Source organism: Phalangium opilio, unplaced genomic scaffold (assembly GCF_054372755.1).
Source record: "Phalangium opilio isolate 3A_F unplaced genomic scaffold, DU_Popi_V2 ptg000360l_1, whole genome shotgun sequence".
Lineage (NCBI taxonomy): Eukaryota > Metazoa > Arthropoda > Arachnida > Opiliones > Phalangiidae > Phalangium > Phalangium opilio.
The window spans coordinates 1272063-1344151 of NW_028324230.1; the positions used below are offsets into that span (position 1 = coordinate 1272063).

At 42.4% G+C, this 72089-nt stretch overlaps 11 non-coding genes across 11 annotated transcripts; 2 read left to right on the forward strand and 9 right to left on the reverse strand.

Annotated features, from left to right (window-relative positions):
* Positions 1 to 18268: 18268 nt before the first annotated feature.
* On the forward strand, positions 18269 to 18341 carry TRNAD-GUC (transfer RNA aspartic acid (anticodon GUC)). The gene has a single exon. It is a non-coding gene; the product is annotated as a tRNA-Asp (tRNA).
* A 4622-nt stretch (positions 18342 to 22963) lies between these two features.
* TRNAN-AUU (transfer RNA asparagine (anticodon AUU)) lies at positions 22964 to 23036 on the forward strand. The gene has a single exon. It is a non-coding gene; the product is annotated as a tRNA-Asn (tRNA).
* Positions 23037 to 28871: 5835 nt separating this feature from the next.
* TRNAT-GGU (transfer RNA threonine (anticodon GGU)) lies at positions 28872 to 28944 on the reverse strand. The gene has a single exon. It is a non-coding gene; the product is annotated as a tRNA-Thr (tRNA).
* A 515-nt stretch (positions 28945 to 29459) lies between these two features.
* On the reverse strand, positions 29460 to 29532 carry TRNAT-GGU (transfer RNA threonine (anticodon GGU)). The gene has a single exon. It is a non-coding gene; the product is annotated as a tRNA-Thr (tRNA).
* A 515-nt stretch (positions 29533 to 30047) lies between these two features.
* Positions 30048 to 30120, reverse strand: TRNAT-GGU (transfer RNA threonine (anticodon GGU)). Its single transcript has one exon. It is a non-coding gene; the product is annotated as a tRNA-Thr (tRNA).
* Positions 30121 to 30341: 221 nt separating this feature from the next.
* Positions 30342 to 30414, reverse strand: TRNAT-GGU (transfer RNA threonine (anticodon GGU)). Its single transcript has one exon. It is a non-coding gene; the product is annotated as a tRNA-Thr (tRNA).
* A 956-nt stretch (positions 30415 to 31370) lies between these two features.
* On the reverse strand, positions 31371 to 31443 carry TRNAT-GGU (transfer RNA threonine (anticodon GGU)). The gene has a single exon. It is a non-coding gene; the product is annotated as a tRNA-Thr (tRNA).
* Positions 31444 to 31664: 221 nt separating this feature from the next.
* Positions 31665 to 31737, reverse strand: TRNAT-GGU (transfer RNA threonine (anticodon GGU)). Its single transcript has one exon. It is a non-coding gene; the product is annotated as a tRNA-Thr (tRNA).
* Positions 31738 to 32840: 1103 nt separating this feature from the next.
* On the reverse strand, positions 32841 to 32913 carry TRNAT-GGU (transfer RNA threonine (anticodon GGU)). The gene has a single exon. It is a non-coding gene; the product is annotated as a tRNA-Thr (tRNA).
* A 1103-nt stretch (positions 32914 to 34016) lies between these two features.
* Positions 34017 to 34089, reverse strand: TRNAT-GGU (transfer RNA threonine (anticodon GGU)). Its single transcript has one exon. It is a non-coding gene; the product is annotated as a tRNA-Thr (tRNA).
* An 11534-nt stretch (positions 34090 to 45623) lies between these two features.
* On the reverse strand, positions 45624 to 45696 carry TRNAN-AUU (transfer RNA asparagine (anticodon AUU)). The gene has a single exon. It is a non-coding gene; the product is annotated as a tRNA-Asn (tRNA).
* Between the last annotated feature and the right edge of the window lie 26393 nt (positions 45697 to 72089).

The following is a 72089-nucleotide window of genomic DNA, read 5'->3' on the forward strand; positions in this document are numbered from 1 at the left end:
ATCGACGTTTCACGGCCAGAAAAGCATATTTTGAGTATTTCTTAACTATTTTCAAATATAACCACTGAAGCCGTTATTTTTGTACATTTTGCTTTAATTCGAGCAAATGAAACGAAATTCAATCAAAAAACTGCTAAAATTCAATTTTCAATAAGAAATCGTAGTCACGGATTTTGTATCTAGAAGAAAAAAAAACATGCAATTTTTCGGTACACTTTTGAATGCATATTTTCTGGAAAAATTTTTGACCTAATTCAGCTTAATTCCCTATAAAATACTCCTTAAAAGTGATTTCATCTCGATTGAACAATAAATAAAAATGTACCTCGATTTTTAAAAACATTTTCAAAATCGACGTTTCACGGCCAGAAAAGCATATTTTGAGTATTTCTTAACTATTTTCAAATATAGCCACTGAAGCCGTTATTTTTGTACTTTTTGCTTTAATTCAAGCAAATGTAACGATAGTCATTCAAAAAACTGTTAAAATTCAATTTTCAACAAGAAATCGTTGTCACGGATTTTGTATCTTGAAGAAAAAAAACGTGCGATTTTTTCGGTACATTTTTGAATGCATTTTTTTCTGGACAAATTTTTGACCGAATTCAGCTTAATTCTCTATAAAATACTCCTTAAAAGTCATTTCATCTCGATTGAACAATAAATAAAAATGTACCTCGATTTTTAATAACATTTTCAAAATCGACGTTTCACGGCCAGAGAAGCATATTTTGAGTATTTCTTCACTATTTTCATATTTAACCACTGAAACCATAATTTTTGTACTTTTTGCTTTAATTCAAGCAAATGTAACGATATTCATTCAAAAAACTGTTAAAATTCAATTTTCAACAAGAAATCGTTGTCACGGATTTTGTATCTTGAAGAAAAAAAACATGCGATTTTTTCGGTACATTTTTAAATGCATTTTTTTCTGGACAAATTTTTGACCGAATTCAGCTTAATTCTCTATAAAATACTCCTTAAAAGTGATTTCATCTCGATTGAACAATAAATAAAAATGTACCTCGATTTTTAATAACATTTTCAAAATCGACGTTTCACGGCCAGAAAAGCATATTTTGAGTATTTCTTAACTATTTTCAAATATAGCCACTGAAGCCGTTATTTTTGTACTTTTTGCTTTAATTCAAGCAAATGTAACGATAGTCATTCAAAAAACTGTTAAAATTCAATTTTCAACAAGAAATCGTTGTCACGGATTTTGTATCTTGAAGAAAAAAAACATGCGATTTTTTCGGTACATTTTTGAATGCATTTTTTCTGGACAAATTTTTGACCGAATTCAGCTTAATTCTCTATAAAATACTCCTTAAAAGTGATTTCATCTCGATTGAACAATAAATAAAAATGTACCTCGATTTTTAATAACATTTTCTAAATCGACGTTTCACGGCCAGAGAAGCATATTTTGAGTATTTCTTCACTATTTTCAAATTTAACCACTGAAACCATAATTTTTGTACTTTTTGCTTTAATTCAAGCAAATGTAACGATATTCATTCAAAAAACTGTTAAAATTCAATTTTCAACAAGAAATCAATGTCACGGATTTTGTATCTTGAAGAAAAAAAACATGCGATTTTTTCGGTACATTTTTAAATGCATTTTTTTCTGAACAAATTTTTTACCGAATTCAGCTTAATGCTCTATAAAATACTCCTTAAAAGTGATTTCATCTCGATTGAACAATAAATAAAAATGTACCTCGATTTTTAATAACATTTTCTAAATCGACGTTTCACGGCCAGAGAAGCATATTTTGAGTATTTCTTCACTATTTTCAAATTTAACCACTGAAACCATAATTTTTGTACTTTTTGCTTTAATTCAAGCAAATGTAACGATATTCATTCAAAAAACTGTTAAAATTCAATTTTCAACAAGAAATCGTTGTCACGGATTTTGTATCTTGAAGAAAAAAAACATGCGATTTTTTCGGTACATTTTTAGAATGCATTTTTTTCTGGACAAATTTTTTACCGAATTCAGCTTAATTCTCTATAAAATACTCCTTAAAAGTGATTTCATCTCGATTGAACAATAAATAAAAATGTACCTCGATTTTTAATAACATTTTCAAAATCGACGTTTCACGGCCAGAAAAGCATATTTTGAGTATTTCTTAACTATTTTCAAATATAGCCACTGAAGCCGTTATTTTTGTACTTTTTGCTTTAATTCAAGCAAATGTAACGATAGTCATTCAAAAAACTGTTAAAATTCAATTTTCAACAAGAAATCGTTGTCACGGATTTTGTATCTTGAAGAAAAAAAACATGCGATTTTTTCGGTACATTTTTAAATGCATTTTTTTCTGGACAAATTTTTGACCGAATTCAGCTTAATTCTCTATAAAATACTCCTTAAAAGTGATTTCATCTCGATTGAACAATAAATAAAAATGAACTTCGATTTTTAATAACATTTTCAAAATCGACGTTTCACGGCCAGAAAAGCATATTTTGAGTATTTCTTAACTATTTTCAAATATAACCACTGAAGCCGTTATTTTTGTACATTTTGCTTTAATTCGAGCAAATGAAACGAAATTCAATCAAAAAACTGCTAAAATTCAATTTTCAATAAGAAATCGTAGTCACGGATTTTGTATCTAGAAGAAAAAAAAACATGCAATTTTTCGGTACACTTTTGAATGCATATTTTCTGGAAAAATTTTTGACCTAATTCAGCTTAATTCCCTATAAAATACTCCTTAAAAGTGATTTCATCTCGATTGAACAATAAATAAAAATGTACCTCGATTTTTAAAAACATTTTCAAAATCGACGTTTCACGGCCAGAAAAGCATATTTTGAGTATTTCTTAACTATTTTCAAATATAGCCACTGAAGCCGTTATTTTTGTACTTTTTGCTTTAATTCAAGCAGTGTAACGATAGTCATTCAAAAAACTGTTAAAATTCAATTTTCAACAAGAAATCGTTGTCACGGATTTTGTATCTTGAAGAAAAAAAACGTGCGATTTTTTCGGTACATTTTTGAATGCATTTTTTTCTGGACAAATTTTTGACCGAATTCAGCTTAATTCTCTATAAAATACTCCTTAAAAGTCATTTCATCTCGATTGAACAATAAATAAAAATGTACCTCGATTTTTAATAACATTTTCAAAATCGACGTTTCACGGCCAGAGAAGCATATTTTGAGTATTTCTTCACTATTTTCATATTTAACCACTGAAACCATAATTTTTGTACTTTTTGCTTTAATTCAAGCAAATGTAACGATATTCATTCAAAAAACTGTTAAAATTCAATTTTCAACAAGAAATCGTTGTCACGGATTTTGTATCTTGAAGAAAAAAAACATGCGATTTTTTCGGTACATTTTTAAATGCATTTTTTTCTGGACAAATTTTTGACCGAATTCAGCTTAATTCTCTATAAAATACTCCTTAAAAGTGATTTCATCTCGATTGAACAATAAATAAAAATGTACCTCGATTTTTAATAACATTTTCAAAATCGACGTTTCACGGCCAGAAAAGCATATTTTGAGTATTTCTTAACTATTTTCAAATATAGCCACTGAAGCCGTTATTTTTGTACTTTTTGCTTTAATTCAAGCAAATGTAACGATAGTCATTCAAAAAACTGTTAAAATTCAATTTTCAACAAGAAATCGTTGTCACGGATTTTGTATCTTGAAGAAAAAAAACATGCGATTTTTTCGGTACATTTTTGAATGCATTTTTTCTGGACAAATTTTTGACCGAATTCAGCTTAATTCTCTATAAAATACTCCTTAAAAGTGATTTCATCTCGATTGAACAATAAATAAAAATGTACCTCGATTTTTAATAACATTTTCTAAATCGACGTTTCACGGCCAGAGAAGCATATTTTGAGTATTTCTTCACTATTTTCAAATTTAACCACTGAAACCATAATTTTTGTACTTTTTGCTTTAATTCAAGCAAATGTAACGATATTCATTCAAAAAACTGTTAAAATTCAATTTTCAACAAGAAATCAATGTCACGGATTTTGTATCTTGAAGAAAAAAAACATGCGATTTTTTCGGTACATTTTTAAATGCATTTTTTTCTGGACAAATTTTTGACCGAATTCAGCTTAATTCTCTATAAAATACTCCTTAAAAGTGATTTCATCTCGATTGAACAATAAATAAAAATGAACTTCGATTTTTAATAACATTTTCAAAATCGACGTTTCACGGCCAGAAAAGCATATTTTGAGTATTTCTTAACTATTTTCAAATATAACCACTGAAGCCGTTATTTTTGTACATTTTGCTTTAATTCGAGCAAATGAAACGAAATTCAATCAAAAAACTGCTAAAATTCAATTTTCAATAAGAAATCGTAGTCACGGATTTTGTATCTAGAAGAAAAAAAAAACATGCAATTTTTCGGTACACTTTTGAATGCATATTTTCTGGAAAAATTTTTGACCTAATTCAGCTTAATTCCCTATAAAATACTCCTTAAAAGTGATTTCATCTCGATTGAACAATAAATAAAAATGTACCTCGATTTTTAAAAACATTTTCAAAATCGACGTTTCACGGCCAGAAAAGCATATTTTGAGTATTTCTTAACTATTTTCAAATATAGCCACTGAAGCCGTTATTTTTGTACTTTTTGCTTTAATTCAAGCAAATGTAACGATAGTCATTCAAAAAACTGTTAAAATTCAATTTTCAACAAGAAATCGTTGTCACGGATTTTGTATCTTGAAGAAAAAAAACGTGCGATTTTTTCGGTACATTTTTGAATGCATTTTTTTCTGGACAAATTTTTGACCGAATTCAGCTTAATTCTCTATAAAATACTCCTTAAAAGTCATTTCATCTCGATTGAACAATAAATAAAAATGTACCTCGATTTTTAATAACATTTTCAAAATCGACGTTTCACGGCCAGAGAAGCATATTTTGAGTATTTCTTCACTATTTTCATATTTAACCACTGAAACCATAATTTTTGTACTTTTTGCTTTAATTCAAGCAAATGTAACGATATTCATTCAAAAAACTGTTAAAATTCAATTTTCAACAAGAAATCGTTGTCACGGATTTTGTATCTTGAAGAAAAAAAACATGCGATTTTTTCGGTACATTTTTAAATGCATTTTTTTCTGGACAAATTTTTGACCGAATTCAGCTTAATTCTCTATAAAATACTCCTTAAAAGTGATTTCATCTCGATTGAACAATAAATAAAAATGTACCTCGATTTTTAATAACATTTTCAAAATCGACGTTTCACGGCCAGAAAAGCATATTTTGAGTATTTCTTAACTATTTTCAAATATAGCCACTGAAGCCGTTATTTTTGTACTTTTTGCTTTAATTCAAGCAAATGTAACGATAGTCATTCAAAAAACTGTTAAAATTCAATTTTCAACAAGAAATCGTTGTCACGGATTTTGTATCTTGAAGAAAAAAAACATGCGATTTTTTCGGTACATTTTTGAATGCATTTTTTCTGGACAAATTTTTGACCGAATTCAGCTTAATTCTCTATAAAATACTCCTTAAAAGTGATTTCATCTCGATTGAACAATAAATAAAAATGTACCTCGATTTTTAATAACATTTTCTAAATCGACGTTTCACGGCCAGAGAAGCATATTTTGAGTATTTCTTCACTATTTTCAAATTTAACCACTGAAACCATAATTTTTGTACTTTTTGCTTTAATTCAAGCAAATGTAACGATATTCATTCAAAAAACTGTTAAAATTCAATTTTCAACAAGAAATCAATGTCACGGATTTTGTATCTTGAAGAAAAAAAACATGCGATTTTTTCGGTACATTTTTAAATGCATTTTTTTCTGAACAAATTTTTGACCGAATTCAGCTTAATTCTCTATAAAATACTCCTTAAAAGTGATTTCATCTCGATTGAACAATAAATAAAAATGTACTTCGATTTTTAATAACATTTTCAAAATCGACGTTTCACGGCCAGAAAAGCATATTTTGAGTATTTCTTAACTATTTTCAAATATAACCACTGAAGCCGTTATTTTTGTACATTTTACTTTAATTCAAGCAAATGTAACGACATTCAATCAAAAAACTGTTAAAATTCAATTTTCAATAAGAAATCGTAGTCACGGATTTTGTATCTTGAAGAAAAAAAACATGCGATTTTTTCGGTACATTTTTGAATGCATTTTTTTCTGGACAAATTTTTTACCGAATTCAGCTTAATGCTCTATAAAATACTCCTTAAAAGTGATTTCATCTCGATTGAACAATAAATAAAAATGTACCTCGATTTTTAATAACATTTTCATAATCGACGTTTCACGGCCAGAAAAGCATATTTTGAGTATTTCTTCACTATTTTCAAATATAGCCACTGAAGCCGTTATTTTTGTACTTTTTGCTTTAATTCAAGCAAATGTAACGATAGTCATTCAAAAAACTGTTAAAATTCAATTTTCAACAAGAAATCGTTGTCACGGATTTTGTATCTTGAAGAAAAAAAACATGCGATTTTTTCGGTACATTTTTGAATGCATTTTTTCTGGACAAATTTTTGACCGAATTCAGCTTAATTCTCTATAAAATACTCCTTAAAAGTGATTTCATCTCGATTGAACAATAAATAAAAATGTACCTCGATTTTTAATAACATTTTCTAAATCGACGTTTCACGGCCAGAGAAGCATATTTTGAGTATTTCTTCACTATTTTCAAATTTAACCACTGAAACCATAATTTTTGTACTTTTTGCTTTAATTCAAGCAAATGTAACGATATTCATTCAAAAAACTGTTAAAATTCAATTTTCAACAAGAAATCAATGTCACGGATTTTGTATCTTGAAGAAAAAAAACATGCGATTTTTTCGGTACATTTTTAAATGCATTTTTTTCTGAACAAATTTTTGACCGAATTCAGCTTAATTCTCTATAAAATACTCCTTAAAAGTGATTTCATCTCGATTGAACAATAAATAAAAATGTACTTCGATTTTTAATAACATTTTCAAAATCGACGTTTCACGGCCAGAAAAGCATATTTTGAGTATTTCTTAACTATTTTCAAATATAACCACTGAAGCCGTTATTTTTGTACATTTTACTTTAATTCAAGCAAATGTAACGACATTCAATCAAAAAACTGTTAAAATTCAATTTTCAATAAGAAATCGTAGTCACGGATTTTGTATCTTGAAGAAAAAAAACATGCGATTTTTTCGGTACATTTTTGAATGCATTTTTTTCTGGACAAATTTTTTACCGAATTCAGCTTAATGCTCTATAAAATACTCCTTAAAAGTGATTTCATCTCGATTGAACAATAAATAAAAATGTACCTCGATTTTTAATAACATTTTCATAATCGACGTTTCACGGCCAGAAAAGCATATTTTGAGTATTTCTTCACTATTTTCAAATATAGCCACTGAAGCCGTTATTTTTGTACTTTTTGCTTTAATTCAAGCAAATGTAACGATAGTCATTCAAAAAACTGTTAAAATTCAATTTTCAACAAGAAATCGTTGTCACGGATTTTGTATCTTGAAGAAAAAAAACATGCGATTTTTTCGGTACATTTTTGAATGCATTTTTTCTGGACAAATTTTTGACCGAATTCAGCTTAATTCTCTATAAAATACTCCTTAAAAGTGATTTCATCTCGATTGAACAATAAATAAAAATGTACCTCGATTTTTAATAACATTTTCTAAATCGACGTTTCACGGCCAGAGAAGCATATTTTGAGTATTTCTTCACTATTTTCAAATTTAACCACTGAAACCATAATTTTTGTACTTTTTGCTTTAATTCAAGCAAATGTAACGATATTCATTCAAAAAACTGTTAAAATTCAATTTTCAACAAGAAATCAATGTCACGGATTTTGTATCTTGAAGAAAAAAAACATGCGATTTTTTCGGTACATTTTTAAATGCATTTTTTTCTGAACAAATTTTTGACCGAATTCAGCTTAATTCTCTATAAAATACTCCTTAAAAGTGATTTCATCTCGATTGAACAATAAATAAAAATGTACTTCGATTTTTAATAACATTTTCAAAATCGACGTTTCACGGCCAGAAAAGCATATTTTGAGTATTTCCTAACTATTTTCAAATATAACCACTGAAGCCGTTATTTTTGTACATTTTACTTTAATTCAAGCAAATGTAACGACATTCAATCAAAAAACTGTTAAAATTCAATTTTCAATAAGAAATCGTAGTCACGGATTTTGTATCTTGAAGAAAAAAAACATGCGATTTTTTCGGTACATTTTTGAATGCATTTTTTTCTGGACAAATTTTTTACCGAATTCAGCTTAATGCTCTATAAAATACTCCTTAAAAGTGATTTCATCTCGATTGAACAATAAATAAAAATGTACCTCGATTTTTAATAACATTTTCAAAATCGACGTTTCACGGCCAGAAAAGCATATTTTGAGTATTTCTTAACTATTTTCAAATATAACCACTGAAGCCGTTATTTTTGTACATTTTGCTTTAATTCGAGCAAATGAAACGATAGTCATTCAAAAAACTGTTAAAATTCAATTTTCAACAAGAAATCGTTGTCACGGATTTTGTATCTTGAAGAAAAAAAACATGCGATTTTTTCGGTACATTTTTAAATGCATTTTTTTCTGGACAAATTTTTGACCGAATTCAGCTTAATTCTCTATAAAATACTCCTTAAAAGTGATTTCATCTCGATTGAACAATAAATAGAAATGTACTTCGATTTTTAGTAACATTTTCAAAATCGACGTTTCACGGCCAGAAAAGCATTTTTTGAGTATTTCTTAACTATTTTCAAATATAGCCACTGAAGCCGTTATTTTTGTACTTTTTGCTTTAATTCAAGCAAATGTAACGATAGTCATTCAAAAAACTGTTAAAATTCAATTTTCAACAAGAAATGGTTGTCACCGATTTTGTATCTTGAAGAAAAAAAACATGCGATTTTTTCGGTACATTTTTGAATGCATTTTTCTCTGGACAAATTTTTGACCGAATTCAGCTTAATTCTCTATAAAATACTCCTTAAAAGTGATTTCATCTCGATTGAACAATAAATAAAAATGTACCTCGATTTTTTATAACATTTTCAAAATCGACGTTTCACGGCCAGAGAAGCATATTTGGAGTATTTCTTCACTATTTTCAAATTTAACCACTGAAACCATAATTTTTGTACTTTTTGCTTTAATTCAAGCAAATGTAACGATATTCATTCAAAAAACTGTTAAAATTCAATTTTCAACAAGAAATCGTTGTCACGGATTTTGTATCTTGAAGAAAAAAACATGCGATTTTTTCGGTACATTTTTAAATGCATTTTTTTCTGGACAAATTTTTGACCGAATTCAGCTTAATTCTCTATAAAATACTCCTTAAAAGTGATTTCATCTCGATTGAACAATAAATAAAAATGTACTTCGATTTTTAATAACATTTTCAAAATCGACGTTTCACGGCCAGAAAAGCATATTTTGAGTATTTCTTAACTATTTTCAAATATAACCACTGAAGCCGTTATTTTTGTACATTTTACTTTAATTCAAGCAATCGAGATGAAATCACTTTTAAGGAGTATTTTATAAGGAATTAAGCTGAATTAGGTCAAAAATTTTTCCAGAAAATATGCATTCAAAAGTGTACCGAAAAATTGCATGTTTTTTTTTCTTCTAGATACAAAATCCGTGACTACGATTTCTTATTGAAAATTGAATTTTAGCAGTTTTTTGATTGAATTTCGTTTCATTTGCTCGAATTAAAGCAAAATGTACAAAAATAACGGCTTCAGTGGTTATATTTCAAAATAGTTAAGAAATACTCAAAATATGCTTTTCTGGCCGTGAAACGTCGATTTTGAAAATGTTATTAAAAATCGAAGTACATTTTTATTTATTGTTCAATCGAGATGAAATCACTTTTAAGGAGTATTTTATAGAGAATTAAGCTGAATTCGGTCAAAAATTTGTCCAGAAAAAAATGCATTTAAAAATGTACCAAAAAAATCGCATGTTTTTTTTCTTCAAGATACAAAATCCGTGACAACGATTTCTTGTTGAAAATTGAATTTTAACAGTTTTTTGAATGAATATCGTTACATTTGCTTGAATTAAAGCAAAAAGTACAAAAATTATGGTTTCAGTGGTTAAATTTGAAAATAGTGAAGAAATACTCAAAATATGCTTCTCTGGCCGTGAAACGTCGATTTTGAAAATGTTATTAAAAATCGAGGTACATTTTTATTTATTGTTCAATCGAGATGAACTCACTTTTAAGGAGTATTTTATAGAGAATTAAGCTGAATTCGGTCAAAAATTTGTCCAGAAAAAAATGCATTCAAAAATGTACCGAAAAAATCGCATGTTTTTTTTCTTCAAGATACAAAATCCGTGACAACGATTTCTTGTTGAAAATTGAATTTTAATAGTTTTTTGAATGAATATCGTTACATTTTCTTGAATTAAAGCAAAAAGTACAAAAATTATGGTTTCAGTGGTTAAATTTGAAAATAGTGAAGAAATACTCAAAATATGCTTCTCTGGCCGTGAAACGTCGATTTTGAAAATGTTATTAAAAATCGAGGTACATTTTTATTTATTGTTCAATCGAGATGAAATCACTTTTAAGGAGTATTTTATAGAGAATTAAGCTGAATTCGGTCAAAAATTTGTCCAGAAAAAAATGCATTCAAAAATGTACCGAAAAAATCGCATGTTTTTTTTCTTCAAGATACAAAATCCGTGAAAACGATTTCTTGTTGAAAATTGAATTTTAACAGTTTTTTGAATGACTATCGTTACATTTGCTTGAATTAAAGCAAAAAGTACAAAAATAACGGCTTCAGTGGCTATATTTGAAAATAGTTAAGAAATACTCAAAATATGCTTTTCTGGCCGTGAAACGTCGATTTTGAAAATGTTATTAAAAATCGAGGTACATTTTTATTTATTGTTCAATCGAGATGAAATCACTTTTAAGGAGTATTTTATAGAGAATTAAGCTGAATTCGGTAAAAAATTTGTCCAGAAAAAAATGCATTCAAAAATGTACCGAAAAAATCGCATGTTTTTTTTCTTCAAGATACAAAATCCGTGACTACGATTTCTTATTGAAAATTGAATTTTAACAGTTTTTTGATTGAATGTCGTTACATTTGCTTGAATTAAAGTAAAATGTACAAAAATAACGGCTTCAGTGGTTATATTTGAAAATAGTTAAGAAATACTCAAAATATGCTTTTCTGGCCGTGAAACGTCGATTTTGAAAATGTTATTAAAAATCGAAGTACATTTTTATTTATTGTTCAATCGAGATGAAATCACTTTTAAGGAGTGTTTTATAGAGAATTAAGCTGAATTCGGTCAAAAATTTGTCCAGAAAAAAATGCATTTAAAAATGTACCGAAAAAATCGCATGTTTTTTTTCTTCAAGATACAAAATCCGTGACAACGATTTCTTGTTGAAAATTGAATTTTAACAGTTTTTTGAATGAATATCGTTACATTTGCTTGAATTAAAGCAAAAAGTACAAAAATTATGGTTTCAGTGGTTAAATTTGAAAATAGTGAAGAAATACTCAAAATATGCTTCTCTGGCCGTGAAACGTCGATTTTGAAAATGTTATTAAAAATCGAGGTACATTTTTATTTATTGTTCAATCGAGATGAAATCACTTTTAAGGAGTATTTTATAGAGAATTAAGCTGAATTCGGTCAAAAATTTGTCCAGAAAAAAATGCATTCAAAAATGTACCGAAAAAATCGCATGTTTTTTTTCTTCAAGATACAAAATCCGTGAAAACGATTTCTTGTTGAAAATTGAATTTTAACAGTTTTTTGAATGACTACCGTTACATTTGCTTGAATTAAAGCAAAAAGTACAATAATAACGGCTTCAGTGGCTATATTTGAAAATAGTTAAGAAATACTCAAAATATGCTTTTCTGGCCGTGAAACGTCGATTTTGAAAATGTTATTAAAAATCGAGGTACATTTTTATTTATTGTTCAATCGAGATGAAATCACTTTTAAGGAGTATTTTATAGAGAATTAAGCTGAATTCGGTAAAACATTTGTCCAGAAAAAAATGCATTCAAAAATGTACCGAAAAAATCGCATGTTTTTTTTCTTCAAGATACAAAATCCGTGACTACGATTTCTTATTGAAAATTGAATTTTAACAGTTTTTTGATTGAATGTCGTTACATTTGCTTGAATTAAAGTAAAATGTACAAAAATAACGGCTTCAGTGGTTATATTTGAAAATAGTTAAGAAATACTCAAAATATGCTTTTCTGGCCGTGAAACGTCGATTTTGAAAATGTTATTAAAAATCGAAGTACATTTTTATTTATTGTTCAATCGAGATGAAATCACTTTTAAGGAGTATTTTATAGAGAATTAAGCTGAATTCGGTCAAAAATTTGTCCAGAAAAAAATGCATTCAAAAATGTACCGAAAAAATCGCATGTTTTTTTTCTTCAAGATACAAAATCCGTGACAACGATTTCTTGTTGAAAATTGAATTTTAACAGTTTTTTGAATGACTATCGTTACATTTGCTTGAATTAAAGCAAAAAGTACAAAAATAACTTCTTCAGTGGCTATATTTGAAAATAGTTAAGAAATACTCAAAATATGCTTTTCTGGCCGTGAAACGTCGATTTTGAAAATGTTATTAAAAATCGAGGTACATTTTTATTTATTGTTCAATCGAGATGAAATCACTTTTAAGGAGTATTTTATAGAGAATTAAGCTGAATTCGGTAAAAAATTTGTCCAGAAAAAAATGCATTCAAAAATGTACCGAAAAAATCGCATGTTTTTTTTCTTCAAGATACAAAATCCGTGACTACGATTTCTTATTGAAAATTGAATTTTAACAGTTTTTTGATTGAATGTCGTTATATTTGCTTGAATTAAAGTAAAATGTACAAAAATAACGGCTTCAGTGGTTATATTTGAAAATAGTTAAGAAATACTCAAAATATGCTTTTCTGGCCGTGAAACGTCGATTTTGAAAATGTTATTAAAAATCGAGGTACATTTTTATTTATTGTTCAATCGAGATGAAATCACTTTTAAGGAGTATTTTATAGAGAATTAAGCTGAATTCGGTCAAAAATTTGTCCAGAAAAAAATGCATTCAAAAATGTACCGAAAAAATCGCATGTTTTTTTTCTTCAAGATACAAAATCCGTGAAAACGATTTCTTGTTGAAAATTGAATTTTAACAGTTTTTTGAATGACTATCGTTACATTTGCTTGAATTAAAGCAAAAAGTACAAAAATTATGGTTTCAGTGGTTAAATTTGAAAATAGTGAAGAAATACTCAAAATATGCTTCTCTGGCCGTGAAACGTCGATTTTGAAAATGTTATTAAAAATCGAGGTACATTTTTATTTATTGTTCAATCGAGATGAAATCACTTTTAAGGAGTATTTTATAGAGAATTAAGCTGAATTCGGTCAAAAATTTGTCCAGAAAAAAATGCATTCAAAAATGTACCGAAAAAATCGCATGTTTTTTTTCTTCAAGATACAAAATCCGTGAAAACGATTTCTTGTTGAAAATTGAATTTTAACAGTTTTTTGAATGACTATCGTTACATTTGCTTGAATTAAAGCAAAAAGTACAAAAATAACGGCTTCAGTGGCTATATTTGAAAATAGTTAAGAAATACTCAAAATATGCTTTTCTGGCCGTGAAACGTCGATTTTGAAAATGTTATTAAAAATCGAGGTACATTTTTATTTATTGTTCAATCGAGATGAAATCACTTTTAAGGAGTATTTTATAGAGAATTAAGCTGAATTCGGTAAAAAATTTGTCAAGAAAAAAATGCATTCAAAAATGTACCGAAAAAATCGCATGTTTTTTTTCTTCAAGATACAAAATCCGTGACTACGATTTCTTATTGAAAATTGAATTTTAACAGTTTTTTGATTGAATGTCGTTATATTTGCTTGAATTAAAGTAAAATGTACAAAAATAACGGCTTCAGTGGTTATATTTGAAAATAGTTAAGAAATACTCAAAATATGCTTTTCTGGCCGTGAAACGTCGATTTTGAAAATGTTATTAAAAATCGAGGTACATTTTTATTTATTGTTCAATCGAGATGAAATCACTTTTAAGGAGTATTTTATAGAGAATTAAGCTGAATTCGGTCAAAAATTTGTCCAGAAAAAAATGCATTTAAAAATGTACCGAAAAAATCGCATGTTTTTTTTCTTCAAGATACAAAATCCGTGACAACGATTTCTTGTTGAAAATTGAATTTTAACAGTTTTTTGAATGAATATCGTTACATTTGCTTGAATTAAAGCAAAAAGTACAAAAATTATGGTTTCAGTGGTTAAATTTGAAAATAGTGAAGAAATACTCAAAATATGCTTCTCTGGCCGTGAAACGTCGATTTTGAAAATGTTATTAAAAATCGAGGTACATTTTTATTTATTGTTCAATCGAGATGAAATCACTTTTAAGGAGTATTTTATAGAGAATTAAGCTGAATTCGGTCAAAAATTTGTCCAGAAAAAAATGCATTCAAAAATGTACCGAAAAAATCGCATGTTTTTTTTCTTCAAGATACAAAATCCGTGAAAACGATTTCTTGTTGAAAATTGAATTTTAACATTTTTTTGAATGACTATCGTTACATTTGCTTGAATTAAAGCAAAAAGTACAAAAATAACGGCTTCAGTGGCTATATTTGAAAATAGTTAAGAAATACTCAAAATATGCTTTTCTGGCCGTGAAACGTCGATTTTGAAAATGTTATTAAAAATCGAGGTACATTTTTATTTATTGTTCAATCGAGATGAAATCACTTTTAAGGAGTATTTTATAGAGAATTAAGCTGAATTCGGTAAAAAATTTGTCCAGAAAAAAATGCATTCAAAAATGTACCGAAAAAATCGCATGTTTTTTTTCTTCAAGATACAAAATCCGTGACTACGATTTCTTATTGAAAATTGAATTTTAACAGTTTTTTGATTGAATGTCGTTACATTTGCTTGAATTAAAGTAAAATGTACAAAAATAACGGCTTCAGTGGTTATATTTGAAAATAGTTAAGAAATACTCAAAATATGCTTTTCTGGCCGTGAAACGTCGATTTTGAAAATGTTATTAAAAATCGAAGTACATTTTTATTTATTGTTCAATCGAGATGAAATCACTTTTAAGGAGTATTTTATAGAGAATTAAGCTGAATTCGGTCAAAAATTTGTCCAGAAAAAAATGCATTTAAAAATGTACCGAAAAAATCGCATGTTTTTTTTCTTCAAGATACAAAATCCGTGACAACGATTTCTTGTTGAAAATTGAATTTTAACAGTTTTTTGAATGAATATCGTTACATTTGCTTGAATTAAAGCAAAAAGTACAAAAATTATGGTTTCAGTGGTTAAATTTGAAAATAGTGAAGAAATACTCAAAATATGCTTCTCTGGCCGTGAAACGTCGATTTTGAAAATGTTATTAAAAATCGAGGTACATTTTTATTTATTGTTCAATCGAGATGAAATCACTTTTAAGGAGTATTTTATAGAGAATTAAGCTGAATTCGGTCAAAAATTTGTCCAGAAAAAAATGCATTCAAAAATGTACCGAAAAAATCGCATGTTTTTTTTCTTCAAGATACAAAATCCGTGAAAACGATTTCTTGTTGAAAATTGAATTTTAACAGTTTTTTGAATGACTATCGTTACATTTGCTTGAATTAAAGCAAAAAGTACAAAAATAACGGCTTCAGTGGCTATATTTGAAAATAGTTAAGAAATACTCAAAATATGCTTTTCTGGCCGTGAAACGTCGATTTTGAAAATGTTATTAAAAATCGAGGTACATTTTTATTTATTGTTCAATCGAGATGAAATCACTTTTAAGGAGTATTTTATAGAGAATTAAGCTGAATTCGGTAAAAAATTTGTCCAGAAAAAAATGCATTCAAAAATGTACCGAAAAAATCGCATGTTTTTTTTCTTCAAGATACAAAATCCGTGACTACGATTTCTTATTGAAAATTGAATTTTAACAGTTTTTTGATTGAATGTCGTTACATTTGCTTGAATTAAAGTAAAATGTACAAAAATAACGGCTTCAGTGGTTATATTTGAAAATAGTTAAGAAATACTCAAAATATGCTTTTCTGGCCGTGAAACGTCGACTTTGAAAATGTTATTAAAAATCGAAGTACATTTTTATTTATTGTTCAATCGAGATGAAATCACTTTTAAGGAGTATTTTATAGAGAATTAAGCTGAATTCGGTCAAAAATTTGTCCAGAAAAAAATGCATTTAAAAATGTACCGAAAAAATCGCATGTTTTTTTTCTTCAAGATACAAAATCCGTGACAACGATTTCTGGTTGAAAATTGAATTTTAACAGTTTTTTGAATGAATATCGTTACATTTGCTTGAATTAAAGCAAAAAGTACAAAAATTATGGTTTCAGTGGTTAAATTTGAAAATAGTGAAGAAATACTCAAAATATGCTTCTCTGGCCGTGAAACGTCGATTTTGAAAATGTTATTAAAAATCGAGGTACATTTTTATTTATTGTTCAATCGAGATGAAATCACTTTTAAGGAGTATTTTATAGAGAATTAAGCTGAATTCGGTCAAAAATTTGTCCAGAAAAAAATGCATTCAAAAATGTACCGAAAAAATCGCATGTTTTTTTTCTTCAAGATACAAAATCCGTGAAAACGATTTCTTGTTGAAAATTGAATTTTAACAGTTTTTTGAATGACTATCGTTACATTTGCTTGAATTAAAGCAAAAAGTACAAAAATAACGGCTTCAGTGGCTATATTTGAAAATAGTTAAGAAATACTCAAAATATGCTTTTCCGGCCGTGAAACGTCGATTTTGAAAATGTTATTAAAAATCGAGGTACATTTTTATTTATTGTTCAATCGAGATGAAATCACTTTTAAGGAGTATTTTATAGAGAATTAAGCTGAATTCGGTAAAAAATTTGTCCAGAAAAAAATGCATTCAAAAATGTACCGAAAAAATCGCATGTTTTTTTTCTTCAAGATACAAAATCCGTGACTACGATTTCTTATTGAAAATTGAATTTTAACAGTTTTTTGATTGAATTTCGTTACATTTGCTTGAATTAAAGTAAAATGTACAAAAATAACGGCTTCAGTGGTTATATTTGAAAATAGTTAAGAAATACTCAAAATATGCTTTTCTGGCCGTGAAACGTCGATGCGAAACATTTTTCACATAATTGTCCAATTGACGTAATTTTTCCCGAGAACGTAATTTATCCCGAGCACGTAATTAGTCCCGGGCGCGTAATTAATCCCGGGTTTCGGCACCATTTTATGTTGCGACTTCCATCCCAACATAAGAGTTTGTGATAATTCCTGATATCACATCGGCGGACTGAAACACCGATCTAAATCCCTAACTTATGTGTATGTCTTTATTTCAATAACGAAGAAGCTTCAAATGCAATCATCAATATTTTCTTTAATTACTGTATTGTCTTATCAAATCATACTTAAATCAAGATATCATTACAATAATTTTCCTTGAAAACACGTCCGTTTAACTAAAGTTTCTAAGTCTTTCTTTTACAACCTCTCTCGGCAGAGTCGGTTTGCGATCTATATTGCCCGATGGTAACAAGCGCTCTTTCTCCATCAAGAGTCCAATACGTTCTACTCATGCTTTGCTTTTGCTAGTTTTTACACAAAGTTCAAGTTTTTACCCCTATTATTGTTACCAAGCGAGCGCTACCCATAATTCGTCACTCCTAAGTTTTATGACTTTACAGGGCCAGAGGGCCTTTTAACACACTAGTAACAAAAACCATCCGTCGATCCTTTCAAATGCATTACTATAGCCTTTACAATAGGACAGTATTTCTTAGCAATTACAAGCCGTGCTCTACGACAGTTCTTATTTTGGTTTATAGTACAATGTTATTCTTAAAAGTCTTTACATATAAAACATATCAAACATAAGTATTCACTATAAGTAAATCTTAACTTAACCTTAACTTTAACTACTAACTAAATTTGGACCATAAAAACCCATAGCTTCTGCTTATGGGAAAACAGGTCCTGGGAAAACCCCAGTGGGGAAAACCATTACTTCAATTATTATTTAAGTCTAAATGACCAGGCTTGTTGTGGATCGCCGGATTCAACATTGTGAGGTCTCAGAAGTAACATAAAAAGTCAAAGTTTTTCCAAAATACCTGCCGATCATTTAATTTCTGAGTTTCCGTGGCTCAATGGTTAGCGCGTTCGGCTGTCAACCGAAAGGTTGGTGGTTCGAGCCCACCCAGGAGCGGAGTTGTGAGGCCTCAGATGTAACATAAAAAGTCAAAGTTTTTCTACAATACTGACGACAATTTATTTTCAAAACTTCCGTGGCACAATGGTTAGCGCGTTCGGCTGTTAACCGAAAGATTGCTAGTTCGAGCCCACCCGGGAACGTTGGTGTGTTTTGGTATAAATAACGTAAAAAGTCAAAGTTTTTCCATAATACCTGACGACCATTTAATTTTTGGGCTTCCGTGGGGCAATGGTTAGCGCGTTCAGCTCTTTATCAAAAGGTTGGTGGTTCGAGCCCACCCGGGAGCGGTGTCGTGTTGTCTCAGATGAAACGTAAAAAGTCAAAGTTTTTCTACAATACCTGACGACAATCAACTTTCTAAACTTCCGTGGCACAATGGTTAGCGCGTTCGGCTGTTAACCGAAAGATTGCTAGTTCGAGCCCACCCGGGAACGTTGGTGTGTTTTGTGATAAATAACGTAAAAAGTCAAAGTTTTTCCATAATACCTGAAGACCATTTAATTTTTGGGCTTCCGTGGCGCAATAGTTAGCGCGTTCAGCTGTTAATCAAAAGGTTGTTGGTTCGAGCCCAACCGGGAGCGGAGTTGTGAGGTCTCAGAAGTAACATAAAAAGTCAAAGTTTTTCCACAATACCTGCCGATCATTTAATTTCTGAGTTTCCGTGGCTCAATGGTTAGCGCGTTCGGCTGTTAACCGAAAGGTTGGTGGTTCGAGCAGACCCGGGAGCGGAGTTGCGAGGCCTGAGATGTAACATAAAAAGTTTTTCTACAATACTGACGACAATTTATTTTCAAAACTTCCGTGGCACAATGGTTAGCGCGTTCGGCTGTTAACCGAAAGATTGCTAGTTCGAGCCCACCCGGGAACGTTGGTGTGTTTTGGTATAAATAACGTAAAAAGTCAAAGTTTTTCTACAATACTGACGACAATTTATTTTCAAAACTTCCGTGGCACAATGGTTAGCGCGTTCGGCTGTTAACCGAAAGATTGCTAGTTCGAGCCCACCCGGGAACGTTGGTGTGTTTTGGTATAAATAAGGTAAAAAGTCAAAGTTTTTCCATAATACCTGACGACCATTTAATTTTTGGGCTTCCGTGGCGCAATGGTTAGCGCGTTCAGCTGTTTATCAAAAGGTTGGTGGTTCGAGCCCACCCGGGAGCGGTGTCGTGTTGTCTCAGAGGAAACGTAAAAAGTCAAAGTTTTTCTACAATACCTGACGACAATCAATTTTCTAAACTTCCGTGGCACAATGGTTAGCGCGTTCGGCTGTTAACCGAAAGATTGCTAGTTCGAGCCCACCCGGGAACGTTGGTGTGTTTTGTGATAAATAACGTAAAAAGTCAAAGTTTTTCCATAATACCTGAAGACCATTTAATTTTTGGGCTTCCGTGGCGCAATAGTTAGCGCGTTCAGCTGTTAATCAAAAGGTTGGTGGTTCGAGCCCAACCGGGAGCGGAGTTGTGAGGTCTCAGAAGTAACATAAAAAGTCAAAGTTTTTCCACAATACCTGCCGATCATTTAATTTCTGAGTTTCCGTGGCTCAATGGTTAGCGCGTTCGGCTGTTAACCGAAAGGTTGGTGGTTCGAGCAGACCCGGGAGCGGAGTTGCGAGGCCTCAGATGTAACATAAAAAGTCAAAGTTTTTCTACAATACTGACGACAATTTATTTTCAAAACTTCCGAGGCACAATGGTTAGCGCGTTCGGCTGTTAACCGAAAGATTGCTAGTTCGAGCCCACCCGGGAACGTTGGTGTGTTTTGGTATAAATAACGTAAAAAGTCAAAGTTTTTCTACAATACTGACGACAATTTATTTTCAAAACTTCCGTGGCACAATGGTTAGCGCGTTCGGCTGTTAACCGAAAGATTGCTAGTTCGAGCCCACCCGGGAACGTTGGTGTGTTTTGGTATAAATAACGTAAAAAGTCAAAGTTTTTCCATAATACCTGACGACCATTTAATTTTTGGGCTTCCGTGGCGCAATGGTTAGCGCGTTCAGCTTTTTATCAAAAGGTTGGTGGTTCGAGCCCACCCGGGAGCGGTGTCGTGTTGTCTCAGATGAAACGTAAAAAGTCAAAGTTTTTCTACAATACCTGACGACAATCAATTTTCTAAACTTCCGTGGCACAATGGTTAGCGCGTTCGGCTGTTAACCGAAAGATTGCTAGTTCGAGCCCACCCGGGAACGTTGGTGTGTTTTGTGATAAATAACGTAAAAAGTCAAAGTTTTTCCATAATACCTGAAGACCATTTAATTTTTGGGCTTCCGTGGCGCAATAGTTAGCGCGTTCAGCTGTTAATCAAAAGGTTGGTGGTTCGAGCCCAACCGGGAGCGGAGTTGTGAGGTCTCAGAAGTAACATAAAAAGTCAAAGTTTTTCCACAATACCTGCCGATCATTTAATTTCTGAGTTTCCGTGGCTCAATGGTAAGCGCGTTCGGCTGTTAACCGAAAGTTTGGTGGTTCGAGCCCACCCGGGAGCGGAGTTGCGAGGCCTCAGATGTAACATAAAAAGTCAAAGTTTTTCTACAATACTGACGACAATTTATTTTCAAAACTTCCGTGGAACAATGGTTAGCGCGTTCGACTGTTAACCGAAAGATTGCTAGTTCGAGCCCACCCGGGAACGTTGGTGTGTTTTGGTATAAATAACGTAAAAAGTCAAAGTTTTTCTACAATACTGACGACAATTTATTTTCAAAACTTCCGTGGCACAATGGTTAGCGCGTTCGGCTGTTAACCGAAAGATTGCTAGTTCGAGCCCACCCGGGAACGTTGGTGTGTTTTGGTATAAATAACGTAAAAAGTCAAAGTTTTTCCATAATACCTGACGACCATTTAATTTTTGGGCTTCCGTGGCGCAATGGTTAGCGCGTTCAGCTGTTAATCAAAAGGTTGGTGGTTCGAGCCCACCCGGGAGCGGTGTTTTGTTGTCTCAGATGTAACGTAAAAAGTCAAAGTTTTTCTACAATACTGACGACAATTTATTTTCAAAACTTCCGTGGCACAATGGTTAGCGCGTTCGGCTGTTAACCGAAAGATTGCTAGTTCGAGCCCACCCGGGAACGTTGGTGTGTTTTGTGATAAATAACGTAAAATTCAAAGTTTTTCCATAATACCTGAAGACCATTTAATTTTCGGGCTTCCGTGGCGCAATAGTTAGCGCGTTCAGCTGTTAATCAAAAGGTTGGTGGTTCGAGCCCAACCGGGAGCGGAGTTGTGAGGTCTCAGAAGTAACATAAAAAGTCAAAGTTTTTCCACAATACCTACCGATCATTTAATTTCTGAGTGTCCGTGGCTCAATGGTTTGCGCGTTCGGCTGTTAACCGAAAGGTTGGTGGTTCGAGCCCACCCGGGAGCGGTGTTGTGCAATCTCAAATGTAACGTATAAATCCAAAGTTTTTCCACAATAGTCGTCAGGTATTATGGAAAAACTTTGACTTTTTACGTTATTTATCACAAAACACACCAACGTTCCCGGGTGGGCTCGAACTAGCAATCTTTCGGTTAACAGCCGAACGCGCTTACCATTGTGCCACGGAAGTTTAGAAAAAAATTGTCGTCAGGTATATAAAAAAACTTTGACTTTTTACGTAACATCTGAGACAACACAACACCGCTCCCGGGTGGGCTCGAACCACCAACCTTTCGGTTAACAGCCGAACGCGCTAACCATTGAGCCACGGAAACTCAGAAATTAAATGGTCGTCAGGTATTATGGAAAAACTTTGGCTTTTTACGTCATTTATACCAAAACACACCAACGTTCCCGGATGGGCTCGAACTAGCAATCTTTCGGTTAACAGTCGAACGCGCTAAATATTGTGCCACGGAAGTTTAGAAAATGAATTGTCGTCAGGTATTGTAGAAAAACTTTGACTTTTTACGTTACATCTGAGACAACACAACACCGCTCCCGGGTGGGTTCGAACCACCAACGTTTCGGTTAACAGCCGAACGCGCTAACCATTGAGCCACGGAAGTTTTGAAAATAAATTATCGTCAGGTATTGTGGAAAAACTTTGAATTTTTACGTTATTTATCACAAATAGCGCGTTCGGCTGTTAACCGAAAGGTTGGTGGTTCGAGCCCACCCGGGAGCGGAGTTGTGAGGCCTCAGATGTAACATAAAAAGTCAAAGATTTTCCACAATACCTGCCGATCATTTAACACCTGAGTTTCCTTGGCTCAATTGTTAGCACGATCGGCTGTTAACCGAAAGGTTGGTGGTTCGAGCCCAGCCGGGAGCGGTGTTGTGTTGTGTCAGATGTAACGTAAAAAGTCAAAGTTTTTCTACAATACCTGACGACATTTTATTTTCTAAACTTCCGTGGCACAATGGTTAGCACGTTCGGCTGTTAACCGAAAGATTGCTAGTTCGAGCCCACCCGGGAACGTTGGTCTGTTTTGTGATAAATAACGTAAAAGTCAAAGTTTTTCCATAATACCTGACGACCGTTTAATTTTTGGGCTTCCGTGGCGCAATTGTTAGCGCGTTCAGCTGTTAGTAAAAAGGTTGGTGGTTCAAGCCCAACCGGGAGCGGAGTTGTGAGGTCTCAGATGTAACATAAAAAGTCAAAGTTTTTCCACAATACCAGCCGATCATTTAATTTCTGAGTTTCCGTGGCTCAATGGTTAGCGCGTTCGGCTATTAACCGAAAGGTTAGTGGTTCGAGCCCACCCGGGAGCGGAGTTGTGAGGCCTCAGATGTAACATAAAAAGTCAAAGTTTTTCCACAATACCTGCCGATCGTTTAATTTCTGAGTTTCCGTGGCTCAATGGTTAGTGCGTTCGGCTGTTAACCGAAAGGTTGGTGGTTCGAGCCCACCCGGGAGCGGTGTTGTGTTGTCTCAGATGTAACGTAAAAAGTCAAGGTTTTTCTAGAATACCTGACGAGAATTTTTTTCTAAACTTCCGTGGCACAATGGTTAGCGCGTCCGGCTGTTAACCGAAAGATTACTAGTTCGAGCCCACCCGGGAACGTTGGTGTGTTTTGGTATAAATAACGTAAAAAGTCAAAGTTTTTCCATAATACTTGACGACCATTTAATTTTTGGGCTTCCGTGGCGCAATGATTAGCGCGTTCGGCTGTTAACCGAAAGGTTGGTGGTTCGAGCCCACCCGGGAGCGGTGTTGTGTTGTGTCAGATGTAACGTAAAAGTCAAAGTTTTTCTACAATACCTGACGACAATTTATTTTCTAAACTTCCATGGCACAATGGTTAGCGCGTTCGCCGTTTAACCGAAAGATTGCTAGTTCGAGCCCACTCGGGAACGTTGGTGTGTTTTGGTATAAATAACGTAAAAATTCAAAATTTTTCCATAATTCCTGAGGACCATTGAATTTTTGGGCTTACGTGGCGCAATGGTTAGCGCGTTCAGCTGCTAATCAAAAGGTTGGTGGTTCGAGCCCACCCGGGAACGGTGCTGTGGTGCGTCAGATGTAACGTAAAAAGTCAAAGTTTTTCTACAATACTGACGACAATTTATTTTCAAAACTACCGTGACACAATGGTTAGCGCGTTCGGCTGTTAACCGAAAGATTGCTAGTTCGAGCCCACCCGGGAACGTTGGTGTGTTTTGTGATAAATAACGTAAAAAGTCAAAGTTTTTCCATAATACCTGAAGACCATTTAATTTTTGACTTCCGTGGCGCAATGGTTATCGCGTTCAGCTGATAGTAAAAAGGTTGGTGGTTCAGCCCAACCGGGAGCAGAGTTGTTAGGTCTCAGATGTAACATAAGAAGTCAAAGTTTTTCCACAATACCTGCCGATCATTTAATTTCTGAGTTTCCGTGGCTCAATGGTTAGCGCTTTCGGCTGTTAACCGAGAGGTTGGTGGTTCGAGCCCATCCGGGAGCGGTGCTGTGTTGTGTCAGATGTAACGTAAAAAGTCAAAGTTTTTCTACAATACCTGACGACAATTTATTTTCTAAACTTCCGTGGCACAATGGTTAGCACGTTCGCCGTTTAACCGAAAGATTGCTAGTTCGAGCCCACTCGGGAACGTTGGTGTGTTTTGGTATAAATAACGTAAAAAGTCAAAGTTTTTCCATAATTCCTGACGACCATTGAATTTTTGGGCTTACGTGGCGCAATGGTTAGCGCGTTCAGCTGCTAATCAAAAGGTTGGTGGTTCGAGCCCACCCGGGAACGGTGCTGTGGTGCGTCAGATGTAACGTAAAAAGTCAAAGTTTTTCTACAATACCTGAAGACCATTTAATTTTTGACTTCCGTGGCGCAATGGTTAGCGCGTTCAGCTGTTAGTAAAAAGGTTGGTGGTTCAGCCCAAACGGGAGCAGAGTTGTGAGGTCTCAGATGTAACATAAAAAGTCAAAGTTTTTCCACAATACCTGACGATAATTTATTTTCAAAACTTCCGTGGCACAATGGTTAGCGCGTTCGGCTGTTAACCGAAAGATTGCTAGTTCGAGCCCACCCGGGAACGTTATTGTGTTTTGGTATAAATAACGTAAAAAGTCAAAGTTTTTCCATAATACCTGACGACCATTTAATTTTTGGGCTTCCGTGTCACAATGGTTAGCGCGTTCGGCTGTTAACCAATAGGTTGGTGGTTCGAGCCCACCCGGGAGCGGTGTTGTGGAATCTCAAATGTAACGTATAAATCCAAAGTTTTTCCACAATACCTGACGACCATTTAATTTTTGGGCTTCCGTGGCGCAATGGTTAGCGCGTTCGGCTGTTAACCGAAAGGTTGTTGGTTCGAGCCCATACGGGAGCGGTGTTGTGAGGTCTCAGAAGTAACATAAAAAGTCAAAGTTTTTCCACAATACCTGCCGATCATTTCATTTTTGGGCTTCCGTGGCGCAATGGTTAGCGCGTTCGGCTGTTAACCGAAAGGTTGTTGGTTCGAGCCCATACGGGAGCGGTGTTGTGAGGTCTCAGATGTAACATAAAAAGTCAAAGTTTTTCCACAATACCTGCCGATCATTTAATTTCTGAGTTTCCGTGGCTCAATGGTTAGCGCGTTCGGCTGTTAACCGAAAGGTTGGTGGTTCGAGCCCACCCTGGAGCGGAGTTGTGAGGCCTCAAATGTAATATAAAAAGTCAAAGTTTTTCTACAATACTGACGACAATTTATTTTCAAAACTACCGTGACACAATGGTTAGCGCGTTCGGCTGTTAACCAAAAGATTGCTAGTTCGAGCCCACCCGGGAACGTTGGTGTGTTTTGTGATAAATAACGTAAAAAGTCAAAGTTTTTCCATAATACCTGAAGACCATTTAATTTTTGACTTCCGTGGCGCAATGGTTATCGCGTTCAGCTGTTAGTAAAAAGGTTGGTGGTTCAGCCCAACCGGGAGCAGAGTTGTGAGGTCTCAGATGTAACATAAGAAGTCAAAGTTTTTCCACAATACCTGCCGATCATTTAATTTCTGAGTTTCCGTGGCTCAATGGTTAGCGCTTTCGGCTGTTAACCGAGAGGTTGGTGGTTCGAGCCCATCCGGGAGCGGTGCTGTGTTGTGTCAGATGTAACGTAAAAAGTCAAAGTTTTTCTACAATACCTGACGACAATTTATTTTCTAAACTTCCGTGGCACAATGGTTAGCACGTTCGGCTGTTAACCGAAAGATGGCTAGTTCGAGCCCACCCGGGAACGTTGGTGTGTTTTGTGATAAATAACGTAAAAAGTCAAAGTTTTTCCATAAAACCTGAAGACCATTTAATTTTTGGGCTTCCGTGCGCGCTTTAGTTAGCGCGTTCAGCTGTTAATCAAAAGGTTGGTGGTTCGAGTCCAACCGGGAGCGGAGTTGTTTGGTCTCAGATGTAACATAAAAAGTCAAAGTTTTTCCACAATACCTGACGATAATTTATTTTCAAAACTTCCGTGGCACAATGGTTAGCGCTTTCGGCTGTTAACCGAAAGATTGCTAGCTCGAGCCCACCCGGGAACGTTGGTGTGTTTTGTGATAAATAACGTAAAAAGTCAAAGTTTTTCCATAATACCTGAAGACCATTTAATTTTTGACTTCCGTGGCGCAATGGTTATCGCGTTCAGCTGTTAGTAAAAAGGTTGGTGGTTCAGCCCAACCGGGAGCAGAGTTGTGAGGTCTCAGATGTAACATAAGAAGTCAAAGTTTTTCCACAATACCTGCCGATCATTTAATTTCTGAGTTTCCGTGGCTCAATGGTTAGCGCTTTCGGCTGTTAACCGAGAGGTTGGTGGTTCGAGCCCATCCGGGAGCGGTGCTGTGTTGTGTCAGATGTAACGTAAAAAGTCAAAGTTTTTCTACAATACCTGACGACAATTTATTTTCTAAACTTCCGTGGCACAATGGTTAGCACGTTCGGCTGTTAACCGAAAGATGGCTAGTTCGAGCCCACCCGGGAACGTTGGTGTGTTTTGTGATAAATAACGTAAAAAGTCAAAGTCTTTCCATAATACCTGAAGACCATTTAATTTTTGGGCTTCCGTGCGCGCTTTAGTTAGCGCGTTCAGCTGTTAATCAAAAGGTTGGTGGTTCGAGTCCAACCGGGAGCGGTGTTGTTTGGTCTCAGATGTAACATAAAAAGTCAAAGTTTTTCCACAATACCTGACGATAATTTATTTTCAAAACTTCCGTGGCACAATGGTTAGCGCTTTCGGCTGTTAACCGAAAGATTGCTAGCTCGAGCCCACCCGGGAACGTTGGTGTGTTTTGTGATAAATAACGTAAAAAGTCAAAGTTTTTCCATAATACCTGAAGACCATTTAATTTTTGGGCTTCCGTGGCTCAATGGTTAGCGCGTTCGGCTGTTAACCGAAAGGTTGGTGGTTCGAGCCCACCCAGGAGCGGAGTTGTGAGGCCTCAGATGTAACATAAAAAGTCAAAGTTTTTCTACAATACTGACGACAATTCATTTTCAAAACTTCCGTGGCACAATGGTTAGCGCGTTCGGCTGTTAACCGAAAGATTGCTAGTTCGAGCCCACCCGGGAACGTTGGTGTGTTTTGGTATAAATAACGTAAAAAGTCAAAGTTTTTCCATAATACCTGACGACCATTTAATTTTTGGGCTTCCGTGGCGCAATGGTTAGCGCGTTCAGCTGTTTATCAAAAGGTTGGTGGTTCGACCCCACCCGGGAGCGGTGTCGTGTTGTCTCAGATGTAACGTAAAAAGTCAAAGTTTTTCTACAATACCTGACGACAATCAGTTTTCTAAACTTCCGTGGCACAATGGTTAGCGCGTTCGGCTGTTAACCGAAAGATTGCTAGTTCGAGCCCACCCGGAAACGTTGGTGTGTTTTGTGATAAATAACGTAAAAAGCCAAAGTTTTTCCACAATACCTGCCGATCATTTAATTTCTGAGTTTCCGTGGCTCAATGGTTAGCGCGTTCGGCTGTTAACCGAAAGGTTGTTGGCTCGAACCACCAACCTTTTGAATAACAGCGGAGCGCGCTAACCATTGCGCCACGGAAGCCCAAAAATTATTTGGTCGTCAGGTATTGTGGAAAAACTTTGGCTTTATACGTGACATTTGAGATCCCACAACACCGCTCCCGGGTGGGCTCGAACCACCAACCTTTTGAATAACAGCGGAGCGCGCTAACCATTGCGCCACGGAAGCCCAAAAATTATATGGTCGTCAGGTATTGTGGAAAAACTATGGCTTTATACGTGACATTTGAGATCCCACAACACCTCTCCCGAGTGGGCTCGAACCACCAACCTATTGGCTAATAGCCGAACGCGCTAACCATTGAGCCACGGAAGCTCAGAAACTAAATGGTTGTCATGTATTGTGGAAAAGTTTTGACTTTTAACGCTACATCTAAAACCCCACAACACCTCTCCCGGGTGGGCTCTAACCACCAACCTTTCGGTTAACAGCCGAACGCGCTAACCATTGAGCCACGGAAGCCCAAAAATTACATGTTCGTCAGGTATTGTGGAAAAACTCTGAATTTAAACGTTACATTTGAGATCCCACAACACCGCTCCCGGTTGGGCTCGAACCACCAACCTTTTGAATAACAGCGGAGCACGCTAACCATTGCGCCACGGAAGCCCAAAAATTATATGGTCGTCAGGTATTGTGGAAAAACTCTGAATTTAAACGTTACATTTGAGACCTCACAACACCGCTCCCGAATGGGCTCGAACCACCAACATTTTGAATAACAGCGGAGCGCGCTAACCATTGCGCCACGGAAGCCCAAAAATTATTTGGTCGTCAGGTATTGTGGAAAAACTTTGGCTTTATACGTGACATTTGAGATCCCACAACACCGCTCCCGGGTGGGCTCGAACCACCAACCTATTGGTTAACAGCCGAACGCGCTAACCATTGAGCCACGGAAGCTCAGAAATTAAATGGTTGTCAGGTATTGTGGAAAAGCTATGACTTTTTACGCTAAATCTGAGACCTCACAACACCGCTCCCGGGTGGGCTCGAACCACCAACCTTTTGAATAACAGCGGAGCGCGCTAACCATTGCGCCATGGAAGCCCAAAAATTATATGGTCGTCAGGTATTGTGGAAAAACTTTGGCTTTATACGTGACATTTGTGATCCCACAACACCGCTCCCGGGTGGGCTCGAACCACCAACCTATTGGTTACCAGCCGAACGCGCTAACCATTGAGCCACGGAAGCTCAGAAATTAAATGGTTGTCAGGTATTGTGGAAAAGCTATGACTTTTTACGCTACACCTGAGACCTCACAACACCGCTCCCGGGTGGGCTCGAATCACCAGCCTTTTGAATAACAGCTGAGCGTGCTAACCATTGCGCCACGGAAGCCCAAAAATTATTTGGTCGTCAGGTATTGTGGAAAAACTTTGGCTTTATACGTGACATTTGAGATCCCACAACACCGCTCCCGGGTGGGCTCGAACCACCAACCTATTGGTTAACAGCCGAACGCGCTAACCATTGAGCCACGGAAGCTCAGAAATTAAATGGTTGTCAGGTATTGTGGAAAAGCTATGACTTTTTACGCTAAATCTGAGACCTCACAACACCGCTCCCGGGTGGGCTCGAACCACCAACCTTTTGAATAACAGCGGAGCGCGCTAACCATTGCGCCATGGAAGCCCAAAAATTATATGGTCGTCAGGTATTGTGGAAAAACTTTGGCTTTATACGTGACATTTGTGATCCCACAACACCGCTCCCGGGTGGGCTCGAACCACCAACCTATTGGTTACCAGCCGAACGCGCTAACCATTGAGCCACGGAAGCTCAGAAATTAAATGGTTGTCAGGTATTGTGGAAAAGCTATGACTTTTTACGCTACACCTGAGACCTCACAACACCGCTCCCGGGTGGGCTCGAATCACCAGCCTTTTGAATAACAGCTGAGCGTGCTAACCATTGCGCCACGGAAGCCCAAAAATTATTTGGTCGTCAGGTATTGTGGAAAAACTTTGGCTTTATACGTGACATTTGAGATCCCACAACACCGCTCCCGGGTGGGCTCGAACCACCAACCTATTGGTTAACAGCCGAACGCGCTAACCATTGAGCCACGGAAGCTCAGAAATTAAATGGTTGTCAGGTATTGTGGAAAAGCTATGACTTTTTACGCTAAATCTGAGACCTCACAACACCGCTCCCGGGTGGGCTCGAACCACCAACCTTTTGAATAACAGCGGAGCGCGCTAACCATTGCGCCATGGAAGCCCAAAAATTATATGGTCGTCAGGTATTGTGGAAAAACTTTGGCTTTATACCTGACATTTGCGATCCCACAACACCGCTCCCGGGTGGGCTCGAACCACCAACCTATTGGTTACCAGCCGAACGCGCTAACCATTGAGCCACGGAAGCTCAGAAATTAAATGGTTGTCAGGTATTGTGGAAAAGCTATGACTTTTTACGCTAAATCTGAGACCTCACAACACCGCTCCCGGGTGGGCTCGAACCACCAACCTTTTGAATAACAGCGGAGCGCGCTAACCATTGCGCCATGGAAGCCCAAAAATTATATGGTCGTCAGGTATTGTGGAAAAACTTTGGCTTTATACGTGACATTTGTGATCCCACAACACCGCTCCCGGGTGGGCTCGAACCACCAACCTATTGGTTACCAGCCGAACGCGCTAACCATTGAGCCACGGAAGCTCAGAAATTAAATGGTTGTCAGGTATTGTGGAAAAGCTATGACTTTTTACGCTACACCTGAGACCTCACAACACCGCTCCCGGGTGGGCTCGAATCACCAGCCTTTTGAATAACAGCTGAGCGTGCTAACCATTGCGCCACGGAAGCCCAAAAATTATATGGTCGTCAGGTATTGTGGAAAAACTATGGCTCTATTCGTGACATTTGAGATCCCACAACACCTCTCCCGGGTGGGCTTGAACAACCAACCTATTGGTTAACAGCCGAACGCGCTAACCATTGAGCCACGGAAGCTCAGAAACTAAATGGTTGTCACGTATTGTGGAAAAGTTTTGACTTTTTACGCTACATCTAAGACCCCACAACACCGCTCCCGGGTGGGCTCGAACCACCAACCTATTGGTTAACAGCCAAACGCGCTAACCATTGAGCCACGGAAGCCCAAAAATTACATGTTCGTCAGGTATTGTGGAAAAACTCTGAATTTAAACGTTACATTTGAGATCCCACAACACCGCTCCCGGTTGGGCTCGAAACACCAACCTTTTGAATAACAGCGGAGCGCGCTAACCATTGCGCCACGGAAGCCCAAAAATTATATGGTCGTCAGGTATTGTGGAAAAACTCTGAATTTAAACGTTACATTTGAGACCTCACAACACCGCTCCCGAATGGGCTCGAACCACCAACATTTTGAATAACAGCGGAGCGCGCTAACCATTGCGCCACGGAAGCCCAAAAATTATTTGGTCGTCAGGTATTGTGGAAAAACTTTGGCTTTATACGTGACATTTGAGATCCCACAACACCGCTCCCGGGTGGGCTCGAACCACCAACCTATTGGTTAACAGCCGAACGCGCTAACCATTGAGCCACGGAAGCCCAAAAATTATTTGGTCGTCAGGTATTGTGGAAAAACTTTGGCTTTATACGTGACATTTGAGATCCCACAACACCGCTCCCGGGTGGGCTCGAACCACCAACCTATTGGTTACCAGCCGAACGCGCTAACCATTGAGCCACGGAAGCTCAGAAATTAAATGGTTGTCAGGTATTGTGGAAAAGCTATGACTTTTTACGCTAAATCTGAGACCTCACAACACCGCTCCCGGGTGGGCTCGAACCACCAACCTTTTGAATAACAGCGGAGCGCGCTAACCATTGCGCCATGGAAGCCCAAAAATTATATGGTCGTCAGGTATTGTGGAAAAACTTTGGCTTTATACGTGACATTTGTGATCCCACAACACCGCTCCCGGGTGGGCTCGAACCACCAACCTATTGGTTACCAGCCGAACGCGCTAACCATTGAGCCACGGAAGCTCAGAAATTAAATGGTTGTCAGGTATTGTGGAAAAGCTATGACTTTTTACGCTACACCTGAGACCTCACAACACCGCTCCCGGGTGGGCTCGAATCACCAGCCTTTTGAATAACAGCTGAGCGTGCTAACCATTGCGCCACGGAAGCCCAAAAATTATATGGTCGTCAGGTATTGTGGAAAAACTATGGCTCTATTCGTGACATTTGAGATCCCACAACACCTCTCCCGGGTGGGCTTGAACAACCAACCTATTGGTTAACAGCCGAACGCGCTAACCATTGAGCCACGGAAGCTCAGAAACTAAATGGTTGTCACGTATTGTGGAAAAGTTTTGACTTTTTACGCTACATCTAAGACCCCACAACACCGCTCCCGGGTGGGCTCGAACCACCAACCTATTGGTTAACAGCCAAACGCGCTAACCATTGAGCCACGGAAGCCCAAAAATTACATGTTCGTCAGGTATTGTGGAAAAACTCTGAATTTAAACGTTACATTTGAGATCCCACAACACCGCTCCCGGTTGGGCTCGAAACACCAACCTTTTGAATAACAGCGGAGCGCGCTAACCATTGCGCCACGGAAGCCCAAAAATTATATGGTCGTCAGGTATTGTGGAAAAACTCTGAATTTAAACGTTACATTTGAGACCTCACAACACCGCTCCCGAATGGGCTCGAACCACCAACATTTTGAATAACAGCGGAGCGCGCTAACCATTGCGCCACGGAAGCCCAAAAATTATTTGGTCGTCAGGTATTGTGGAAAAACTTTGGCTTTATACGTGACATTTGAGATCCCACAACACCGCTCCCGGGTGGGCTCGAACCACCAACCTATTGGTTAACAGCCGAACGCGCTAACCATTGAGCCACGGAAGCTCAGAAATTAAATGGTTGTCAGGTATTGTGGAAAAGCTATGACTTTTTACGCTAAATCTGAGACCTCACAACACCGCTCCCGGGTGGGCTCGAACCACCAACCTTTTGAATAACAGCGGAGCGCGCTAACCATTGCGCCATGGAAGCCCAAAAATTATATGGTCGTCAGGTATTGTGGAAAAACTTTGGCTTTATACCTGACATTTGTGATCCCACAACACCGCTCCCGGGTGGGCTCGAACCACCAACCTATTGGTTACCAGCCGAACGCGCTAACCATTGAGCCACGGAAGCTCAGAAATTAAATGGTTGTCAGGTATTGTGGAAAAGCTATGACTTTTTACGCTACACCTGAGACCTCACAACACCGCTCCCGGGTGGGCTCGAATCACCAGCCTTTTGAATAACAGCTGAGCGTGCTAACCATTGCGCCACGGAAGCCCAAAAATTATATGGTCGTCAGGTATTGTGGAAAAACTATGGCTCTATTCGTGACATTTGAGATCCCACAACACCTCTCCCGGGTGGGCTTGAACAACCAACCTATTGGTTAACAGCCGAACGCGCTAACCATTGAGCCACGGAAGCTCAGAAACTAAAAGGTTGTCACGTATTGTGGAAAAGTTTTGACTTTTTACGCTACATCTAAGACCCCACAACACCGCTCCCGGGTGGGCTCGAACCACCAACCTATTGGTTAACAGCCAAACGCGCTAACCATTGAGCCACGGAAGCCCAAAAATTACATGTTCGTCAGGTATTGTGGAAAAACTCTGAATTTAAACGTTACATTTGAGATCCCACAACACCGCTCCCGGTTGGGCTCGAACCACCAACCTTTTGAATAACAGCGGAGCGCGCTAACCATTGCGCCACGGAAGCCCAAAAATTATATGGTCGTCAGGTATTGTGGAAAAACTCTGAATTTAAACGTTACATTTGAGACCTCACAACACCGCTCCCGAATGGGCTCGAACCACCAACATTTTGAATAACAGCGGAGCGCGCTAACCATTGCGCCACGGAAGCCCAAAAATTATTTGGTCGTCAGGTATTGTGGAAAAACTTTGGCTTTATACGTGACATTTGAGATCCCACAACACCGCTCCCGGGTGGGCTCGAACCACCAACCTATTGGTTAACAGCCGAACGCGCTAACCATTGAGCCACGGAAGCTCAGAAATTAAATGGTTGTCAGGTATTGTGGAAAAGCTATGACTTTTTACGCTAAATCTGAGACCTCACAACACCGCTCCCGGGTGGGCTCGAACCACCAACCTTTTGAATAACAGCGGAGCGCGCTAACCATTGCGCCATGGAAGCCCAAAAATTATATGGTCGTCAGGTATTGTGGAAAAACTTTGGCTTTATACCTGACATTTGTGATCCCACAACACCGCTCCCGGGTGGGCTCGAACCACCAACCTATTGGTTACCAGCCGAACGCGCTAACCATTGAGCCACGGAAGCTCAGAAATTAAATGGTTGTCAGGTATTGTGGAAAAGCTATGACTTTTTACGCTACACCTGAGACCTCACAACACCGCTCCCGGGTGGGCTCGAATCACCAGCCTTTTGAATAACAGCTGAGCGTGCTAACCATTGCGCCACGGAAGCCCAAAAATTATATGGTCGTCAGGTATTGTGGAAAAACTATGGCTCTATTCGTGACATTTGAGATCCCACAACACCTCTCCCGGGTGGGCTTGAACAACCAACCTGTTGGTTAACAGCCGAACGCGCTAACCATTGAGCCACGGAAGCTCAGAAACTAAATGGTTGTCACGTATTGTGGAAAAGTTTTGACTTTTTACGCTACATCTAAGACCCCACAACACCGCTCCCGGGTGGGCTCGAACCACCAACCTATTGGTTAACAGCCAAACGCGCTAACCATTGAGCCACGGAAGCCCAAAAATTACATGTTCGTCAGGTATTGTGGAAAAACTCTGAATTTAAACGTTACATTTGAGATCCCACAACACCGCTCCCGGTTGGGCTCGAACCACCAACCTTTTGAATAACAGCGGAGCGCGCTAACCATTGCGCCACGGAAGCCCAAAAATTATATGGTCGTCAGGTATTGTGGAAAAACTCTGAATTTAAACGTTACATTTGAGACCTCACAACACCGCTCCCGAATGGGCTCGAACCACCAACATTTTGAATAACAGCGGAGCGCGCTAACCATGGCGCCACGGAAGCCCAAAAATTATTTGGTCGTCAGGTATTGTGGAAAAACTTTGGCTTTATACGTGACATTTGAGATCCCACAACACCGCTCCCGGGTGGGCTCGAACCACCAACCTATTGGTTAACAGCCGAACGCGCTAACCATTGAGCCACGGAAGCTCAGAAATTAAATGGTTGTCAGGTATTGTGGAAAAGCTATGACTTTTTACACTACACCTGAGACCTCACAACACCGCTCCCGGGTGGGCTCGAATCACCAACCTTTTGAATAACAGCTGAGCGTGCTAACCATTGCGCCACGGAAGCCCAAAAATTATATGGTCGTCAGGTATTGTGGAAAAACTATGGCTCTATACGTGACATTTGAGATCCCACAACACCTCTCCCGGGTGGGCTTGAACAACCAACCTATTGGTTAACAGCCGAACGCGCTAACCATTGAGCCACGGAAGCTCAGAAACTAAATGGTTGTCACGTATTGTGGAAAAGTTTTGGCTTTTTACGCTACATCTAAGACCCCACAACACCGCTCCCGGGTGGGCTCGAACCACCAACCTATTGGTTAACAGCCAAACGCGCTAACCATTGAGCCACGGAAGCCCAAAAATTACATGTTCGTCAGGTATTGTGGAAAAACTCTGAATTTAAACGTTATATTTGAGACCTCACAACACCGCTCCCGAATGGGCTCGAACCACCAACCTTTTGAATAACAGCGGAGCGCGCTAACCATTGCGGAACGGAAGCCCAAAAATTATTTGGTCGTCAGGTATTGTGGAAAAACTTTGGCATTATACGTGACATTTGAGATCCCACAACACCGCTCCCGGTTGGGCTCAAACCACCAACCTATTAGTTAACAGCCGAACGCGCTAACCATTGACCCACGAAGCTCAGAAATTAAATGGTTGTCAGGTATTGTGGAAAAGCTATGACTTTTTACGCTACACCTGAGACCTCAAAACACCGCTCCCGGGTGGGCTCGAATCACCAACCTTTTGAATAACAGCTGAGCGCGCTAACCATTGCGCCACGGAAGCCCAAAAATTATATGGTCGTCAGGTATTGTGGAAAAACTATGGCTTTATACGTGACATTTGAGATCCAACAACACCGCTCCCGGGTGGGCTCGAACCACCAACCTATTGGTTAACAGACGAACGCGCTAACCACTGAGCCACGGAAGCTCAGAAAATAAATGGTTGTCAGGTATTGTGGAAAAGCTATAACTTTTTACGCTAAATCTGAGACCTCACAACACCGCTCCCGGGTGGGCTCGAATCACCAACCTTTTGAATAACAGCGGAGCGCGCTAACCATTGCACCACGGAAGCCCAAAAATTATATGGTCGTCAGGTATTGTGGAAAAACTTTGGCTTTATACGTGACATTTGAGATCCCACAACACCGCTCCCGAATGGGCTCGAACCACCAACCTTTTGAATAACAGCGGAGCGCGCTAACCATTGCGCCACGGAAGCCCAAAAATTATATGGTCGTCAGGTATTGTGGAAAAACTATGGCTCTATACGTGACATTTGAGATCCCACAACACCTCTCCCGGGTGGGCTTGAACCACCAACCTATTGGTTAACAGCCGAACGCGCTAACCATTGAGCCACGGAAGCTCAGAAACTAAATGGTTGTCACGTATTGTGGAAAAGTTTTGACTTTTTACGCTACATCTAAGACCCCACAACACCGCTCCCGGGTGGGCTCGAACCACCAACCTATTGGTTAACAGCCGAACGCGCTAACCATTGAACCACGGCAGGTCAGATATTAAATGGTTGTCAGGTATTGTGGAAAAGCTATGACTTTTTACGCTACACCTGAGACCTCACAACACCGCTTCCGGGTGGGCTCGAATCACCAACCTTTGAATAACAGCTGAGCGCGCTAACCATTGCGCCACGGAAGCCCAAAAATTTAATGGTCGTCAGGTATTGTGGAAAAACTCTGAATTTAAACGTTGCATTTGAGACCTCACAACACCGCTCCCGAATGGGCTCCAACCACCAACCTTTTGAATAACAGCGGAGCGCGCTAACCATTGCGCCACGGAAGCCCAAATATATTTGGTCGTCAGGTATTGTGGAAAATCTTTGGCTTTATACGTGACATTTGAGATCCCACAACACCGCTCCCGGGTGGGCTCGAACCACCAACCTATTGGTTAACAGCCGAACGCGCTAACCATTGAGCCACGGAAGCTCAGAAATTAAATGGTTGTCAGGTATTGTGGAAAAGCTATGACTTTTTACGCTACACCTGAGACCTCACAACACCGCTCCCGGGTGGGCTCGAATCACCAACCTTTTGAATAACAGCTGAGCGCGCTAACCATTGCGCCACGGAAGCCCAAATATTATATGGTCGTCAGGTATTGTGGAAAAACTCTGAATTTAAACGTTACATTTGAGACCTCACAACACCCCTCCCGAATGGGCTCGAACCACCAACCTTTTGAATAACAGCGGAGCGCGCTAACCATTGCGCCACGGAAGCCCAAAAATTATTTGGTCGTCAGGTATTGTGGAAAAACTTTGGCTTTATACGTGACATTTGAGATCCCACAACACCGCTTCCGGGTGGGCTCGAACCACCAACCTATTGGTTAACAGCCGAACGCGCTAACCATTGAGCCACGGAAGCTCAGAAATTAAATGGTTGTCAGGTATTGTGGAAAAGCTATGACTTTTTACGCTAAATCTGAGACCTCACAACACCGCTCCCGGGTGGGCTCGAACCACCAACCTTTTGAATAACAGCGGAGCGCGCTAACCATTGCGCCATGGAAGCCCAAAAATTATATGGTCGTCAGGTATTGTGGAAAAACTTTGGCTTTATACGTGACATTTGAGATCCCACAACACCGCTCCCGGGTGGGCTCGAACCACCAACCTATTGGTTAACAGCCGAACGCGCTAACCATTGAGCCACGGAAGCTCAGAAATTAAATGGTTGTCAGGTATTGTGGAAAAGCTATGACTTTTTACGCTACACCTGAGACCTCACAACACCGCTCCCGGGTGGGCTCGAATCACCAACCTTTTGAACAACAGCTGAGCGTGCTAACCATTGCGCCACGGAAGCCCAAAAATTATATGGTCGTCAGGTATTGTGGAAAAACTATGGCTCTATACGTGACATTTGAGATCCCACAACACCTCTCCCGGGTGGGCTTGAACCACCAATCTATTGGTTAACAGCCGAACGCGCTAACCATTGAGCCACGGAAGCTCAGAAACTAAATGGTTGTCACGTATTGTGGAAAAGTTTTGACTTTTTACGCTACATCTAAGACCCCACAACACCGCTCCCGGGTGGGCTCGAACCACCAACCTATTGGTTAACAGCCGAACGCGCTAACCATTGAGCCACGGAAGCGCAAAAATTACATGTTCGTCAGGTATTGTGGAAAAGCTCTGAATTTAAACGTTACATTTGAGACCTCACAACACCGCTCCCGAACGGGCTCGAACCACCAACCTTTTGAATAACAGCGGAGCGCGCTAATCATTGCGCCACGGAAGCCCAAAAATTATTTGGTCGTCAGGTATTGTGGAAAAACTTTGGCTTTATACGTGACATTTGAGATCCCACAACACCGCTCCCGGGTGGGCTCGAACCACCAACCTATTGGTTAACAGCCGAACGCGCTAACCATTGAGCCACGGAAGCTCAGAAATTAAATGGTTGTCAGGTATTGTGGAAAAGCTATGACTTTTTACGCTAAATCTGAGACCTCACAACACCGCTCCCGGGTGGGCTCGAACCACCAACCTTTTGAATAACAGCGGAGCGCGCTAACCATTGCGCCATGGAAGCAAAAAATTATATGGTCGTCAGGTATTGTGGAAAAACTTTGGCTTTATACGTGACATTTGAGATCCCACAACACCGCTCCCGGGTGGGCTCGAACCACCAACCTATTGGTTAACAGCCGAACGCGCTAACCATTGAGCCACGGAAGCTCAGAAATTAAATGGTTGTCAGGTATTGTGGAAAAGCTATGACTTTTTACGCTACACCTGAGACCTCACAACACCGCTCCCGGGTGGGCTCGAATCACCAACCTTTTGAATAACAGCTGAGCGCGCTAACCATTGCGCCACGGAAGCCCAAATATTATATGGTCGTCAGGTATTGTGGAAAAACTCTGAATTTAAACGTTACATTTGAGACCTCACAACACCGCTCCCGAATGGGCTCGAACCACCAACCTTTTGAATAACAGCGGAGCGCGCTAACCATTGCGCCACGGAAGCCCAAAAATTATTTGGTCGTCAGGTATTGTGGAAAAACTTTGGCTTTATACGTGACATTTGAGATCCCACAACACCGCTCCCGGGTGGGCTCGAACCACCAACCTATTGGTTAACAGCCGAACGCGCTAACCATTGAGCCACGGAAGCTCAGAAATTAAATGGTTGTCAGGTATTGTGGAAAAGCTATGACTTTTTACGCTAAATCTGAGACCTCACAACACCGCTCCCGGGTGGGCTCGAACCACCAACCTTTTGAATAACAGCGGAGCGCGCTAACCATTGCGCCATGGAAGCCCAAAAATTATATGGTCGTCAGGTATTGTGGAAAAACTTTGGCTTTATACGTGACATTTGAGATCCCACAACACCGCTCCCGGGTGGGCTCGAACCACCAACCTATTGGTTAACAGCCGAACGCGCTAACCATTGAGCCACGGAAGCTCAGAAATTAAATGGTTGTCAGGTATTGTGGAAAAGCTATGACTTTTTACGCTACACCTGAGACCTCACAACACCGCTCCCGGGTGGGCTCGAATCACCAACCTTTTGAACAACAGCTGAGCGTGCTAACCATTGCGCCACGGAAGCCCAAAAATTATATGGTCGTCAGGTATTGTGGAAAAACTATGGCTCTATACGTGACATTTGAGATCCCACAACACCTCTCCCGGATGGGCTTGAACCACCAACCTATTGGTTAACAGCCGAACGCGCTAACCATTGAGCCACGGAAGCTCAGAAACTAAATGGTTGTCACGTATTGTGGAAAAGTTTTGACTTTTTACGCTACATCTAAGACCCCACAACACCGCTCCCGGGTGGGCTCGAACCACCAACCTATTGGTTAACAGCCGAACGCGCTAACCATTGAGCCACGGAAGCTCAGAAATTAAATGGTTGTCAGGTATTGTGGAAAAGCTATGACTTTTTACGCTACACCTGAGACCTCACAACACCGCTCCCGGGTGGGCTCGAATCACCAACCTTTTGAACAACAGCTGAGCGTGCTAACCATTGCGCCACGGAAGCCCAAAAATTATATGGTCGTCAGGTATTGTGGAAAAACTATGGCTCTATACGTGACATTTGAGATCCCACAACACCTCTCCCGGGTGGGCTTGAACCACCAATCTATTGGTTAACAGCCGAACGCGCTAACCATTGAGCCACGGAAGCTCAGAAATTAAATGGTTGTCACGTATTGTGGAAAAGTTTTGACTTTTTACGCTACATCTAAGACCCCACAACACCGCTCCCGGGTGGGCTCGAACTACCAACCTATTGGTTAACAGCCGAACGCGCTAACCATTGAGCCACGGAAGCGCAAAAATTACATGTTCGTCAGGTATTGTGGAAAAACTCTGAATTTAAACGTTACATTTGAGACCTCACAACACCGCTCCCGAACGGGCTCGAACCACCAACCGTTTGAATAACAGCGGAGCGCGCTAACCATTGCGCCACGGAAGCCCAAAAATTATTTGGTCGTCAGGTATTGTGGAAAAACTTTGGCTTTATACGTGACATTTGAGATCCCACAACACCGCTCCCGGGTGGGCTCGAACCACCAACCTATTGGTTAACAGCCGAACGCGCTAACCATTGAGCCAAGGAAGCTCAGAAATTAAATGGTTGTCAGGTATTGTGGAAAAGCTATGACTTTTTACGCTAAATCTGAGACCTCACAACACCGCTCCCGGGTGGGCTCGAACCACCAACCTTTTGAATAACAGCGGAGCGCGCTAACCATTGCGCCATGGAAGCCCAAAAATTATATGGTCGTCAGGTATTGTGGAAAAACTTTGGCTTTATACGTGACATTTGAGATCCCACAACACCGCTCCCGGGTGGGCTCGAACCACCAACCTATTGGTTAACAGCCGAACGCGCTAACCATTGAGCCACGGAAGCTCAGAAATTAAATGGTTGTCAGGTATTGTGGAAAAGCTATGACTTTTTACGCTACACCTGAGACCTCACAACACCGCTCCCGGGTGGGCTCGAATCACCAACCTTTTGAACAACAGCTGAGCGTGCTAACCATTGCGCCACGGAAGCCCAAAAATTATATGGTCGTCAGGTATTGTGGAAAAACTATGGCTCTATACGTGACATTTGAGATCCCACAACACCTCTCCCGGATGGGCTTGAACCACCAACCTATTGGTTAACAGCCGAACGCGCTAACCATTGAGCCACGGAAGCTCAGAAACTAAATGGTTGTCACGTATTGTGGAAAAGTTTTGACTTTTTACGCTACATCTAAGACCCCACAACACCGCTCCCGGGTGGGCTCGAACCACCAACCTATTGGTTAACAGCCGAACGCGCTAACCATTGAGCCACGGAAGCGCAAAAATTACATGTTCGTCAGGTATTGTGGAAAAACTCTGAATTAAAACGTTACATTTGAGACCTCACAACACCGCTCCCGAACGGGCTCGAACCACCAACCTTTTGAATAACAGCGGAGCGCGCTAACCATTGCGCCACGGAAGCCCAAAAATTATTTGGTCGTCAGGTATTGTGGAAAAACTTTGGCTTTATACGTGACATTTGAGATCCCACAACACCGCTCCCGGGTGGGCTCGAACCACCAACCTATTGGTTAACAGCCGAACGCGCTAACCATTGAGCCACGGAAGCTCAGAAATTAAATGGTTGTCAGGTATTGTGGAAAAGCTATGACTCTTTACGCTACACCTGAGACCTCACAACACCGCTCCCGGGTGGGCTCGAACCACCAACCTTTAGAATAACAGCGGAGCGCGCTAACCATTGCGCCATGGAAGCAAAAAATTATATGGTCGTCAGGTATTGTGGAAAAACTTTGGCTTTATACGTGACATTTGAGATCCCACAACACCACTCCCGGGTGGGCTCGAACCACCAACCTATTGGTTAACAGCCGAACGCGCTAACCATTGAGCCACGGAAGCTCAGAAATTAAATGGTTGTCAGGTATTGTGGAAAAGCTATGACTTTTTACGCTACACCTGAGACCTCACAACACCGCTCCCGGGTGGGCTCGAATCACCAACCTTTTGAATAACAGCTGAGCGCGCTAACCATTGCGCCACGGAAGCCCAAATATTATATGGTCGTCAGGTATTGTGGAAAAACTCTGAATTTAAACGTTACATTTGAGACCTCACAACACCGCTCCCGAATGGGCTCGAACCACCAACCTTTTGAATAACAGCGGAGCGCGCTAACCATTGCGCCACGGAAGCCCAAAAATTATTTGGTCGTCAGGTATTGTGGAAAAACTTTGGCTTTATACGTGACATTTGAGATCCCACAACACCGCTCCCGGGTGGGCTCGAACCACCAACCTATTGGTTAACAGCCGAACGCGCTAACCATTGAGCCACGGAAGCTCAGAAATTAAATGGTTGTCAGGTATTGTGGAAAAGCTATGACTTTTTACGCTAAATCTGAGACCTCACAACACCGCTCCCGGGTGGGCTCGAACCACCAACCTTTTGAATAACAGCGGAGCGCGCTAACCATTGCGCCATGGAAGCCCAAAAATTATATGGTCGTCAGGTATTGTGGAAAAACTTTGGCTTTATACGTGACATTTGAGATCCCACAACACCGCTCCCGGGTGGGCTCGAACCACCAACCTATTGGTTAACAGCCGAACGCGCTAACCATTGAGCCACGGAAGCTCAGAAATTAAATGGTTGTCAGGTATTGTGGAAAAGCTATGACTTTTTACGCTACACCTGAGACCTCACAACACCGCTCCCGGGTGGGCTCGAATCACCAACCTTTTGAACAACAGCTGAGCGTGCTAACCATTGCGCCACGGAAGCCCAAAAATTATATGGTCGTCAGGTATTGTGGAAAAACTATGGCTCTATACGTGACATTTGAGATCCCACAACACCTCTCCCGGGTGGGCTTGAACCACCAATCTATTGGTTAACAGCCGAACGCGCTAACCATTGAGCCACGGAAGCTCAGAAACTAAATGGTTGTCACGTATTGTGGAAAAGTTTTGACTTTTTACGCTACATCTAAGACCCCACAACACCGCTCCCGGGTGGGCTCGAACCACCAACCTATTGGTTAACAGCCGAACGCGCTAACCATTGAGCCACGGAAGCGCAAAAATTACATGTTCGTCAGGTATTGTGGAAAAGCTCTGAATTTAAACGTTACATTTGAGACCTCACAACACCGCTCCCGAACGGGCTCGAACCACCAACCTTTTGAATAACAGCGGAGCGCGCTAACCATTGCGCCACGGAAGCCCAAAAATTATTTGGTCGTCAGGTATTGTGGAAAAACTTTGGCTTTATACGTGACATTTGAGATCCCACAACACCGCTCCCGGGTGGGCTCGAACCACCAACCTATTGGTTAACAGCCGAACGCGCTAACCATTGAGCCACGGAAGCTCAGAAATTAAATGGTTGTCAGGTATTGTGGAAAAGCTATGACTTTTTACGCTAAATCTGAGACCTCACAACACCGCTCCCGGGTGGGCTCGAACCACCAACCTTTTGAATAACAGCGGAGCGCGCTAACCATTGCGCCATGGAAGCAAAAAATTATATGGTCGTCAGGTATTGTGGAAAAACTTTGGCTTTATACGTGACATTTGAGATCCCACAACACCACTCCCGGGTGGGCTCGAACCACCAACCTATTGGTTAACAGCCGAACGCGCTAACCATTGAGCCACGGAAGCTCAGAAATTAAATGGTTGTCAGGTATTGTGGAAAAGCTATGACTTTTTACGCTACACCTGAGACCTCACAACACCGCTCCCGGGTGGGCTCGAATCACCAACCTTTTGAATAACAGCTGAGCGCGCTAACCATTGCGCCACAGAAGCCCAAATATTATATGGTCGTCAGGTATTGTGGAAAAACTCTGAATTTAAACGTTACATTTGAGACCTCACAACACCGCTCCCGAATGGGCTCGAACCACCAACCTTTTGAATAACAGCGGAGCGCGCTAACCATTGCGCCACGGAAGCCCAAAAATTATTTGGTCGTCAGGTATTGTGGAAAAACTTTGGCTTTATTCGTGACATTTGAGATCCCACAACACCGCTCCCGGGTGGGCTCGAACCACCAACCTATTGGTTAACAGCCGAACGCGCTAACCATTGAGCCACGGAAGCTCAGAAATTAAATGGTTGTCAGGTATTGTGGAAAAGCTATGACTTTTTACGCTAAATCTGAGACCTCACAACACCGCTCCCGGGTGGGCTCGAACCACCAACCTTTTGAATAACAGCGGAGCGCGCTAACCATTGCGCCATGGAAGCCCAAAAATTATATGGTCGTCAGGTATTGTGGAAAAACTTTGGCTTTATACGTGACATTTGAGATCCCACAACACCGCTCCCGGGTGGGCTCGAACCACCAACCTATTGGTTAACAGCCGAACGCGCTAACCATTGAGCCACGGAAGCTCAGAAATTAAATGGTTGTCAGGTATTGTGGAAAAGCTATGACTTTTTACGCTACACCTGAGACCTCACAACACCGCTCCCGGGTGGGCTCGAATCACCAACCTTTTGAACAACAGCTGAGCGTGCTAACCATTGCGCCACGGAAGCCCAAAAATTATATGGTCGTCAGGTATTGTGGAAAAACTATGGCTCTATACGTGACATTTGAGATCCCACAACACCTCTCCCGGGTGGGCTTGAACCACCAATCTATTGGTTAACAGCCGAACGCGCTAACCATTGAGCCACGGAAGCTCAGAAATTAAATGGTTGTCACGTATTGTGGAAAAGTTTTGACTTTTTACGCTACATCTAAGACCCCACAACACCGCTCCCGGGTGGGCTCGAACTACCAACCTATTGGTTAACAGCCGAACGCGCTAACCATTGAGCCACGGAAGCGCAAAAATTACATGTTCGTCAGGTATTGTGGAAAAACTCTGAATTTAAACGTTACATTTGAGACCTCACAACACCGCTCCCGAACGGGCTCGAATCACCAACCTTTTGAATAACAGCTGAGCGCGCTAACCATTGCGCCACGGAAGCCCAAATATTATATGGTCGTCAGGTATTGTGGAAAAACTCTGAATTTAAACGTTACATTTGAGACCTCACAACACCGCTCCCGAATGGGCTCGAACCACCAACCTTTTGAATAACAGCGGAGCGCGCTAACCATTGCGCCACGGAAGCCCAAAAATTATTTGGTCGTCAGGTATTGTGGAAAAACTTTGGCTTTATACGTGACATTTGAGATCCCACAACACCGCTCCCGGGTGGGCTCGAACCACCAACCTATTGGTTAACAGCCGAACGCGCTAACCATTGAGCCACGGAAGCTCAGAAATTAAATGGTTGTCAGGTATTGTGGAAAAGCTATGACTTTTTACGCTAAATCTGAGACCTCACAACACCGCTCCCGGGTGGGCTCGAACCACCAACCTTTTGAATAACAGCGGAGCGCGCTAACCATTGCGCCATGGAAGCCCAAAAATTATATGGTCGTCAGGTATTGTGGAAAAACTTTGGCTTTATACGTGACATTTGAGATCCCACAACACCGCTCCCGGGTGGGCTCGAACCACCAACCTATTGGTTAATAGCCGAACGCGCTAACCATTGAGCCACGGAAGCTCAGAAATTAAATGGTTGTCAGGTATTGTGGAAAAGCTATGACTTTTTACGCTACACCTGAGACCTCACAACACCGCTCCCGGGTGGGCTCGAATCACCAACCTTTTGAACAACAGCTGAGCGTGCTAACCATTGCGCCACGGAAGCCCAAAAATTATATGGTCGTCAGGTATTGTGGAAAAACTATGGCTCTATACGTGACATTTGAGATCCCACAACACCTCTCCCGGGTGGGCTTGAACCACCAATCTATTGGTTAACAGCCGAACGCGCTAACCATTGAGCCACGGAAGCTCAGAAATTAAATGGTTGTCACGTATTGTGGAAAAGTTTTGACTTTTTACGCTACATCTAAGACCCCACAACACCGCTCCCGGGTGGGCTCGAACTACCAACTTATTGGTTAACAGCCGAACGCGCTAACCATTGAGCCACGGAAGCGCAAAAATTACATGTTCGTCAGGTATTGTGGAAAAACTCTGAATTTAAACGTTACATTTGAGACCTCACAACACCGCTCCCGAACGGGCTCGAACCACCAACCGTTTGAATAACAGCGGAGCGCGCTAACCATTGCGCCACGGAAGCCCAAAAATTATTTGGTCGTCAGGTATTGTGGAAAAACTTTGGCTTTATACGTGACATTTGAGATCCCACAACACCGCTCCCGGGTGGGCTCGAACCACCAACCTATTGGTTAACAGCCGAACGCGCTAACCATTGAGCCAAGGAAGCTCAGAAATTAAATGGTTGTCAGGTATTGTGGAAAAGCTATGACTTTTTACGCTAAATCTGAGACCTCACAACACCGCTCCCGGGTGGGCTCGAACCACCAACCTTTTGAATAACAGCGGAGCGCGCTAACCATTGCGCCATGGAAGCCCAAAAATTATATGGTCGTCAGGTATTGTGGAAAAACTTTGGCTTTATACGTGACATTTGAGATCCCACAACACCGCTCCCGGGTGGGCTCGAACCACCAACCTATTGGTTAACAGCCGAACGCGCTAACCATTGAGCCACGGAAGCTCAGAAATTAAATGGTTGTCAGGTATTGTGGAAAAGCTATGACTTTTTACGCTACACCTGAGACCTCACAACACCGCTCCCGGGTGGGCTCGAATCACCAACCTTTTGAACAACAGCTGAGCGTGCTAACCATTGCGCCACGGAAGCCCAAAAATTATATGGTCGTCAGGTATTGTGGAAAAACTATGGCTCTATACGTGACATTTGAGATCCCACAACACCTCTCCCGGATGGGCTTGAACCACCAACCTATTGGTTAACAGCCGAACGCGCTAACCATTGAGCCACGGAAGCTCAGAAACTAAATGGTTGTCACGTATTGTGGAAAAGTTTTGACTTTTTACGCTACATCTAAGACCCCACAACACCGCTCCCGGGTGGGCTCGAACCACCAACCTATTGGTTAACAGCCGAACGCGCTAACCATTGAGCCACGGAAGCGCAAAAATTACATGTTCGTCAGGTATTGTGGAAAAACTCTGAATTAAAACGTTACATTGGAGACCTCACAACACCGCTCCCGAACGGGCTCGAACCACCAACCTTTTGAATAACAGCGGAGCGCGCTAACCATTGCGCCACGGAAGCCCAAAAATTATTTGGTCGTCAGGTATTGTGGAAAAACTTTGGCTTTATACGTGACATTTGAGATCCCACAACACCGCTCCCGGGTGGGCTCGAACCACCAACCTATTGGTTAACAGCCGAACGCGCTAACCATTGAGCCACGGAAGCTCAGAAATTAAATGGTTGTCAGGTATTGTGGAAAAGCTATGACTCTTTACGCTACACCTGAGACCTCACAACACCGCTCCCGGGTGGGCTCGAACCACCAACCTTTTGAATAACAGCGGAGCGCGCTAACCATTGCGCCATGGAAGCAAAAAATTATATGGTCGTCAGGTATTGTGGAAAAACTTTGGCTTTATACGTGACATTTGAGATCCCACAACACCACTCCCGGGTGGGCTCGAACCACCAACCTATTGGTTAACAGCCGAACGCGCTAACCATTGAGCCACGGAAGCTCAGAAATTAAATGGTTGTCAGGTATTGTGGAAAAGCTATGACTTTTTACGCTACACCTGAGACCTCACAACACCGCTCCCGGGTGGGCTCGAATCACCAACCTTTTGAATAACAGCTGAGCGCGCTAACCATTGCGCCACGGAAGCCCAAATATTATATGGTCGTCAGGTATTGTGGAAAAACTCTGAATTTAAACGTTACATTTGAGACCTCACAACACCGCTCCCGAATGGGCTCGAACCACCAACCTTTTGAATAACAGCGGAGCGCGCTAACCATTGCGCCACGGAAGCCCAAAAATTATTTGGTCGTCAGGTATTGTGGAAAAACTTTGGCTTTATACGTGACATTTGAGATCCCACAACACCGCTCCCGGGTGGGCTCGAACCACCAACCTATTGGTTAACAGCCGAACGCGCTAACCATTGAGCCACGGAAGCTCAGAAATTAAATGGTTGTCAGGTATTGTGGAAAAGCTATGACTTTTTACGCTACACCTGAGACCTCACAACACCGCTCCCGGGTGGGCTCGAATCACCAACCTTTTGAACAACAGCTGAGCGTGCTAACCATTGCGCCACGGAAGCCCAAAAATTATATGGTCGTCAGGTATTGTGGAAAAACTATGGCTCTATACGTGACATTTGAGATCCCACAACACCTCTCCCGGGTGGGCTTGAACCACCAATCTATTGGTTAACAGCCGAACGCGCTAACCATTGAGCCACGGAAGCTCAGAAACTAAATGGTTGTCACGTATTGTGGAAAAGTTTTGACTTTTTACGCTACATCTAAGACCCCACAACACCGCTCCCGGGTGGGCTCGAACCACCAACCTATTGGTTAACAGCCGAACGCGCTAACCATTGAGCCACGGAAGCGCAAAAATTACATGTTCGTCAGGTATTGTGGAAAAACTCTGAATTTAAACGTTACATTTGAGACCTCACAACACCGCTCCCGAATGGGCTCGAACCACCAACCTTTTGAATAACAGCGGAGCGCGCTAACCATTGCGCCACGGAAGCCCAAAAATTATTTGGTCGTCAGGTATTGTGGAAAAACTTTGGCTTTATTCGTGACATTTGAGATCCCACAACACCGCTCCCGGGTGGGCTCGAACCACCAACCTATTGGTTAACAGCCGAACGCGCTAACCATTGAGCCACGGAAGCTCAGAAATTAAATGGTTGTCAGGTATTGTGGAAAAGCTATGACTTTTTACGCTAAATCTGAGACCTCACAACACCGCTCCCGGGTGGGCTCGAACCACCAACCTTTTGAATAACAGCGGAGCGCGCTAACCATTGCGCCATGGAAGCCCAAAAATTATATGGTCGTCAGGTATTGTGGAAAAACTTTGGCTTTATACGTGACATTTGAGATCCCACAACACCGCTCCCGGGTGGGCTCGAACCACCAACCTATTGGTTAACAGCCGAACGCGCTAACCATTGAGCCACGGAAGCTCAGAAATTAAATGGTTGTCAGGTATTGTGGAAAAGCTATGACTTTTTACGCTACACCTGAGACCTCACAACACCGCTCCCGGGTGGGCTCGAATCACCAACCTTTTGAACAACAGCTGAGCGTGCTAACCATTGCGCCACGGAAGCCCAAAAATTATATGGTCGTCAGGTATTGTGGAAAAACTATGGCTCTATACGTGACATTTGAGATCCCACAACACCTCTCCCGGGTGGGCTTGAACCACCAATCTATTGGTTAACAGCCGAACGCGCTAACCATTGAGCCACGGAAGCTCAGAAATTAAATGGTTGTCACGTATTGTGGAAAAGTTTTGACTTTTTACGCTACATCTAAGACCCCACAACACCGCTCCCGGGTGGGCTCGAACTACCAACCTATTGGTTAACAGCCGAACGCGCTAACCATTGAGCCACGGAAGCGCAAAAATTACATGTTCGTCAGGTATTGTGGAAAAACTCTGAATTTAAACGTTACATTTGAGACCTCACAACACCGCTCCCGAACGGGCTCGAATCACCAACCTTTTGAATAACAGCTGAGCGCGCTAACCATTGCGCCACGGAAGCCCAAATATTATATGGTCGTCAGGTATTGTGGAAAAACTCTGAATTTAAACGTTACATTTGAGACCTCACAACACCGCTCCCGAATGGGCTCGAACCACCAACCTTTTGAATAACAGCGGAGCGCGCTAACCATTGCGCCACGGAAGCCCAAAAATTATTTGGTCGTCAGGTATTGTGGAAAAACTTTGGCTTTATACGTGACATTTGAGATCCCACAACACCGCTCCCGGGTGGGCTCGAACCACCAACCTATTGGTTAACAGCCGAACGCGCTAACCATTGAGCCACGGAAGCTCAGAAATTAAATGGTTGTCAGGTATTGTGGAAAAGCTATGACTTTTTACGCTACACCTGAGACCTCACAACACCGCTCCCGGGTGGGCTCGAATCACCAACCTTTTGAACAACAGCTGAGCGTGCTAACCATTGCGCCACGGAAGCCCAAAAATTATATGGTCGTCAGGTATTGTGGAAAAACTATGGCTCTATACGTGACATTTGAGATCCCACAACACCTCTCCCGGGTGGGCTTGAACCACCAATCTATTGGTTAACAGCCGAACGCGCTAACCATTGAGCCACGGAAGCTCAGAAACTAAATGGTTGTCACGTATTGTGGAAAAGTTTTGACTTTTTACGCTACATCTAAGACCCCACAACACCGCTCCCGGGTGGGCTCGAACCACCAACCTATTGGTTAACAGCCGAACGCGCTAACCATTGAGCCACGGAAGCGCAAAAATTACATGTTCGTCAGGTATTGTGGAAAAACTCTGAATTTAAACGTTACATTTGAGACCTCACAACACCGCTCCCGAATGGGCTCGAACCACCAACCTTTTGAATAACAGCGGAGCGCGCTAACCATTGCGCCACGGAAGCCCAAAAATTATTTGGTCGTCAGGTATTGTGGAAAAACTTTGGCTTTATTCGTGACATTTGAGATCCCACAACACCGCTCCCGGGTGGGCTCGAACCACCAACCTATTGGTTAACAGCCGAACGCGCTAACCATTGAGCCACGGAAGCTCAGAAATTAAATGGTTGTCAGGTATTGTGGAAAAGCTATGACTTTTTACGCTAAATCTGAGACCTCACAACACCGCTCCCGGGTGGGCTCGAACCACCAACCTTTTGAATAACAGCGGAGCGCGCTAACCATTGCGCCATGGAAGCCCAAAAATTATATGGTCGTCAGGTATTGTGGAAAAACTTTGGCTTTATACGTGACATTTGAGATCCCACAACACCGCTCCCGGGTGGGCTCGAACCACCAACCTATTGGTTAACAGCCGAACGCGCTAACCATTGAGCCACGGAAGCTCAGAAATTAAATGGTTGTCAGGTATTGTGGAAAAGCTATGACTTTTTACGCTACACCTGAGACCTCACAACACCGCTCCCGGGTGGGCTCGAATCACCAACCTTTTGAACAACAGCTGAGCGTGCTAACCATTGCGCCACGGAAGCCCAAAAATTATATGGTCGTCAGGTATTGTGGAAAAACTATGGCTCTATACGTGACATTTGAGATCCCACAACACCTCTCCCGGGTGGGCTTGAACCACCAATCTATTGGTTAACAGCCGAACGCGCTAACCATTGAGCCACGGAAGCTCAGAAATTAAATGGTTGTCACGTATTGTGGAAAAGTTTTGACTTTTTACGCTACATCTAAGACCCCACAACACCGCTCCCGGGTGGGCTCGAACTACCAACCTATTGGTTAACAGCCGAACGCGCTAACCATTGAGCCACGGAAGCGCAAAAATTACATGTTCGTCAGGTATTGTGGAAAAACTCTGAATTTAAACGTTACATTTGAGACCTCACAACACCGCTCCCGAACGGGCTCGAATCACCAACCTTTTGAATAACAGCTGAGCGCGCTAACCATTGCGCCACGGAAGCCCAAATATTATATGGTCGTCAGGTATTGTGGAAAAACTCTGAATTTAAACGTTACATTTGAGACCTCACAACACCGCTCCCGAATGGGCTCGAACCACCAACCTTTTGAATAACAGCGGAGCGCGCTAACCATTGCGCCACGGAAGCCCAAAAATTATTTGGTCGTCAGGTATTGTGGAAAAACTTTGGCTTTATACGTGACATTTGAGATCCCACAACACCGCTCCCGGGTGGGCTCGAACCACCAACCTATTGGTTAACAGCCGAACGCGCTAACCATTGAGCCACGGAAGCTCAGAAATTAAATGGTTGTCAGGTATTGTGGAAAAGCTATGACTTTTTACGCTAAATCTGAGACCTCACAACACCGCTCCCGGGTGGGCTCGAACCACCAACCTTTTGAATAACAGCGGAGCGCGCTAACCATTGCGCCATGGAAGCCCAAAAATTATATGGTCGTCAGGTATTGTGGAAAAACTTTGGCTTTATACGTGACATTTGAGATCCCACAACACCGCTCCCGGGTGGGCTCGAACCACCAACCTATTGGTTAACAGCCGAACGCGCTAACCATTGAGCCACGGAAGCTCAGAAATTAAATGGTTGTCAGGTATTGTGGAAAAGCTATGACTTTTTACGCTACACCTGAGACCTCACAACACCGCTCCCGGGTGGGCTCGAATCACCAACCTTTTGAACAACAGCTGAGCGTGCTAACCATTGCGCCACGGAAGCCCAAAAATTATATGGTCGTCAGGTATTGTGGAAAAACTATGGCTCTATACGTGACATTTGAGATCCCACAACACCTCTCCCGGGTGGGCTTGAACCACCAATCTATTGGTTAACAGCCGAACGCGCTAACCATTGAGCCACGGAAGCTCAGAAATTAAATGGTTGTCACGTATTGTGGAAAAGTTTTGACTTTTTACGCTACATCTAAGACCCCACAACACCGCTCCCGGGTGGGCTCGAACTACCAACCTATTGGTTAACAGCCGAACGCGCTAACCATTGAGCCACGGAAGCGCAAAAATTACATGTTCGTCAGGTATTGTGGAAAAACTCTGAATTTAAACGTTACATTTGAGACCTCACAACACCGCTCCCGAACGGGCTCGAACCACCAACCGTTTGAATAACAGCGGAGCGCGCTAACCATTGCGCCACGGAAGCCCAAAAATTATTTGGTCGTCAGGTATTGTGGAAAAACTTTGGCTTTATACGTGACATTTGAGATCCCACAACACCGCTCCCGGGTGGGCTCGAACCACCAACCTATTGGTTAACAGCCGAACGCGCTAACCATTGAGCCAAGGAAGCTCAGAAATTAAATGGTTGTCAGGTATTGTGGAAAAGCTATGACTTTTTACGCTAAATCTGAGACCTCACAACACCGCTCCCGGGTGGGCTCGAACCACCAACCTTTTGAATAACAGCGGAGCGCGCTAACCATTGCGCCATGGAAGCCCAAAAATTATATGGTCGTCAGGTATTGTGGAAAAACTTTGGCTTTATACGTGACATTTGAGATCCCACAACACCGCTCCCGGGTGGGCTCGAACCACCAACCTATTGGTTAACAGCCGAACGCGCTAACCATTGAGCCACGGAAGCTCAGAAATTAAATGGTTGTCAGGTATTGTGGAAAAGCTATGACTTTTTACGCTACACCTGAGACCTCACAACACCGCTCCCGGGTGGGCTCGAATCACCAACCTTTTGAACAACAGCTGAGCGTGCTAACCATTGCGCCACGGAAGCCCAAAAATTATATGGTCGTCAGGTATTGTGGAAAAACTATGGCTCTATACGTGACATTTGAGATCCCACAACACCTCTCCCGGATGGGCTTGAACCACCAACCTATTGGTTAACAGCCGAACGCGCTAACCATTGAGCCACGGAAGCTCAGAAACTAAATGGTTGTCACGTATTGTGGAAAAGTTTTGACTTTTTACGCTACATCTAAGACCCCACAACACCGCTCCCGGGTGGGCTCGAACCACCAACCTATTGGTTAACAGCCGAACGCGCTAACCATTGAGCCACGGAAGCTCAGAAATTAAATGGTTGTCAGGTATTGTGGAAAAGCTATGACTTTATACGCTACACCTGAGACCTCACAACACCGCTCCCGGGTGGGCTCGAATCACCAACCTTTTGAACAACAGCTGAGCGTGCTAACCATTGCGCCACGGAAGCCCAAAAATTATATGGTCGTCAGGTATTGTGGAAAAACTATGGCTCTATACGTGACATTTGAGATCCCACAACACCTCTCCCGGGTGGGCTTGAACCACCAATCTATTGGTTAACAGCCGAACGCGCTAACCATTGAGCCACGGAAGCTCAGAAATTAAATGGTTGTCACGTATTGTGGAAAAGTTTTGACTTTTTACGCTACATCTAAGACCCCACAACACCGCTCCCGGGTGGGCTCGAACTACCAACCTATTGGTTAACAGCCGAACGCGCTAACCATTGAGCCACGGAAGCGCAAAAATTACATGTTCGTCAGGTATTGTGGAAAAACTCTGAATTTAAACGTTACATTTGAGACCTCACAACACCGCTCCCGAACGGGCTCGAACCACCAACCGTTTGAATAACAGCGGAGCGCGCTAACCATTGCGCCACGGAAGCCCAAAAATTATTTGGTCGTCAGGTATTGTGGAAAAACTTTGGCTTTATACGTGACATTTGAGATCCCACAACACCGCTCCCGGGTGGGCTCGAACCACCAACCTATTGGTTAACAGCCGAACGCGCTAACCATTGAGCCAAGGAAGCTCAGAAATTAAATGGTTGTCAGGTATTGTGGAAAAGCTATGACTTTTTACGCTAAATCTGAGACCTCACAACACCGCTCCCGGGTGGGCTCGAACCACCAACCTTTTGAATAACAGCGGAGCGCGCTAACCATTGCGCCATGGAAGCCCAAAAATTATATGGTCGTCAGGTATTGTGGAAAAACTTTGGCTTTATACGTGACATTTGAGATCCCACAACACCGCTCCCGGGTGGGCTCGAACCACCAACCTATTGGTTAACAGCCGAACGCGCTAACCATTGAGCCACGGAAGCTCAGAAATTAAATGGTTGTCAGGTATTGTGGAAAAGCTATGACTTTTTACGCTACACCTGAGACCTCACAACACCGCTCCCGGGTGGGCTCGAATCACCAACCTTTTGAACAACAGCTGAGCGTGCTAACCATTGCGCCACGGAAGCCCAAAAATTATATGGTCGTCAGGTATTGTGGAAAAACTATGGCTCTATACGTGACATTTGAGATCCCACAACACCTCTCCCGGATGGGCTTGAACCACCAACCTATTGGTTAACAGCCGAACGCGCTAACCATTGAGCCACGGAAGCTCAGAAACTAAATGGTTGTCACGTATTGTGGAAAAGTTTTGACTTTTTACGCTACATCTAAGACCCCACAACACCGCTCCCGGGTGGGCTCGAACCACCAACCTATTGGTTAACAGCCGAACGCGCTAACCATTGAGCCACGGAAGCTCAGAAATTAAATGGTTGTCAGGTATTGTGGAAAAGCTATGACTTTATACGCTACACCTGAGACCTCACAACACCGCTCCCGGGTGGGCTCGAATCACCAACCTTTTGAACAACAGCTGAGCGTGCTAACCATTGCGCCACGGAAGCCCAAAAATTATATGGTCGTCAGGTATTGTGGAAAAACTATGGCTCTATACGTGACATTTGAGATCCCACAACACCTCTCCCGGGTGGGCTTGAACCACCAATCTATTGGTTAACAGCCGAACGCGCTAACCATTGAGCCACGGAAGCTCAGAAATTAAATGGTTGTCACGTATTGTGGAAAAGTTTTGACTTTTTACGCTACATCTAAGACCCCACAACACCGCTCCCGGGTGGGCTCGAACTACCAACCTATTGGTTAACAGCCGAACGCGCTAACCATTGAGCCACGGAAGCGCAAAAATTACATGTTCGTCAGGTATTGTGGAAAAACTCTGAATTTAAACGTTACATTTGAGACCTCACAACACCGCTCCCGAACGGGCTCGAACCACCAACCGTTTGAATAACAGCGGAGCGCGCTAACCATTGCGCCACGGAAGCCCAAAAATTATTTGGTCGTCAGGTATTGTGGAAAAACTTTGGCTTTATACGTGACATTTGAGATCCCACAACACCGCTCCCGGGTGGGCTCGAACCACCAACCTATTTGTTAACAGCCGAACGCGCTAACCATTGAGCCAAGGAAGCTCAGAAATTAAATGGTTGTCAGGTATTGTGGAAAAGCTATGACTTTTTACGCTAAATCTGAGACCTCACAACACCGCTCCCGGGTGGGCTCGAACCACCAACCTTTTGAATAACAGCGGAGCGCGCTAACCATTGCGCCATGGAAGCCCAAAAATTATATGGTCGTCAGGTATTGTGGAAAAACTTTGGCTTTATACGTGACATTTGAGATCCCACAACACCGCTCCCGGGTGGGCTCGAACCACCAACCTATTGGTTAACAGCCGAACGCGCTAACCATTGAGCCACGGAAGCTCAGAAATTAAATGGTTGTCAGGTATTGTGGAAAAGCTATGACTTTTTACGCTACACCTGAGACCTCACAGCACCGCTCCCGGGTGGGCTCGAATCACCAACCTTTTGAACAACAGCTGAGCGTGCTAACCATTGCGCCACGGAAGCCCAAAAATTATATGGTCGTCAGGTATTGTGGAAAAACTATGGCTCTATACGTGACATTTGAGATCCCACAACACCTCTCCCGGATGGGCTTGAACCACCAACCTATTGGTTAACAGCCGAACGCGCTAACCATTGAGCCACGGAAGCTCAGAAACTAAATGGTTGTCACGTATTGTGGAAAAGTTTTGACTTTTTACGCTACATCTAAGACCCCACAACACCGCTCCCGGGTGGGCTCGAACCACCAACCTATTGGTTAACAGCCGAACGCGCTAACCATTGAGCCACGGAAGCGCAAAAATTACATGTTCGTCAGGTATTGTGGAAAAACTCTGAATTAAAACGTTACATTTGAGACCTCACAACACCGCTCCCGAACGGGCTCGAACCACCAACCTTTTGAATAACAGCGGAGCGCGCTAACCATTGCGCCACGGAAGCCCAAAAATTATTTGGTCGTCAGGTATTGTGGAAAAACTTTGGCTTTATACGTGACATTTGAGATCCCACAACACCGCTCCCGGGTGGGCTCGAACCACCAACCTATTGGTTAACAGCCGAACGCGCTAACCATTGAGCCACGGAAGCTCAGAAATTAAATGGTTGTCAGGTATTGTGGAAAAGCTATGACTCTTTACGCTACACCTGAGACCTCACAACACCGCTCCTGGGTGGGCTCGAACCACCAACCTTTTGAATAACAGCGGAGCGCGCTAACCATTGCGCCATGGAAGCAAAAAATTATATGGTCGTCAGGTATTGTGGAAAAACTTTGGCTTTATACGTGACATTTGAGATCCCACAACACCACTCCCGGGTGGGCTCGAACCACCAACCTATTGGTTAACAGCCGAACGCGCTAACCATTGAGCCACGGAAGCTCAGAAATTAAATGGTTGTCAGGTATTGTGGAAAAGCTATGACTTTTTACGCTACACCTGAGACCTCACAACACCGCTCCCGGGTGGGCTCGAATCACCAACCTTTTGAATAACAGCTGAGCGCGCTAACCATTGCGCCACGGAAGCCCAAATATTATATGGTCGTCAGGTATTGTGGAAAAACTCTGAATTTAAACGTTACATTTGAGACCTCACAACACCGCTCCCGAATGGGCTCGAACCACCAACCTTTTGAATAACAGCGGAGCGCGCTAACCATTGCGCCACGGAAGCCCAAAAATTATTTGGTCGTCAGGTATTGTGGAAAAACTTTGGCTTTATACGTGACATTTGAGATCCCACAACACCGCTCCCGGGTGGGCTCGAACCACCAACCTATTGGTTAACAGCCGAACGCGCTAACCATTGAGCCACGGAAGCTCAGAAATTAAATGGTTGTCAGGTATTGTGGAAAAGCTATGACTTTTTACGCTAAATCTGAGACCTCACAACACCGCTCCCGGGTGGGCTCGAACCACCAACCTTTTGAATAACAGCGGAGCGCGCTAACCATTGCGCCATGGAAGCCCAAAAATTATATGGTCGTCAGGTATTGTGGAAAAACTTTGGCTTTATACGTGACATTTGAGATCCCACAACACCGCTCCCGGGTGGGCTCGAACCACCAACCTATTGGTTAACAGCCGAACGCGCTAACCATTGAGCCACGGAAGCTCAGAAATTAAATGGTTGTCAGGTATTGTGGAAAAGCTATGACTTTTTACGCTACACCTGAGACCTCACAACACCGCTCCCGGGTGGGCTCGAATCACCAACCTTTTGAACAACAGCTGAGCGTGCTAACCATTGCGCCACGGAAGCCCAAAAATTATATGGTCGTCAGGTATTGTGGAAAAACTATGGCTCTATACGTGACATTTGAGATCCCACAACACCTCTCCCGGGTGGGCTTGAACCACCAATCTATTGGTTAACAGCCGAACGCGCTAACCATTGAGCCACGGAAGCTCAGAAACTAAATGGTTGTCACGTATTGTGGAAAAGTTTTGACTTTTTACGCTACATCTAAGACCCCACAACACCGCTCCCGGGTGGGCTCGAACCACCAACCTATTGGTTAACAGCCGAACGCGCTAACCATTGAGCCACGGAAGCGCAAAAATTACATGTTCGTCAGGTATTGTGGAAAAGCTCTGAATTTAAACGTTACATTTGAGACCTCACAACACCGCTCCCGAACGGGCTCGAACCACCAACCTTTTGAATAACAGCGGAGCGCGCTAACCATTGCGCCACGGAAGCCCAAAAATTATTTGGTCGTCAGGTATTGTGGAAAAACTTTGGCTTTATACGTGACATTTGAGATCCCACAACACCGCTCCCGGGTGGGCTCGAACCACCAACCTATTGGTTAACAGCCGAACGCGCTAACCATTGAGCCACGGAAGCTCAGAAATTAAATGGTTGTCAGGTATTGTGGAAAAGCTATGACTTTTTACGCTAAATCTGAGACCTCACAACACCGCTCCCGGGTGGGCTCGAACCACCAACCTTTTGAATAACAGCGGAGCGCGCTAACCATTGCGCCATGGAAGAAAAAAATTATATGGTCGTCAGGTATTGTGGAAAAACTTTGGCTTTATACGTGACATTTGAGATCCCACAACACCACTCCCGGGTGGGCTCGAACCACCAACCTATTGGTTAACAGCCGAACGCGCTAACCATTGAGCCACGGAAGCTCAGAAATTAAATGGTTGTCAGGTATTGTGGAAAAGCTATGACTTTTTACGCTACACCTGAGACCTCACAACACCGCTCCCGGGTGGGCTCGAATCACCAACCTTTTGAATAACAGCTGAGCGCGCTAACCATTGCGCCACAGAAGCCCAAATATTATATGGTCGTCAGGTATTGTGGAAAAACTCTGAATTTAAACGTTACATTTGAGACCTCACAACACCGCTCCCGAATGGGCTCGAACCACCAACCTTTTGAATAACAGCGGAGCGCGCAAACCATTGCGCCACGGAAGCCCAAAAATTATTTGGTCGTCAGGTATTGTGGAAAAACTTTGGCTTTATTCGTGACATTTGAGATCCCACAACACCGCTCCCGGGTGGGCTCGAACCACCAACCTATTGGTTAACAGCCGAACGCGCTAACCATTGAGCCACGGAAGCTCAGAAATTAAATGGTTGTCAGGTATTGTGGAAAAGCTATGACTTTTTACGCTAAATCTGAGACCTCACAACACCGCTCCCGGGTGGGCTCGAACCACCAACCTTTTGAATAACAGCGGAGCGCGCTAACCATTGCGCCATGGAAGCCCAAAAATTATATGGTCGTCAGGTATTGTGGAAAAACTTTGGCTTTATACGTGACATTTGAGATCCCACAACACCGCTCCCGGGTGGGCTCGAACCACCAACCTATTGGTTAACAGCCGAACGCGCTAACCATTGAGCCACGGAAGCTCAGAAATTAAATGGTTGTCAGGTATTGTGGAAAAGCTATGACTTTTTACGCTACACCTGAGACCTCACAACACCGCTCCCGGGTGGGCTCGAATCACCAACCTTTTGAACAACAGCTGAGCGTGCTAACCATTGCGCCACGGAAGCCCAAAAATTATATGGTCGTCAGGTATTGTGGAAAAACTATGGCTCTATACGTGACATTTGAGATCCCACAACACCTCTCCCGGGTGGGCTTGAACCACCAATCTATTGGTTAACAGCCGAACGCGCTAACCATTGAGCCACGGAAGCTCAGAAATTAAATGGTTGTCACGTATTGTGGAAAAGTTTTGACTTTTTACGCTACATCTAAGACCCCACAACACCGCTCCCGGGTGGGCTCGAACTACCAACCTATTGGTTAACAGCCGAACGCGCTAACCATTGAGCCACGGAAGCGCAAAAATTACATGTTCGTCAGGTATTGTGGAAAAACTCTGAATTTAAACGTTACATTTGAGACCTCACAACACCGCTCCCGAACGGGCTCGAATCACCAACCTTTTGAATAACAGCTGAGCGCGCTAACCATTGCGCCACGGAAGCCCAAATATTATATGGTCGTCAGGTATTGTGGAAAAACTCTGAATTTAAACGTTACATTTGAGACCTCACAACACCGCTCCCGAATGGGCTCGAACCACCAACCTTTTGAATAACAGCGGAGCGCGCTAACCATTGCGCCACGGAAGCCCAAAAATTATTTGGTCGTCAGGTATTGTGGAAAAACTTTGGCTTTATACGTGACATTTGAGATCCCACAACACCGCTCCCGGGTGGGCTCGAACCACCAACCTATTGGTTAACAGCCGAACGCGCTAACCATTGAGCCACGGAAGCTCAGAAATTAAATGGTTGTCAGGTATTGTGGAAAAGCTATGACTTTTTACGCTAAATCTGAGACCTCACAACACCGCTCCCGGGTGGGCTCGAACCACCAACCTTTTGAATAACAGCGGAGCGCGCTAACCATTGCGCCATGGAAGCCCAAAAATTATATGGTCGTCAGGTATTGTGGAAAAACTTTGGCTTTATACGTGACATTTGAGATCCCACAACACCGCTCCCGGGTGGGCTCGAACCACCAACCTATTGGTTAACAGCCGAACGCGCTAACCATTGAGCCACGGAAGCTCAGAAATTAAATGGTTGTCAGGTATTGTGGAAAAGCTATGACTTTTTACGCTACACCTGAGACCTCACAACACCGCTCCCGGGTGGGCTCGAATCACCAACCTTTTGAACAACAGCTGAGCGTGCTAACCATTGCGCCACGGAAGCCCAAAAATTATATGGTCGTCAGGTATTGTGGAAAAACTATGGCTCTATACGTGACATTTGAGATCCCACAACACCTCTCCCGGGTGGGCTTGAACCACCAATCTATTGGTTAACAGCCGAACGCGCTAACCATTGAGCCACGGAAGCTCAGAAATTAAATGGTTGTCACGTATTGTGGAAAAGTTTTGACTTTTTACGCTACATCTAAGACCCCACAACACCGCTCCCGGGTGGGCTCGAACTACCAACCTATTGGTTAACAGCCGAACGCGCTAACCATTGAGCCACGGAAGCGCAAAAATTACATGTTCGTCAGGTATTGTGGAAAAACTCTGAATTTAAACGTTACATTTGAGACCTCACAACACCGCTCCCGAACGGGCTCGAACCACCAACCGTTTGAATAACAGCGGAGCGCGCTAACCATTGCGCCACGGAAGCCCAAAAATTATTTGGTCGTCAGGTATTGTGGAAAAACTTTGGCTTTATACGTGACATTTGAGATCCCACAACACCGCTCCCGGGTGGGCTCGAACCACCAACCTATTGGTTAACAGCCGAACGCGCTAACCATTGAGCCAAGGAAGCTCAGAAATTAAATGGTTGTCAGGTATTGTGGAAAAGCTATGACTTTTTACGCTAAATCTGAGACCTCACAACACCGCTCCCGGGTGGGCTCGAACCACCAACCTTTTGAATAACAGCGGAGCGCGCTAACCATTGCGCCATGGAAGCCCAAAAATTATATGGTCGTCAGGTATTGTGGAAAAACTTTGGCTTTATACGTGACATTTGAGATCCCACAACACCGCTCCCGGGTGGGCTCGAACCACCAACCTATTGGTTAACAGCCGAACGCGCTAACCATTGAGCCACGGAAGCTCAGAAATTAAATGGTTGTCAGGTATTGTGGAAAAGCTATGACTTTTTACGCTACACCTGAGACCTCACAACACCGCTCCCGGGTGGGCTCGAATCACCAACCTTTTGAACAACAGCTGAGCGTGCTAACCATTGCGCCACGGAAGCCCAAAAATTATATGGTCGTCAGGTATTGTGGAAAAACTATGGCTCTATACGTGACATTTGAGATCCCACAACACCTCTCCCGGATGGGCTTGAACCACCAACCTATTGGTTAACAGCCGAACGCGCTAACCATTGAGCCACGGAAGCTCAGAAACTAAATGGTTGTCACGTATTGTGGAAAAGTTTTGACTTTTTACGCTACATCTAAGACCCCACAACACCGCTCCCGGGTGGGCTCGAACCACCAACCTATTGGTTAACAGCCGAACGCGCTAACCATTGAGCCACGGAAGCTCAGAAATTAAATGGTTGTCAGGTATTGTGGAAAAGCTATGACTTTTTACGCTACACCTGAGACCTCACAACACCGCTCCCGGGTGGGCTCGAATCACCAACCTTTTGAACAACAGCTGAGCGTGCTAACCATTGCGCCACGGAAGCCCAAAAATTATATGGTCGTCAGGTATTGTGGAAAAACTATGGCTCTATACGTGACATTTGAGATCCCACAACACCTCTCCCGGGTGGGCTTGAACCACCAATCTATTGGTTAACAGCCGAACGCGCTAACCATTGAGCCACGGAAGCTCAGAAATTAAATGGTTGTCACGTATTGTGGAAAAGTTTTGACTTTTTACGCTACATCTAAGACCCCACAACACCGCTCCCGGGTGGGCTCGAACTACCAACCTATTGGTTAACAGCCGAACGCGCTAACCATTGAGCCACGGAAGCGCAAAAATTACATGTTCGTCAGGTATTGTGGAAAAACTCTGAATTTAAACGTTACATTTGAGACCTCACAACACCGCTCCCGAACGGGCTCGAACCACCAACCGTTTGAATAACAGCGGAGCGCGCTAACCATTGCGCCACGTAAGCCCAAAAATTATTTGGTCGTCAGGTATTGTGGAAAAACTTTGGCTTTATACGTGACATTTGAGATCCCACAACACCGCTCCCGGGTGGGCTCGAACCACCAACCTATTGGTTAACAGCCGAACGCGCTAACCATTGAGCCAAGGAAGCTCAGAAATTAAATGGTTGTCAGGTATTGTGGAAAAGCTATGACTTTTTACGCTAAATCTGAGACCTCACAACACCGCTCCCGGGTGGGCTCGAACCACCAACCTTTTGAATAACAGCGGAGCGCGCTAACCATTGCGCCATGGAAGCCCAAAAATTATATGGTCGTCAGGTATTGTGGAAAAACTTTGGCTTTATACGTGACATTTGAGATCCCACAACACCGCTCCCGGGTGGGCTCGAACCACCAACCTATTGGTTAACAGCCGAACGCGCTAACCATTGAGCCACGGAAGCTCAGAAATTAAATGGTTGTCAGGTATTGTGGAAAAGCTATGACTTTTTACGCTACACCTGAGACCTCACAACACCGCTCCCGGGTGGGCTCGAATCACCAACCTTTTGAACAACAGCTGAGCGTGCTAACCATTGCGCCACGGAAGCCCAAAAATTATATGGTCGTCAGGTATTGTGGAAAAACTATGGCTCTATACGTGACATTTGAGATCCCACAACACCTCTCCCGGATGGGCTTGAACCACCAACCTATTGGTTAACAGCCGAACGCGCTAACCATTGAGCCACGGAAGCTCAGAAACTAAATGGTTGTCACGTATTGTGGAAAAGTTTTGACTTTTTACGCTACATCTAAGACCCCACAACACCGCTCCCGGGTGGGCTCGAACCACCAACCTATTGGTTAACAGCCGAACGCGCTAACCATTGAGCCACGGAAGCGCAAAAATTACATGTTCGTCAGGTATTGTGGAAAAACTCTGAATTAAAACGTTACATTTGAGACCTCACAACACCGCTCCCGAACGGGCTCGAACCACCAACCTTTTGAATAACAGCGGAGCGCGCTAACCATTGCGCCACGGAAGCCCAAAAATTATTTGGTCGTCAGGTATTGTGGAAAAACTTTGGCTTTATACGTGACATTTGAGATCCCACAACACCGCTCCCGAGTGGGCTCGAACCACCAACCTATTGGTTAACAGCCGAACGCGCTAACCATTGAGCCACGGAAGCTCAGAAATTAAATGGTTGTCAGGTATTGTGGAAAAGCTATGACTTTTTGCGCTACACCTGAGACCTCACAACACCGCTCCCGGGTGGGCTCGAATCACCAACCTTTTGAACAACAGCTGAGCGTGCTAACTTTTGCGCCACGGAAGCCCAAAAATTATATGGTCGTCAGGTATTGTGGAAAAACTATGGCTCTATACGTGACATTTGAGATCCCACAACACCTCTCCCGGATGGGCTTGAACCACCAACCTATTGGTTAACAGCCGAACGCGCTAACCATTGAGCCACGGAAGCTCAGAAACTAAATGGTTGTCACGTATTGTGGAAAAGTTTTGACTTTTTACGCTACATCTAAGACCCCACAACACCGCTCCCGGGTGGGCTCGAACCACCAACCTATTGGTTAACAGCCGAACGCGCTAACCATTGAGCCACGGCAGCTCAGATATTAAATGGTTGTCAGGTATTGTGGAAAAGCTATGACTTTTTACGCTACACCTGAGACCTCACAACACCGCTTCCGGGTGGGCTCGAATCACCAACCTTTTGAATAACAGCTGAGCGCGCTAACCATTGCGCCACGGGAGCCCAAAAATTATATGGTCGTCAGGTATTGTGGAAAAACTCTGAATTTAAACGTTACATTTGAGACCTCACAACACCGCTCCCGAATGGGCTCGAACCACCAACCTTTTGAATAACAGCGGAGCGCGCTAACCATTGCGCCACGGAAGCCCAAAAATTATTTGGTCGTCAGGTATTGTGGAAAATCTTTGGCTTTATACGTGACATTTGAGATCCCACAACACCGCTCCCGGGTGGGCTCGAACCACCAACCTATTGGTTAACAGCCGAACGCGCTAACCATTGAGCCACGGAAGCTCAGAAATTAAATGGTTGTCAGGTATTGTGGAAAAGCTATGACTCTTTACGCTACACCTGAGACCTCACAACACCCCTCCCGGGTGGGCTCGAATCACCAACCTTTTGAATAACAGCTGAGCGCGCTAACCATTGCGCCACGGAAGCCCAAATATTATATGGTCGTCAGGTATTGTGGAAAAACTCTGAATTTAAAAGTTACATTTGAGACCTCACAACACCGCTCCCGAATGGGCTCGAACCACCAACCTTTTGAATAACAGCGGAGCGCGCTAACCATTGCGCCACGGAAGCCCAAAAATTATTTGGTCGTCAGGTATTGTGGAAAAACTTTGGCTTTATACGTGACATTTGAGATCCCACAACACCGCTCCCGGGTGGGCTCGAACCACCAAACTATTGGTTAACAGCCAAACGCGCTAACCATTGAGCCACGGAAGCTCAGAAATTAAATGGTTGTCAGGTATTGTGGAAAAGCTATGACTTTTTACGCTAAATCTGAGACCTCACAACACCGCTCCCGGGTGGGCTCGAACCACCAACCTTTTGAATAACAGCGGAGCGCGCTAACCATTGCGCCATGGAAGCCCAAAAATTATATGGTCGTCAGGTATTGTGGAAAAACTTTGGCTTTATACGTGACATTTGAGATCCCACAACACCGCTCCCGGGTGGGATTGAACCACCAACCTATTGGTTAACAGCCGAACGCGCTAACCATTGAGCCACGGAAGCTCAGAAATTAAATGGTTGTCAGGTATTGTGGAAAAGCTATGACTTTTTACGCTACACCTGAGACCTCACAACACCGCTCCCGGGTGGGCTCGAATCACCAACCTTTTGAACAACAGCTGAGCGTGCTAACCATTGCGCCACGGAAGCCCAAAAATTATATGGTCGTCAGGTATTGTGGAAAAACTATGGCTCTATACGTGACATTTGAGATCCCACAACACCTCTCCCGGATGGGCTTGAACCACCAACCTATTGGTTAACAGCCGAACGCGCTAACCATTGAGCCACGGAAGCTCAGAAACTAAATGGTTGTCACGTATTGTGGAAAAGTTTTGACTTTTTACGCTACATCTAAGACCCCACAACACCGCTCCCCGGTGGGCTCGAACCACCAACCTATTGGTTAACAGCCGAACGCGCTAACCATTGAGCCACGGCAGCTCAGATATTAAATGGTTGTCAGGTATTGTGGAAAAGCTATGACTTTTTACGCTACACCTGAGACCTCACAACACCGCTTCCGGGTGGGCTCGAATCACCAACCTTTTGAATAACAGCTGAGCGCGCTAACCATTGCGCCACGGAAGCCCAAAAATTATATGGTCGTCAGGTATTGTGGAAAAACTCTGAATTTAAACGTTACATTTGAGACCTCACAACACCGCTCCCGAATGGGCTCGAACCACCAACCTTTTGAATAACAGCGGAGCGCGCTAACCATTGCGCCACGGAAGCCCAAAAATTATTTGGTCGTCAGGTATTGTGGAAAATCTTTGGCTTTATACGTGACATTTGAGATCCCACAACACCGCTCCCGGGTGGGCTCGAACCACCAACCTATTGGTTAACAGCCAAACGCGCTAACCATTGAGCCACGGAAGCTCAGAAATTAAATGGTTGTCAGGTATTGTGGAAAAGCTATGACTTTTTACGCTACACCTGAGACCTCACAACACCGCTCCCGGGTGGGCTCGAACCACCAACCTTTTGAATAACAGCGGAGCGCGCTAACCATTGCGCCATGGAAGCCCAAAAATTATATGGTCGTCAGGTATTGTGGAAAAACTTTGGCTTTATACGTGACATTTGAGATCCCACAACACCGCTCCCGGGTGGGCTTGAACCACCAACCTATTGGTTAACAGCCGAACGCGCTAACCATTGAGCCACGGAAGCTCAGAAATTAAATGGTTGTCAGGTATTGTGGAAAAGCTATGACTTTTTACGCTACACCTGAGACCTCACAACACCGCTCCCGGGTGGGCTCGAATCACCAACCTTTTGAACAACAGCTGAGCGTGCTAACCATTGCGCCACGGAAGCCCAAAAATTATATGGTCGTCAGGTATTGTGGAAAAACTATGGCTCTATACGTGACATTTGAGATCCCACAACACCTCTCCCGGATGGGCTTGAACCACCAACCTATTGGTTAACAGCCGAACGCGCTAACCATTGAGCCACGGAAGCTCAGAAACTAAATGGTTGTCACGTATTGTGGAAAAGTTTTGACTTTTTACGCTACATCTAAGACCCCACAACACCGCTCCCCGGTGGGCTCGAACCACCAACCTATTGGTTAACAGCCGAACGCGCTAACCATTGAGCCACGGCAGCTCAGATATTAAATGGTTGTCAGGTATTGTGGAAAAGCTATGACTTTTTACGCTACACCTGAGACCTCACAACACCGCTTCCGGGTGGGCTCGAATCACCAACCTTTTGAATAACAGCTGAGCGCGCTAACCATTGCGCCACGGAAGCCCAAAAATTATATGGTCGTCAGGTATTGTGGAAAAACTCTGAATTTAAACGTTACATTTGAGACCTCACAACACCGCTCCCGAATGGGCTCGAACCACCAACCTTTTGAATAACAGCGGAGCGCGCTAACCATTGCGCCACGGAAGCCCAAAAATTATTTGGTCGTCCGGTATTGTGGAAAATCTTTGGCTTTATACGTGACATTTGAGATCCCACAACACCGCTCCCGGGTGGGCTCGAACCACCAACCTATTGGTTAACAGCCAAACGCGCTAACCATTGAGCCACGGAAGCTCAGAAATTAAATGGTTGTCACGTATTGTGGAAAATTTTTGACTTTTTACGCTACATCTAAGACCCCACAACACCGCTCCCGGGTGGGCTCGAACCACCAACCTATTGGTTAACAGCCGAACGCGCTAACCATTGAGCCACGGAAGCGCAAAAATTACATGTTCGTCAGGTATTGTGGAAAAACTCTGAATTTAAACGTTACATTTGAGACCTCACAACACCGCTCCCGAACGGGCTCGAACCACCAACCTTTTGAATAACAGCGGAGCGCGCTAACCATTGCGCCACGGAAGCCCAAAAATTATTTGGTCGTCAGGTATTGTGGAAAAACTTTGGCTTTATACGTGACATTTGAGATCCCACAACACCGCTCCCGGGTGGGCTCGAACCACCAACCTATTGGTTAACAGCCGAACGCGCTAACCATTGAGCCACGGAAGCTCAGAAATTAAATGGTTGTCAGGTATTGTGGAAAAGCTATGACTTTTTACGCTAAATCTGAGACCTCACAACACCGCTCCCGGGTGGGCTCGAACCACCAACCTTTTGAATAACAGCGGAGCGCGCTAACCATTGCGCCATGGAAGCCCAAAAATTATATGGTCGTCAGGTATTGTGGAAAAACTTTGGCTTTATACGTGACATTTGAGATCCCACAACACCGCTCCCGGGTGGGCTCGAACCACCAACCTATTGGTTAACAGCCGAACGCGCTAACCATTGAGCCACGGAAGCTCAGAAATTAAATGGTTGTCAGGTATTGTGGAAAAGCTATGACTTTTTACGCTACACCTGAGACCTCACAACACCGCTCCCGGGTGGGCTCGAATCACCAACCTTTTGAACAACAGCTGAGCGTGCTAACCATTGCGCCACGGAAGCCCAAAAATTATATGGTCGTCAGGTATTGTGGAAAAACTATGGCTCTATACGTGACATTTGAGATCCCACAACACCTCTCCCGGGTGGGCTTGAACCACCGATCTATTGGTTAACAGCCGAACGCGCTAACCATTGAGCCACGGAAGCTCAGAAACTAAATGGTTGTCACGTATTGTGGAAAAGTTTTGACTTTTTACGCTACATCTAAGACCCCACAACACCGCTCCCGGGTGGGCTCGAACCACCAACCTATTGGTTAACAGCCGAACGCGCTAACCATTGAGCCACGGAAGCGCAAAAATTACATGTTCGTCAGGTATTGTGGAAAAACTCTGAATTTAAACGTTACATTTGAGACCTCACAACACCGCTCCCGAACGGGCTCGAACCACCAACCTTTTGAATAACAGCGGAGCGCGCTAACCATTGCGCCACGGAAGCCCAAAAATTATTTGGTCGTCAGGTATTGTGGAAAAACTTTGGCTTTATACGTGACATTTGAGATCCCACAACACCGCTCCCGGGTGGGCTCTAACCACCAACCTTTCGGTTAACAGGTGAACGCGCTAACTATTGTGCCACGGAAGCCCGAAAATTACATGTTCGTCAGGTATTGTGGAAAAACTCTGAATTTAAACGTTACATTTGAAACCTCACAACACCGCTCCCGAATGGGCTCGAACCACCAACCTTTTGAATAACAGCGGAGCGCGCTAACCATTGCGCCACGGAAGCCCAAAAATTATTTGGTCGTCAGGTATTGTGGAAAAACTTTGGCTTTATACGTGACATTTGAGATCCCACAACACCGCTCCCGGGTGGGCTCGAACCACCAACCTATTGGTTAACAGCCGAACGCGCTAACCATTGAGCCACGGAAGCTCAGATATTAAATGGTTGTCAGGTATTGTGGAAAAGCTATGACATTTTACGCTAAATCTGAGACCTCACAACACCGCTCCCGGGTGGTCTCGAACCACCAACCTTTTGAATAACAGCGGAGCGCGCTAACCATTGCTCCACGGAAGCCCAAAAATTATATGGACGTTTCACGGCCAGAGAAGCATATTTTGAGTATTTCTTCACTTTTTTCAAATTTAACCACTGAAACCATAATTTTTGTACTTTTTGCTTTAATTCAAGCAAATGTAACGATATTCATTCAAAAAACTGTTAAAATTCAATTTTCAACAAGAAATCGTTGTCACGGATTTTGTATCTTGAAGAAAAAAAACATGCGATTTTTTCGGTACATTTTTGAATGCATTTTTTCAGGACCAATTTTTGACCGAATTCAGCTTAATTCCCTATAAAATACTCCTTAAAAGTGATTTCATCTCGATTGAACAATAAATAAAAATGTACCTCGATTTTTAATAACATTTTCTAAATCGACGTTTCACGGCCAGAAAAGCATATTTTGAGTATTTCTTAACTATTTTCAAATATAACCACTGAAGCCGTTATTTTTGTACATTTTACTTTAATTCAAGCAAATGTAACGACATTCAATCAAAAAACTGTTAAAATTCAATTTTCAATAAGAAATCGTAGTCACGGATTTTGTATCTTGTAGAAAAAAAACATGCGACATTTTCGGTACAATGCATTTTTTTCTGGACAAATTTTTGACCGAATTCAGCTTAATTCTCTATAAAATACTCCTTAAAAGTGATTTCATCTCGATTGAACAATAAATAAAAATGTACCTCGATTTTTAATAACATTTTCAAAATCGACGTTTCACGGCCAGAGAAGCATATTTTGAGTATTTCTTTATTATTTTCAAATTTAACCACTGAAACCATAATTTTTGTACTTTTTGCTTTAACTGTCTCAGATGTGACGTAAAAATCCAAAGTTTTTCCACAATATCTGACGACCATATCATTTCTGAGCTTCCTTGGCTCCATGGATAGCGCGTTCGGATGTTAACCAAAAGGTTGGTGGTTCGAGCCCACCAGGGAGCGGTGTTGTGGGATCTCAAATGTAACATATAAAGCCAAAGTTTTTCCACAATACCTGACGACCATTTCATTTCTGAGCTTACTTGACTCCATGGTTAGCGCGTTCGGATGTGAACCAAAAGGTTGGTGGTTCGAGCCCACCCGGGAGCGATGTTGTGGGGTCTCAAATGTATCGTAAAAAGCAAAAGTTTTTCCACAATACCTGACGACCATTTAATTTTTGGGCTTCCGTGGCTTAATGGTTAGCGCGCTCAGCTGTTATTCAAAAGATTGGTGGTTCGAACCGACCCGGGAGCGGTGTTGTGAGGTCTCAGATGTGACGTAAAAAATAAGAGTTTTTCCACAATACCTGACGAACATTTAATTTTTGGGCTTCCGTTGCGCAATGGTTAGAGCGTTCAGCTGTTAACCGAAAGGTTGGTGGTTCGAGCCCACCCGGGACAGGTGTTATGGGGTCTCAGATGTTACGTAAAAATCCAAAGTTTTTCCACAATATCTGACGACCATATCATTTCTGAGCTTCCTTGGCTCCATGGATAGCGCGTTCGGATGTTAACCAAAAGGTTGGTGGTTCGAGCCCACCAGGGAGCGGTGTTGTGAGGTCTCAGATGTGACGTAAAAAATAAGAGTTTTTCCACAATACCTGACGACCATTTAATTTCTGAGCTTCCTTGGCTCCATGGTTATCGCGTTCAGCTGTTAACCGAAAGGTTGGTGGTTCGAGCCCACCCGGGACAGGTGTTATGGGGTCTCAGATGTGACGTAAAAATCCAAAGTTTTTCCACAATATCTGACGACCATATCATTTCTGAGCTTCCTTGGCTCCATGGATAGCGCGTTCGGATGTTAACCAAAAGGTTGGTGGTTCGAGCCCACCAGGGAGCGGTGTTGTGGGGTCTCAAATGTAACGTGAAAAGCAAAAGTTTTTCCACAATACCTGACGACCTTTTAATTTTTGGGCTTCCGTGGCGCAATGGTTAGCGCGCTCAGCTGTTATTCAAAAGATTGGTGGTTCGAACCCACCCGGGACGGTAATTTGAGATCTCAGATGTAACGTAAAGAGACAGAGTTTTTCCACAATACCTGATGAACATTTAGTTTTTGGGCTTCCGTGGCGCGATGGTTAGCGCGTTCAGCTGTTAACCGAAAGGTTGGTGGTTCGAGCCCACCCGGGAGAGTTGTTATGAGGTCTCAGATGTAGCGTAAAAATTCAAAACGTTTTCACAATACGTGATAACCATTTAATTTCTGAGCTTCCGTGGTTCAATGGTTAGCGCGTTAAACAAAAGGTTGGTGGTTCGAGCCCACCCGGGAGCGGTGTTGTGGGGTCTCAAATGTAACGTAAAAAGC